This window comes from Sciurus vulgaris (genome assembly GCF_902686455.1).
Source record: "Sciurus vulgaris genome assembly, chromosome: 1".
Taxonomy (NCBI): domain Eukaryota; kingdom Metazoa; phylum Chordata; class Mammalia; order Rodentia; family Sciuridae; genus Sciurus; species Sciurus vulgaris.
Window position 1 is genome coordinate 121,001,303 of NC_136461.1, and position 71,082 is coordinate 121,072,384.

The 71,082-nt window shown below is 47.3% G+C and overlaps 3 protein-coding genes across 4 annotated transcripts; 1 reads left to right on the plus strand and 2 right to left on the minus strand.

Moving 5' to 3' along the window:
- Positions 1 to 10,000: 10,000 nt before the first annotated feature.
- On the minus strand, positions 10,001 to 18,603 carry VSIG8 (V-set and immunoglobulin domain containing 8). The gene is given in 10 exon segments (XM_079102589.1): positions 10,001 to 10,721; positions 11,604 to 11,802; positions 12,211 to 12,226; positions 12,228 to 12,331; positions 13,090 to 13,317; positions 13,439 to 13,508; positions 13,510 to 13,641; positions 14,088 to 14,129; positions 14,131 to 14,264; positions 17,845 to 18,603. Coding segments are annotated over 10 exon segments (1,248 nt in total). The 5' UTR covers positions 17,894 to 18,603; the 3' UTR covers positions 10,001 to 10,447.
- Positions 18,604 to 24,945: 6,342 nt separating this feature from the next.
- Positions 24,946 to 59,026, minus strand: LOC306638858 (V-set and immunoglobulin domain-containing protein 8-like). 2 transcript variants are annotated; one of them, XM_079102253.1, is made up of 8 exons: positions 58,566 to 59,026; positions 57,918 to 58,119; positions 57,575 to 57,796; positions 56,690 to 56,809; positions 56,084 to 56,282; positions 54,932 to 55,201; positions 41,458 to 41,556; positions 24,946 to 25,072 (listed from the first exon to the last, which is right to left on the minus strand). In XM_079102253.1, exons 1-7 carry the CDS (start codon positions 58,821 to 58,823, stop codon positions 41,505 to 41,507), a joined length of 1,323 nt encoding a protein of 440 aa, XP_078958379.1. In that variant the 5' UTR covers positions 58,824 to 59,026; the 3' UTR covers positions 24,946 to 25,072; positions 41,458 to 41,504. The 2 variants fall into 2 exon arrangements, with proteins under 2 accessions (XP_078958379.1, XP_078958380.1); XM_079102254.1 differs by lacking the exons at positions 24,946 to 25,072; positions 41,458 to 41,556 and having other exon boundaries at positions 54,481 to 55,201.
- LOC306639200 (SLAM family member 8-like) lies at positions 24,952 to 36,240 on the plus strand. The gene is given in 7 exon segments (XM_079102600.1): positions 24,952 to 25,080; positions 28,390 to 28,446; positions 28,449 to 28,697; positions 31,925 to 31,976; positions 31,978 to 32,228; positions 32,309 to 32,431; positions 34,537 to 36,240. Coding segments are annotated over 7 exon segments (885 nt in total). The 5' UTR covers positions 24,952 to 24,989; the 3' UTR covers positions 34,599 to 36,240.
- Positions 59,027 to 71,082: the final 12,056 nt, after the last annotated feature.

The following is a 71,082-nucleotide window of genomic DNA, read 5'->3' on the forward strand; positions in this document are numbered from 1 at the left end:
CAGAGGCTCTGGGGCATCCCTTTGTGGAGAGAACATGAAGAGGAGTTTCCTCAGAGTCAGGAGGCTGGAGAGAGTCACTTTTGCTGTGAGGAAGGTGTTGCTTACTAGAGACTAGTGCCTGCTGGCAAGAGGCTCACAATCACGGGGCTGGAACAGAGCTGAAACAGAAAATGTTTCTGGCTATTCAGTCACTCTGGGCTGAAGATGTCCTGTAACACTCCCAGGGTGAATGCGTTCCCTGAAGGAGGAGAAGACAGAGTCTGGGTCATGGGGCAGGGCTGTTCCTAGGCCTGCAGAGAAGGATTCTATGATCTGTAGTGTCCTATCCCTAGTAGCTGTGTCCATCTGGCCATCATTGTCCCCAGTGAATGTACTCCCCCATCACCATACAGGTCCATGGGAGGGATGTACAAACATCCATCACCACCATGTCACTTTGCCTCTGGGGGCCAGCACAGCCTCAATGCTACCATTAGAGTAGCCTCATTCCTACAGGGCTGAATCAACCATGGTCTATACACTGAAGAGAAGAGCAGTTCTCTTGCACTGTCTGCTTTGGGGATTCCTGGGGAAGATGGAGGGGAAGCAAGAGTGCCGGACGGAGGAGGCTTCAATGGGCAATGAGCAATAGAAGTAAGGACCCTTGGCCAGGAGCCAGATGGCCTGCTGGGAGCATACCAGTTGGCAGGCACACCTTACTTCTCCCCATCACCCAGCCCTAGCTCTCAGGGGCCTTAAGATGGAGGTGGCAGCTATCAACAGTGCCACTCACACTCTCCATTCCAGACAGACTGGGCTCTTGTCTGTCACCTGAACATGCCACAATCATGCACTCTATCCCTTTATCCAGGCTCTTCTCCCTACCTCCCAGCCCACAGCATATACTCCCTGATCCATCTTGCTTTCTAAACAAGGATTCCAGGCACAACCCCAGGCACTCCTACTTGCAGAAGCCTTCCCTCAAATGATCTCATGGCATCGACTCTTTCCAGAGCACTGAGTCAACAATCATATGTGTCATTTTTAAATTTCTCCAAATGCACTTAAGGATGTCCCTTAGGAGACTGATTGCTCCTGGAAGGATCAGGTTTAATACTCCAGTCCTACCACTCACATATAGTAAGTGCATCACCAAAACATACTTGCTAAGTGAATACAGAGGGTGGGGAATGTGCAGGTGTCCAATACATGGCCACTGTTCAGACATTCCCTCCAATGAGGAAGCCAAGAATCTCAGTTCAGGCAATTCCATTACTAAATCTCCCCCTTCCAGACAGGAAATCAGTAGGCTGGACTCAGACAACCCTCTGAACATCTTAGGAAATTTTCACCATCCATGAACAGATTTGGGCTGTTTCTCAGGAGCCATGGGCCTGGGGATTAATCCTGTTGCAGGTGCTCCATCCCTCCCATCCCTTTTCTTTCTTTGACACAACATTTATTCTACTTGAAATTCTGAGGCAGAGTGTTACAAATTCAAGCCCAGCCTGAGCAACTTAGTGAGATCCTGTCTCAAAATTTTAAAAGTGCTGGGGTTGTAACTCAGTGGTAGAGTGCTCCTGGGTCCAGTCCCCAGTACCTCAGAGGAGGAGGGGCAGAAAAAAATATTTATTGAGTGCCTTCTACATGCCTGACATTTTTTAGAAGCTTAAATACTGTAATGAATAAAACAGACCAAGATTATTGCCTTGTGCTTCCTCCTGTGGAGCTGATAGTATAGGGGAAGAAGGGGTGAATCAATTAGCAATGATTACAACAAATAAATTATAAACCATGTTAGAAGGGAATAAGTGCTACAAATTAAAGAAAAAAATGGGGGTATAAGGGCAATGGGGAGTATATTTCCTGGTACCATTATTTAAGGTCATCTTAAATAAGGGGGCTATAATGGGCCTCACTGAGAGAAAGACAGACAAGCAAAGATTTGAAGAAGTTAAGGATTTAGTTGTTGGGGAATCTGGACTAGAGTCATTGTGGGCAAAGAGAACAGCCAGGGCAAAGGCCCTAAGGTGCTACAGAAACAAGCCAGTGTGGCTGGAGTGGAGAAATCCACAAGGAGACAACTGGTAAATCAGGTCAGGAGGTGAGAGAGAGGCCCTAGGTTCAATATAAGGACCTTGACATTGAGAAATCATTTTGGAGGCTTGAGCAAAAAAAATGATTTTAACTATCACTCTGGCTTCTCTGTTGAGAATAAACTGTAGGTGGAAAAGGAAGTATGGCAATAGTCTAGGCATCATTGCTGTAACCACACAAGAGATGAAGGGCGACTGGAGCTTTAAGTTAATGGAAGAGAAGGTTGGATTCTGGCCCTGCTCTGAAGGCTGAGCCAGCAAAGCCTCTTGACTGGGTTGGATGTGGTGCAGGGATGTGGTAAGAGAAAGAAAGGAGTTAAAGGACAAAGGTACAATGAACTGAGAAGGGGAAGACAGTAGAATAGATTTAAGGTTGATCCAAGGTAGTTTTGGGAACATGCTAAATTTGAACTGTTAAGTATGTAAGCAGAGTTGGGCACTTGCCTATAATCCCAGTGACTTGGGAGGCTGAGACAAGAGGATCCCAAATTTGAGGTCACCATGGGTAAGGTAGCAAGACCCTGACTTTAAAATAAAATAAAAAGGTTGGGGATGTAACTCAAAGATAGAGCACCCCTGTGAACCAATAAATAAATCTAAGCAGAAAAGCATGAAATTTAAGAGAGAAGTCTGGCTTAGGTGCCTAAATGTGGGTGTTATTGGCATACAGATTTTAGGTGGCTAAGTAGGAAGATGGGATAGCTGGGTAGGATATTACTACTATCCATTCACTTTCTCAGACTGAATGCTCCATTCCTGGAAAGGCTAATGTTTACTGAAAGGAAGGAATCAGATTTCTCCACAGGAACAATGTTATAATAGCAGGTTAGGCTCCTAACTGAGGATCTGTTGCTCAATTTTTCAATAGCAGTGATCACAAATATGGCATATCCTCAACAACCATTAGTGAGAAACCCATATTCTGTACAGGGAAGAGCTTTGACAGAGACTATTAGTCAGAGGAACAGGGGCACCATGACCCAGTCTGTAGCTATGGCAACTTGCCCTTACCTGAGAGAGCCAGAGCACTAGAGAGGACTGTTTCCCAGGCCTGCCTGGCTCTGGTTGTCCATTGTCCTGGAAAGCAAGTTGCACACGCACCTTTAAGATGAGTTTGGGTTGGGCATGGTGGTGTACTCCAGTAACTCAGGAGGCTGAGATAGGAGGATGCAAGTCTGAGGCCAGCCTGAACAATTTAGACTGTGTCTCAAAATAAAAAATAAAAAGTTCTGGGGATGTAGCACAGTAAGTGCCTCTGGGTTCAATGCTCAATTAAAAAGAGAGAGAGAGAGAGGGAGGTTTGGGGGAATATGTCTGGCTCATTCCATACCATCTACCTGAAGGTCATCACAAGCAGTGACAATTATCTTCATTCCACATTGAAATAAGAGTCTCTAGTACATACTTTATCCATCACTCTAATTTTAATCCATCAATTCAAACAGGTTTTGTTGTTGTTGTTGTCATTGTTGTTGTTGTTGTTGTTTCAGCACTGGAAATTGAATATAGGGACATTCTACACTGAGCTGAATCCTCAACCTTTTCTATTTTATTTTTTATTTTGAGATGATATTTCACTAAATTGCCAAAGCTAGCCTCAAACTTTTGATCCTCCTGCCTCAGTCTCAGTAGCTGGTGTTGCAGGTGTGCACCACCACACCCAACTCAAAAAGATTCTGAGCTCAAAAAGGAGTAGGTGTTGAGAATGGAAAAGACAGGGTCCTCCCCTCAAGGGAAGCCTAGGCTGATAGAGATGAGAGAATGACAGTACACTCCCCAGGTAGGACAAAGACAATAAAGGAAACACCCTTCACCTTGTCTGGAAAAAGGAAAGAGACTTGGATAATGGAACAGGGCAAGGCCAAGTTGGCTTCCTGTGGAGGCAGGCCAGGAAAGAGGAGAAGGGAGGTAGAGGAGTTTTCCCAGCAAGGAAAACTGACTGGATCTAGGAGCTGAGGCCAGAGCTGAGGCTAGAGCAGGCATCAGGAGCTAACTCCCAGCCTCTGAAGATGAAGGGTAAAATGCGCAAGTAGACAGGCAGAAGGAGAGGGGGACCAGCCAGGGGATGACTGAGAGAACTGACAGGAGGAGAGTCCTAGGCAGGGTCTGGAGGGGACTGGAGGAACCCATTTTCAATACTGTTGATTCCATAAAGTTGAAGAAAAGTTATGTGCACTCTGTTGGGAAGGTCTCCCCTCAGCTTTGTGTGGATATTACCAGAGTCCTAGACCAGAATCCTGGGGATCCAATGAATCGAGTCCAGCCACTCATCTCAAAAGAAAAAAAAACAACTACAGAAAAAAGGTAATGATGAAAAGTAGGAAAGAAACTTTTATCAGTGGGAAGATAAATAGACCCACATCCTCAACCCTGTCTTTCAGGGTCTGACAATGAGTTTGAGGTTTTATAGAAAGGGGAATGAGAGCAAAGTTTGGGGTTTGCATAGTTGGAGGGCTTGCACAGCTGCCAGAGCAGGTGCTCTTGATCAGGTATGGTCTGGTCCATCGTTATTTTAGGGTTGACCAGCTGGGGCCTTGTCAGAATAAGATAGTTGCTACTGTCTGGGGTCGGGGATGGCTTCAACTTGGTCACAAGATGTCTGCCAATAAAACCTAGTTATCCCTGGAATCCAAGGTGACTCAAATCAAAGAAGACTGATGCAAATAGAGGCAGAAACAATAAATCTTTTAATCCTGCTTTTAGTTACCCATTGAACATTCAGAGTCAAAAGTGAAGAGACTAAGACTTTAGGAATGATCCACCAGGTCTACCTGTTGTCACAGTCAGTCTTTCAGAGGGCACCCCAGGAGACACTAGGCCCAGAGGGCAGCAGCTGTGTCCTGAGTGCTAGGAACTGAGAGCGGGTCAAAGGGGAAGGGCACAGGAGGACACACCCTGGTACAGGGAGGTGGCCCCAAGGATTCTGGAAGCTCATCCAGGACCCTGCCAAGCTTGTGTTTCAGGAACTTCCTGTTATTATTAATATCACTATTACTAATGAGGATTATTGTCAATATTAATACCTGCATGTGACTCCAGGCCTCCTCAGAAGTGTCTCCAGGAGCCAGAAGAGGTGGCACACTAGTTCTCCTACTTTAATACCTGCTGTCCTAAACTCCATGCTCCTTCATCCACATGAGCTGTCTCCAAGTTCAATCCCATAGCTTCATTCTCTCTTCATCCCCCTCCCTGTGGACCTCCCACTGCCTCCTGCTTTCATCTCTGTGTGGCTAGATCTGTGCCTCCAGGACTATCCTCTTTTGGGAGATGAAATTATAGATTAGGGATGTGGAGGGTGAGAGATCAACAATTCACTGGGCACCCACTATGCACCAGATTGTGTAATATGCACACCACACAAAATAACACTATCAATGACTCCATTTCACAGATGAAGAAACTGAGATTCTGGGAGTTTATTAATTATGAACTCAAGTCTGTCTGACTCCAAAACTGAGGCTCCTCTGCATATGTGAACGTGGCTCACTCATAAATATTTATTACAATTTTCCTTCCTTCTTTTCTTCCCACAAAAGCCCATGCAGGACCCACCATCATCTCACTTCAGGGTTTTGCCCCATCCTCCTCTGCCTAATTTCTGGCCTTTGTCAAGGGCTTCAATCTCTTTCCTACGGTACATGGTCCCATGCCATCTGTTTTTCCCAGAGCATTCATAAGGTTACCAAGGACCATGGTCACAGAGGGCTGGCAGATGGCCATCTTGTCCACTCTCCAGCAACAGGCATAATAACCACACCCAAACTCTTCAAGATTCCCCAAAGCAGCCTCTCCTTTCCACCCTTCCTTCCCTTCAGCATACCCTTCCTGGCCCAAGCAGAAGCAACCTAATGGAATCAAGTTTGTTTCCACAGACCAGGAATAAACAAAATGATTATTCCAGATGGGCTAGACAGATGAAGAATATGAGCCCCAGAGCAGGGTTTCCCAGACTCTCACCAAATCAGGGTGATAATCCAGGAGGAGGCTTCTGGAGGAAGCTTGGAACCAGGGTTAAAGTTTTGATCCAGTCCCCTGCCTACAGGCACTCTGCAGTCTGTGCACATAGATGTTAGGAGTTTTTCTAACTCTGGAAGGATAATAGTTAGGTTATTGGTTACCCAAACTCCCTTGTTCCAGTGAGTCTGGAGATAAAATTAAGTTCCCTCCGCTAGTCACCACAATCTATGCCTAGAATAACTGAAATGAAATGGGCATGATTACACCACATAGACAATTCATTGGGATTCCAATACATTTGAGAATTTGGGGATGAAAAGAAGATGGCTAGAAGATGACTTCCTAAATCTGGGGAGGAAAATCAGAGAATATGAGGCAGTAAAGACTCAGAAGTGTCTCCAGGAGCCAGAGTGGTGGCACACACCTGTAATCCCAGTGATTTGGCAGGCTGAGGCAGGAGGATCTCAAGTTCAAAGCCAGCCTGGGCAACTTAGCAAGACCCTGTCAAAATAAAAACTAAAAAGGGCAGTGGATATAGTTCAGTAGTAGAATATCCCCTCGGTTCAATTCCCAGTATGACAACAACAACAACAAAATATCTCTAGAATGAAATTTCCAAGGATGGATACCCTGGGGATAAACTAATAGAAATTCTGTGGATACTAAGTTAGCTTGATGACCCAAGAGTGACCTTGGTTTCCAAGGAGATGTAAATTATGTAAATAATTTGTCAGTAACCAAAAGAACTAGAATTAGCCCTGGCAATTCTGAGAAGAGATGCAAAAGGCAGAACTAGGAAGAGGAATGGAGACAAGAGACTTCATGCTATTTGTGTCTCTCTTGAAAAACGAAAATCAGAACTGTCTTGAGATTCCCACACTTGAGGTAGCATTTGTACACCTAGTCTTCCACTTGCCTGGTGCTCAGGTCTGGATAAGTGTCCCTCAAAAGGCTAAGTGTTGAATCGCCAATGGTGCTATTGGGAGAGGGTGAAAACTTTCCTTTGTTCCTTCCTTCCTCCCTCCCTCCCTCCCTCCCCCTCCTTTCCTTCCTTCCTCCATCCTTCCCTTCCTTCCTTTCTTCCTCCCGTCTACCCCCCTCCCTCCCTCCCTCCCTCCTTCCTTCCCTTCCCTTCCCTTACCTTTTTGTGGTACTGGGAATTGAACCCAAGAGTGCTCTACAAATGAGCTATATTCCAGAGTCTTTTATATTTATTTATTTTGAGACAAGTTCTCACTAAGTTGCTGAGGCTGGTTTCAAACTTGGGATCCTCCTGCCTCAGTCTGCAAAGGCACTGGGATTATAGGTGGGTGCCACTGCACTCATCAGGTGGAAACTTTAGAAAGTAGGGCTAATGGGAGGAAGTTAGATCACTAGAGATGCCCTAGAAAGGAATGTTGGGACCCCGGTTCCTCCTCTTTCTTTTTTCTCCCTGCTTCCTAGCTGCCATGAGGTGAGCATCTTCTTCCTCCATATACTTCCACCATGATGTGCTACTTTGCCACAGGTCCAAAGGCAATTGGACCAGGCAACCATGAAACCTCTGAAACTATAAACCAAAAAATTCCTTCCTCTTCTGAAGTTCATTCTCTCAGGGATTTTGTTACAGTACTGCAAAGCTGGCTAACACCTGGAGATGTGGTCCTGAATTTTGCAATTGTTAGTGCAGTCACTGTTTAAAAGTAAATTACAAAAAAAAAAAAAGTAAATTACATAAGCTTATAATTAAATAAGTTATATTAAAACAAAGGTGATAGTACTGAAAACTCATTCCCATTTGATTATCTTTCTATGGTTCTCTTGAGGTTATTCACTTCTATTCTATCTGACTTACAGAAATACTACAATGGTGTACTACTGAACATTTCTTCTACTTCCATGCCACTGATATCAGGTTGACAGCTTGAAAACAGCCATGGTGGTAGTACTTACATCATAGAACTCCAGCAATGCTATCAACCAGAGCATCCCTGCCCACCTCCCCACATCAGTCCTAAAGCCACCGGTAAATATTTATCACAAGTATATTCCTCCAGCACTGAACAAGGTTTTGGGCAAGAGAAATGAACAAAAAAGAATGAGGTGTTCCTGTAGCAAAATCCTTGGAACAGAAAACTCCCTTCCTCTCACTTTGGGATGTTGAGCAGGGTGCTGGCTACAATCTTGGCTTTGGATTTAGGTACTACCCTCACTTCCTCACATCCTAATTAAAAGTTATTTCCAAATTCTCTCTGAAATCTCTCGCTGCTTTTTAATGGGCTGAGTCATTGCCAGAGCCTCACTGTTTTCACCTCTCAGATGAGGGCTAAGTCTAAGCATGACTTCCTGGCTCCCAGAATGTAGAAAACCATATCTCTCAAAACAATCCATACAGCAGCAGGTTGCCTCTATCCCTCCCCATCTTGCAAGAGGTTGCACTGAAAGTGCCCCAGGCTGGGAGCACCATTTCCAGATCAACCTAGTCAGCCCCCTGCCTTAGGGCAAAAGTGTGCCAGGTGCAGTGCCCTGCTGAAGATCTAAATCTGTCTGTGAATAAGACATCTGAGAAGTGCTCAGAAGTATGACCAAGTATGTGAAAGGACAAATGGTTCCTGAATTTCTCCTTTCCCTACCTGTTCAGTACCCTTTCCTCTATACTCCTGCCCATTCCCCAACCACCCCATCTCCCAAGCTGCCAGGTTAGTTGTCTCTGGTTCCCTTTGTCTCACCACTATCTTGTTTCTCCTCCCAAGTTCTGTCAAGGCAGATCCAGCAATGCAATTGCCCCTTTGCAAATACCCAAGCCATCTCCAGCATTTCCTAATTATGTCTTCCTGCTTCTACCCTAGGGCCAGGCAGGGTTGGGGATCCCTAAACCCAGATAGTCTGGAACCCATGCATTCCCCATTTCATGTGGCCCTAGGGTACAAGCAGGAAGAATTAGGAAGACCAACTTCTTTTCAAGATAAGAGAGACAGAAAAGTGACTAGGGTCTCAACAAGCCCGTGGCTGGGGAGAGGCAGGGTAGAACTAAATGGTCTTGAAATACTATTCACTTCTGAAGATCCCCTATCTCTAGATCAGACAGGTGCCCAGTTCTATGTCTCTTGAGCTGGGCTGTATAAAGTACAACCACTTGGTCCACTAGAGGCAGCTGAATTGAAAATGTGATACTCTGGGTTCCCTAAGAGTAGAACTTGGATCAAGAGATAAAAGCTATATGAGTTCAATAGAAGAAATGTTCTATTAAATACTGGCAATCAGAGGCTGAATGGCCCGCTTTGGGAAGTGGTGAGCTGCCACTGGAGGGACATAATAAGTTGGAATATCCTCTGTCAGGGATGCCATTAAAGGAATCCAGATTCAGAGAAAAAGCCTGATGTCCTGAGTCAAACATTTCTAGAGCAAATTCTGAATTACTGTATTGATTGCCTTGATTGAGATACTCGATATTCCTGGGTCTCAGTTTCTTCATCTGTATAATGAAACTAAAGTAAAAGATGAATAATATAAAATATTCAAAAGCACCTGGCACTTAGTGGGTGCTCAATATATCTAATTTCCTTCCCATAAATGGAACGTTGGCTTAGACAGCCTTGAGGTCTTTGTACCCTCACAGACTCTGGATCCTTTTCTGGTTGCTGAGAAGGAAAAGCATACATCTGGGAGAGATAAAGAAGTCAGGATTAGGTAAATGAGGGGAGAAGACAGAAGGATGCAGAGAAAGGCCAGGGGAAAATTGGAGGTCATCTCTGACAATCCAGTCTCCTCTTCTGACTTCTGACCTTCTGGTTTTAAAGTCCATTCTGAGGGACCACACTTCCCCCACAGTACTGTGAAGGAGTAGGATTAAACACGACTTCCAGATACGACTTCCCCTACAAGAAGGGGAAGAGGAGATGGTACAGGTATGGGGCAGGGCAGCAGAGCACATCCTCCCTGTCCCTTCACCCCATGCCCGCCCCTCCGTGGAACACCGGACAGCCACCTCAGTCTTAAAGCTTCTTTATTGTGCTAACACTGTTGCCTCAGAGCTAGGATCTCACACAAAAACAATTCAGTCCAGACTCCCACCCACCCAGGGCCCAGGGACCCTCTGCTTTGGCTGGGAACACCCAACCTGCGCCTCTTCGGCTCTCGGATACTCACTCCGCCAGCTCCTCCCTCCCGCAACCCCTGTACCCCCAGCTCTGGAGCCTCCGGGGTGCGGAAGGGCTCTGGACTGCGTTCCTCCGAACTTTCCCGCCTCCTCCCACTTTGGGGGAGAAGGCTCTGCCGTCCTACTCTTTTCCCGAGGAAAATTCCTCAGCTCCCTAGCCGCCAGGCGGTCTGAGGGGAGCGAGGTCTGCGCCGGCCCGAACGTGTCCCCAGTTGCAGGCAGAGAGCCCCGCACCCGCCTGCCGGCCGGGGAGCCACTCGGCGCGAGGCGCGCGCGCTCACACTAAAAGGCCGTCCTTGCCCAGCTGCGGCCCCTCAGCGCATTCGGCCTGGTTGGCGCTCTTGACCTTGACGTAGACCTGGGAAGGGCCTGCTTCGCAAGCAGCAGAGACGGTGCGGGGCGCTAGGGCCACGTCCTCTGGGCCGCCGCAGGGTGGAGGCGCGTACTTGCGGCGCAGGGAGCGGCTGACGTTCTGCGTCGGGTACCCCAGGAGGTGGGTGACGCGGTTGCCGCGCCCGCTGGCCTTGCACCCTGGCGCTACGGCGTCCTCTCTGTGGAAAACAACAGGCGGGCGGGTGAGCAGGCTCCTCCGCGGCACGGCGTGGGCACGGCCTGGGCAGAGCTGGGGGCTCTTGGCAACCTCTCGTCTCCCGCACCTCCCTCCACCTGCCCCTTGCCTCTTTCTCTTGGCCTCAACCTACTCTCCTTTCTGCACCTTCCTGGGGCCGGCGACCCTGCAGAGATCCCAGGTGCCATAGTCCCATCTTCCAGACAGGACTTGTCCACACGTGTTTGAACAACCCACGGCAGGCAACCCCCTCCAGGCGCCCTCCATCTCTTTCTGAAGTTTAGCAGAACTATCACGTCTAATAGGGAATGAGCCTTATAGTTCCGGGAGCTGCTCTCCCCTTCCTTCTCAACTTACCCTGACCTTGTACACTCTAGCACGGCTCTCTTCTCACCTCCTACCCATCAATCTTCTCCATTTTTCCCTCCATTCCCAAGGCATTGCAATCATTAGCACTGCTAGTCTTGTTCTATTTTTATTTCTAGTTTGCTTCTAATATAAGTTATTAGCACTATTCTTAACTCTTCTTAAATAAGCATGTCAGAGTTCTCACCGGGGAAACGTGAAAAACCATAGACCCTGCCCTCCAGGAGCTTACAGTCTAGACAAGACAGACAGAAGGGCGCATAGACTGGAGAGAAATGGAGGGCAGGGGAGCATAGATGGAGACTGGGACGGGAAAGGGGGAAAGACAGAAAAGCCATGCGGCGAGGTGCAGGTCGACATGCTGCAGTCCCAGCACTCCTTGGTGATGGCGGGCAGGTTTGGGGTGGGGTTCCCAGCCGGCCGGTGGCAGGCAGGGGTGAAGAGGGCAGGGCGCCGGTCCCCTGCGGCACAGCAGCATGCAGCATGCATCAGGTTTTACCTGATCTCACTAGCCAAGTCGCCGCAGGCCCCTCCGCCGACCCCGCCGCCGTTGCCGTAGCCGAAGGCACCGCGGGCGCCACCAGCCCCGGAGCCTCCGCAACAGCAGCAGATGAGCCCCCAGATGCCCACCGCCAGGCAGGCCAGCATGAGCAAAGTGCCCAGCACGGCCCCGATGATCATTCCCACACGCCGGGTGTCTGTGGAGAGAAGTGGAGGGGGGATCAGGTTTCTGGCAGCCTCGCAGATGGTAACTGACCAGGAGGTGCCAGGCAGGAAGGGGATCTGTGGGAAAGATGGGCTGGAGCCCAGGGAATTTCCAGGCCCTGGTAGTACCCAGTGAAGAAGGTAAGGGGGAGATGCAAGTTTAACCCCTTATGTCTGCACGTTTATCCCAGGCCCAGTTGCTCTAGCATAAAAAGACAGTCAGTGAAGACTCCAAAATAGAACCCCAGGGTCTGGGGATGTAGCTCAGTGGTAGAGACTTCCCTAGCTCTGCCAAGCCCTGAGTTCCATCCCCAGTACCTGGGAGGGGGACACAAAAAAGAGCCCTGTGCCTCCCTCCAGTCTACTTTCCCAGCCAAGAACCCTCAGAGACAATACACTACCTGAGACCTTCACCTCCCACCACACAAACACTGTAGCCCACATGGTTGGCCACTGTGCACTGATACAGTCCATCATCCTCTCTGGAGACACCTTTCAACACCAGATCCCCATTGTTCAGGCCTGAAATCGGAGGAGCCTCAGAATGATGGGGTAAGGCAGAGAATCTGTATCTTAAAGCTCCCACCCCATCCTTATCCCCTGTGGCGTGGCGTTTGGGACATCACTTGAAAGGAGGGAAAATGTACACAAGTGCACCCACACACACAGCTCCACTCCACTCTCCAGGTGAGTCACCTTCCCCCTGCTGAGGACAAAGGTAAGGAGGGACCCCCCCGCTCTTCCAGCAACAAGGCAGAGACACCATTAATTCATTCTATGATATTAGGGGAACTCTCCTCCCTCTCTTCATTTGTACAGTACAGACAGCATAAGACCAGAGGAACTCTAAGGTCCTTTCTAACTCTGTTATTCTTTAATAATGGATTATTATTCACCTTTTCTATATACAGACACTTCATACATCTCATCCCATTTAATCCTCATAGATCTCTGACAGGTAGATATTACTATTCCCTTTCCATATGGCACAGAGAGGTTAAGCCACTTGTTTGGGACTTTCAGTCAGTCATTGTCCCAGCTCAAGCCCAGCTCCTTCCATGGAAGTCCCATATTCCTTCAAAATTAACCATATTACTTTGACCGACTTCCTACTTTTGCCTTCTCTTCTTCCTTCAATAGCAGCTGTGAGTGAGGTCCAGAGGAGTAAGCCTCCCACATGTTCCAGGTTTGACTTGGTGACACTGAGGAGCCAGTGAAGCCCCAGCTGGTCCCAGAGTCCCTGATCACATGTGCATTCCCTCTCTGCCCTCGCCAAGGACCCCTCACCTTGATTATGGAGCTGTGGAAGGACTCCTGATAGGAGAGCTCAGAGTGGAAGCTGTGCTGGGAGTGGTAGGACCCAGCTCGGTAGGGATGAGTGTGCCCACTGATCTTGGCCCACTTGTAGGAAAGGGGTTGGGAGCCCCCGTTGGCAAAGCACTTCAGCACCACATCGTTGCCCTTTGACATGTGGCCTTCAGCCCAGCACATGGGTACTGCAGGACGAGCTGCAAGGAGGCAGGCAATTTGTAAGCCAGGACCCAGACTAGAGGCAGAGCAGGCTCAGAATGGCACACTGCCTTAGCCCTAAAGCCTGGTGAAGGGGACTCCAGGGAAACTTGGCCTTACCTTGGACAGTGACAATGACCTTCCGGCTGGCCATGGTGGTCTTCTTCACCCGGCACTCATAAGTGGCTGTTGTCAGATACCTGCAAGTTCATGAGGTTGATGGAGGCATCATACTGGCTGGGGTCTGAGGCTGCAAAGCGAACCCTCTGCTGCAGATGGGGGAGGTTGCCATGGTTGATCCTTTTGTCCTGGTAACTAAGGAACTGTAAAGAAGAGAGGAAAATAAAGGCGGTGAGACAGGCAGAGCCACAATTGTGGGGTGGCCACTCTGAGCAATTGACTAAACTTCTGTGAGACTCAGTTTTCTCAGCTGAAAAAATGGTAATAATGATGCCTGACTCACTAACCTCCAACATAATGGGTGCGATCAGATGAGGTCAATGGAGAAGTATAAGACCAGGCTGGGAATTTCTTGAGGTCAGAGACCATACCTCATCTTCCCTTTGGAATACAGTGGGAGGAGGGAGACTAACTGGCTAGCTGATTCCCAGCTGACACAGTTCTTATAAGCCATTCCCTGAGAAACCTTGGGGGAAGTACAGAGTATTAGTTTCCTAAATTTCTCTCCTTCTCTCCTCAGGATCTTGGCTGCCCAACAGGTAGACATCACAAAGTACAGAGTAAGGAGAATCCTGTACCCAGCACTCACCACATTCTCCCTATGCGAGGGGTCTGAGTTGACCTGATCCCATTTCAATGTCCAGCACATTGGGACCATAGTCCTCAGGGTCTAGGATGTAGGGACAGCCCAGCCTCACATTGTCACCTTCCGCAAGGTACAGGACCTCCTGGCCATCCCCGTTGATCCTCACAGCAGACAGCAGTGCTAGGGTAGGGGTAGAGCAGATGGGGTGAAAGAAGGCAGAGCCAGAGCTTGAGCAGTCAGCTTCAGCTCTCCTTCCACCATTTTCTGTTGATTGTCACCCACGGCTCAGAGGGGTTTCTCTAGGGTGTTCCTGCCCTAGTAGGTGAGTGTATATGTGTGTGTGTGTGTGCATGCGTGCCCACATGAACTGGGATAGGCATGTCTGCATGCTTGTGTGACCTTATTTATTTATGTAGCAGTGTCTATGCATGCTTGTTGGGCCATATATGTGTGTGTTGTGTATATATATATAGGGGGGGAATATATATATTCTATGATTGTGTAGGTGTGTATATGAATACTGTTTGTACATACATAGCTGTGATATATGCTTGTATGTAGACATTATTGTGTATATATATGTATGTATGAATATATACACATATGTATATTGTATGCTTTTAAGTATTTGAAGCTGCAAAGATATTCGTGCACATTACCATGAGGAATATCTATTTATATATTTACATGATAGTGTGACTGTTCTAGTGTGTGTGTGTGTGTGTGTGTGTGTGTGTGTGTGTAGGCATTTGGAGAGTGTCTACTTGCCTCAGTGGAAGAATTTGACTCAGTAAAGGTCATTTGTGTGGGCCAAATGCTCAAGGATGCCTGTTCAAAAGCTCAAGGATGGACACAGTGATTTTGGGGTCCCTTTCCAGCCTGGGAAGCAGATTGAGTATGTCTGTGTGTACAGTATGTGTGTACATGTATGAGTATAACTGTGTCTGCAGCTATATGTCTCTGCATGGTATATGGACAATGTGTGCTTGACTGTGGTAAATGCTCTAAGTGATAGTATATGCCCTTGGGTGACCTGGCTACGTTCATGTGTGATGGAAGTGATGGTGTCTGCCTAGAACTAAGGCAGCATGTATCTGTTAGGATGAGCCTGCATGATGATATATAGCATTATAGCTCATGTGTCCTTCCCCATGATATGTCTGTGTGGCTTAGGTACAGACACTCCCATATGCTAGCTCCCACTGGGGCCCCTCCTGCTACTGAGTCAGAGACAGGTAGCCATGGTTAGGAGCCAGAATCTGGAAGCTTAGGGCTGAACTTCACTCCCTCCCTTCTCTGAAGCCCTAAGGCAAACACTAGCCCAACCGGTTAGACCTATAGAGGGATAAGGGGAGAGGGATGGACCAGGGCCCCACCCTGGGCACTCAGAGCCCTGCCTCCCAACCTCCAGCAACATTCCCTCCTCCAGCCCCTCATCCAGCTTGTCCACTCTCCATCTACAGCCTTTTCTGAATCAACATATACTTTGGAGTTCCTACCCAAGACTCAGCAATCATTCTGTTTTGCCCTTCACTGACTCAGAACCTCTTGTACACTTAGCATCTCACATACATACACACACACACACTCACACACACAAAAAATTATACGATGTCAGAGTTTACCTACATATAGACACATACCCATTCTTTCAAGCCTCAAAATGCATCACATACCCCATTCCTACACACACAGACACAGTCAGGTCTGTACAAAATGAACGCACGTTTGCAGGCAAACACAGTAATCCAGAAGACACGCCCACTGCACGCTCATCTGATTTCCTGTGCATTCATTCAAGACCAGACATATCTGAGAAGCCCTGCCTGCCAGGTGAAGCCAGAGAGGCCAGTAAGAGCCCTTTCAACAACCCCATCCACTCAGGAATCTCTGAACTTGCCCCTGGGAACCCTGACTGTGCCCTAATGCAGTTAGACTCCAGGGTGACCCAAGGCAGGCAGACAGGCTGGCTGCTGGGGCTATAACGGGACAGGAGGATGCCTCTTCCAGCCCCAGGCCAAGGGAACACCAGCTCATTCCTGAGATAAGGATCCTGATGTCATCTGTCAGATCGTGGGGCGGCCCAAGGCAATTTAGGGATGAGCCAGAACTCAGGTGAAAGAAGAACCTCCACCCTGGGAAAGAGCCACTGGAAGCAACCCTCAACAGGGAAGATTCTCTTCCTCCACACCATGGAGGCCAGGCAGGCAGGAGGTAAGTATTCAGGAATAGGGGCTCGGGAAGGAGGGATAGGCTAGAAGAAGAGTACCTCCACCCTGCACTAAGCTGAGTGTCTTTCTTCAATTGTCTCAGGCCAGGAAGCCTCACCCCAGCTTCTCAATCTCCTTAGCTTTCTCAGCCTCCTCCCAAGGCTTGCAGCCTTTTCTGTACCTCCTCCCTCTTCTTGGGAAGTTGTTCTAGTGTCTCACCATGATTCCTCTTGCTGTGACACTTCCAGAGAATGTGAGAGAAAAGGGAAGCTGGGGGCGGGGAAGGGAAGAAAGCCAGAAGGGATGAGAGATCTGGTTGGGAAGATATGGGGAAAGAAAGGAACCGGAACAGCTGTGACTGTCCCCCCACAAAATCGCCAGGGGCTGGCTACCCTCCAGGGGGTGTCACCTCATTCCTAGTGACTACCCTCCACTGGTAAATCCTTTCTGAATTTCCCAGCTGTTTCCAGATGGAAAGTGAGAGAGGGTAAGGGAAGGGAGGAGAGAAAAGGCAGTTCCACAAAGAGGCACTGGTGCGTACGCCGTGTCTGTGCTCCCACACCCACAGACATACTGCAAACATGGAGATGTCCCCACACTCCAGAGCACAGCCAGAGCTTCCTGAGTGGGCTCTGCCAGCCTCCTCAGACCAAGAGGATGTCACAGGCATCCTGCCATTAATACCAGAGTCACACAGATACATACACACATGCAGAGGCTAAAATGGTCCCCCCTCACCCTCCTTCCCCTTCCTACTTCATCCTAAATCCAGACCCCAGGAGGGACTCCAAGCCGTTTTCAACAGTGCCCAATGGCGTTTGCTAGAACTTGTCCAACCTGGGCAGACAACCAGAACATCCACACCTGATCCCTGCCCTCCAGGAGCACCCCAGCGTGGTAGGGAAGCTCTGGAAGTAGTCATCCATCACTACTCTCATCTTGGAGAGGTCACAGACCTGAAACTCTCACAGAACAAGGAGGTCCAGAGCCAGGGTCTCAGACCTGGGCTCTCCAGTCAGGATGGAAGCAACCCACACATCCAGATTTAGCCTTTCAAGGTAAGCAACTCCCCTGCCCCATGCTCTGACTTTGGGAGAGGAGGCCCTCCCACTTCAAACAGCAGACAGACTATCGGATGGAAACTGATCCTTCCCAGGCTCCTCCCCAACCCCCACTCAGAGCTGCTGCTCACCTGACTCCTGCCCCACCCCCAACTCCTTCTGGTAACAAGGCCTGTCCTCCAGTTTACAGTATGAACACTGCACGTGGGGCACCTGCACATGTGTGAGCCCCACAGGCTCTCAGACACCATGAAGAGCCACTCAGAGACCTCTGTACACAGACACTGCCCCAAACCTTCAGGCACAGATTCTCCTGGGGAGAGGCCCCCTGGCAGTATCCAAACCAGGATGGTAGCAGGGTGAGGGTGGGTGGTTCCCTGTCAGGGCCTTGCAGACCACCTTTGAGAATCCTCTGTAAGTCCTTGCTGCCCCTTTCCCTGACCACCTAGCCTCATGCTGGGCATCCCTACCCACTGCCCAGCCCCATACCTGGGCTGAGGCACAGGAGTAGAAGTTGGAATGCTCCTCGAACTCCCATGTCTCTAGGCTCGGTGTTTCCTCCGCCTGAGCTGGGTTCCCGTGGACTGGTGGTGGAAGGTGGAAGGGGCAGGTGGAGGAAGGGGGAGTCGCGGGCCCAGACACTGCCCGGGGTGGCAGGAGGTGCAGTGAGTGCCCCGGCAGAGGAGCAGCCAGAGTTATTTCTATGGGAGGGAGGGGGCCTGGTCCCCGCCTTGGGGAGGAGCCCCAATAACCCTAATTAGCGGGGTGACAGGATGGCCTACCCAGGCATTACCCAGCCCTCACCCAAGCTCTTCCCTGTCCTGAGAGTGGCGCAGGGTGGCCAGCGGGACTTATAATTAGGCACCTGTTAAACCTCCATTTCCTCCTGGCCACGTCCTTGGGGTGACAACAGTCGCCCCATTTGACAGCGTCCACAGAGCTCCCCTCACCACTCATTTACTGCCTCCTTCCCTAGGGGAAGTGGGAAAGAGGAAAGAGAAGCCAGGCTTGGGGAGGAAGAGAGGCCAGGCCTTGAAGAGTTAACACTAACCCAGGATGGAAGTCTGACACACCCTCCCAGTGCAGGCCCAACTGTCCAAGTCCCACCCACTCCAGGCATCCCTGATTCTCCAGGGGGACCCCTTCTAGGAGTTCTGTGAGAAAGTGCACCAGGGAAGGGGAGCCTCCCCCATGCTGGGACCTGTTACTGGAGGGAAAGCCCGGCAGATGAAAGGGATCCAGGGATACCCAGCCAAAAAAGAATGAAATGGAATTTTTCCAATGAACACAATACAGAAAATTGAAGGGGAAAAAAGACACATAGAGAAAGTAGAGTTTTCAGAGAAGACCCACGCTTTTCAGCCCAGACTCTCACTGGATTGTGGGTTATTGGCACACCAGTCCCCCAAGCTCCATTTCCCAGCCTCAGTTGTGAGAGTAGGAACCTGCTTCTAAACCTGGAGGATGCTAGGGGCAAGGCAGAAGGACCCTGGGAGAATGGGACATCCATAGTTTCTAGGGACGCCCTACTGATACAAAGAAGGGCAAGAGAGACTGGAAAGCGCTGCTGCCACAGGTGACAGACCACAATGATCAGGAAACTGTCCATCAGCCTCCCTGCATTCTTCATGCTGGGACATATTCTTTTTCTCTCCAAGTCAGAGCTAAATGCAAATATTTTTCTGAGTGAGTTGGCTGTGCCTTTTCTAGGGATCTGGGATATATGGGGTTCACCTTATCTGAAGGACAAAGACAAAGGAAAGAACTCAGTAAGTACTTGAGGTTGGAGAGGCAACTTGGAGATGCTCCTTAAGGGAAAGAGGAAGAAAGCCCCAGCTGGGAGACTCGCAGCTGCCCTCTAGTGACCCTCTCCTACAGTCAGGGACTTACACCAGCGTACACCCAGGCCTGGCCCATTCATTGAACAACTTCATTGTTACATACAAGCTGAAAATGGCTCCCTAAACCAAGAGTGTCCAGGCATTTGGACTTCTTCAATTCCAGGTTTGTTAGCTCAGATGTGGCTAGAAATTAAGGTCTGCATTTTTATTTAAATGCACACCCACCAAACAGTTCTGTGTCCTTCCTCTTTGTATTAACTTTGGCAACATTGACTACTGACAGACTATACAGCATTGGAAAGACTCAGATTTTTCATCCAATGTGGGAGTATTTTATGTACTGCCACATATTCTGGAAGCACCTGCAGCTTCTCAGACCCAGAGTCATTGGCAATTCTGCTTCTACAGCAGACATTGCTCCCTGTGCCTATGCTCAGAGAAATTCTACTCTTAGACCCTGAAAGAACAACCTATGTTCTACTTGTTTCTGGAGTTCCTTCCCACACAGGACACAGATCAATAGAGATGCCTCCTTTTATCGTTGGTACATGGTCACTGTCATCATCAGCATGAGTTCCTGACCTCATGGGGTTTACACAAGCTCGATGCTCTATAAATGTTTGATGCACTAGCCTGCACAAGATGGGAATTGAACAAGTGTCTGGTGAATGAGTGACTGCATGAATGAGCTTCCGGTTTCCCCTCTCTACCTCAATAAAGCACAACTGTGGCTTCACTTCATTTCAATGCAGCCTCCTTTCACATCTCTGGGAAGGGCATCATTGCCTCAAAAGCAGAGCAGACCTAAAGCTGCAAGGCCCTCTGGCCTCTGTCCTGCAGTATCCCCCCCTCACTCTATCTCCTTTCTTTCAGGTTTCTCCCACTCCAGCTGTTTACGACATGTCCCTAGGTTTAAATATTCTATTAATTCATCCTAATTTCAGGAGAGAAAGAATTGGGGTGAAGCAAGAAAGGTGACCTCGGCACCAAATTGAAGGAAGAACAGAGATTCAGGACCACACCAGCACTGTCTCACAGGAGTCAAGGTACACCCATTGCACACCTGCAGAAACTCAGCAACAGTAAGTCTTCCTGAGAAATGGCAGAGGCAGGGCTCCTTCTAGGGCATTCTGTCTCAAACCCAGCTTTCACCCCACAACTGCCTAAACTGGCCAGCTGGGGAGAGGCTGCCAGGGCCTGGTAGTATGGTGTTTGAATACAGATCATGCAGGTAGGCTTTGGTGAAATTAAAAAAACAATACTTCAAGCTGGGCAAGATGGTGCACCTGTAATCCCAGATACTTGAGGCTGAGGCAGGAGGAATCCAAGTATGAGGGCAGCCTAGGCTATTTAGTGAGACCCTGTTACAAAGCAAAACAAAAACAGTGGTGGGGGGCGGTTGGAAATGGAGCCACTGGGTTCAATTCCCAGTACCACAAATCAAAACAAAAACTTCAATAAATGTGGTTAAATGATCTAATTGGCTGTTATTACCAATTCACAAATTGGGGCAGCAACCCATCTAAATGCACTCGATGAGCTGAGCAGAGGAGCTGGCCTTTACAGGCAGAAAGGGGCTGAAGAAAACAAAAATAGGGAACAAAATGGAGAATTGGTCATCTATCAGTTCCTCTCCTGATAGGGCTAAAACTGAGAGGACTTCCTCAGGTGCAGGTAAACTGGTCCCCTTCTGATTGGCTAATGTGACTTTCTTGGTGTTCAGAAACTAGCCTATTTAAAGTCCAGTGTGATTACATGCCACTTGGCATGAAGGCCTCCACTCTGGTTTGGGTGGTCACTTGGGCCTGATGCTGGAGTTCAGTCCAAAACAATGACCTCTTTTAAAATCCACCCAGAAGTGGCGTTCTACCTGTTCCCTTCAGTCCCCAGTCCACACATCTCCCTGTAAGGCCCTGGCCCTCTTCCCTCACTCTTAGCTCCCCAGCAGCCTGCTGGATGCTTCTCCCTCTTCAACAGCTGTTCTGACTCCTTTTCTGCCTTCCTCCTCTTTCTCTCAACTCCTTAAGCATGGATTCTTCTTTTTCCTTCTCTACGTCCCCCACTGGAAGAAGCATGGCCCCGTTCTGCCCTCAAAGACAGAGGATCTAATACGGGCAGCTTGGTGCACTCTCCTCCAAATTCTACAGGCCTGAATCTCTGCACCAAGCAGTTCAAGGTTGATGGTCAAGTTCAGGCACTGCATGGTGTTTGGTCACGGTTAACACCTGCTCCTTCCCCCTTCTTCTTACAGCCAGCAGTGGAGGTAGGCTACTATTGGTGGGGTGCAAGTTGCTCCACCAGGCAGATGGAGCTATTCCTCTGGTCTCTGCAAGCGCAGACTCTACCTGACTCTGGCTTCCCAGAAAGGCCCCAGGGAAGCGTAGCAGCCCTGGCTGCCAGCTGTTCTCTTAATTAAGGAATGCAGGGAGTGGCCCCTTTGAACTTACCAGCTAATTTGCTCCAGCGCACTCCCCCCTGTGGCTGGGTAATTAATGTGGTGTGAACTAGTGATTAGCAGTAGTGGGAGAACCAGACTGCTGCAGACTTAACCCTTCCCTGCATCTGGGCAGGAGCACTGCCTTTCTCCAACTGTCACACTGCTGGCCCAGGCTTTTCCCTTTGGATGGGATATTTTACAGGCCTCACTCATCTTCCTCTTTCTCAGCTTCTACAAAATTCACATCAAGGAAAGAAGCTCTGGGTTGGGGCAGGTTAGGAGACCACAATGGGCAACCAATTCTGCTAAGAGAGACAATGATTGCCAGCTATCTCCCCAGAAGGAATTCAGGATCTCTCTCCATACTTGCCCCACTCTAAAGCCCTCCCAGTCTCTCCAGAATAACTCCATCCAGTTTGACAGATGCTTGGAGGGCATCCCCTCATGGAAAGCCTGTCCTTGGCAATAGACAGGCTGCAGAAATAAAGGGGACCCAGTCCTGTGCTAATGGAGCTCCCTGTCTGGAAGAAGAAAATCAGCTGGGTGCTACCCAGCCTCAAACAAGCCTTTATTTCCATTTATATGGTTTTCACTGCTTTCATCTCTGGCCATTTTGTAGCAATGGTTAATGTTTGAATGCTCACTGTATATATGCAAGAAGCATTATAAACCCTTGCAGGTGTTCACTGGCAGCACTAAGAGGTAGATACTGTTATTAACCCCGCATTCAGCAGATGAGCACCTGAAAGTCAAGAGGTTATTTTGTGCATGATTGTAGAGCCAAGATTTGATCCCAAGTCTAACCCCAGAGCTTGAATTCTTATTACTACCCTCCCTCATCTATCTGTACTCTAAGACTCACCTCAGACAAGCCCCTCCACTACACCCTCCCCAGCCTCCCACCCGCCCAGGCTAGGGCAGGCCTGTGCCCTCTGGCTCCCACAGCATTCCGTGCACACTTCTAGCATTGTTCTTGCCACATTGATTGTAATTATTGGGTTACATATTCCATCTCCTCCTCTAAACTTTGAACTCCTTAAGGGCAGGGACTAAGCCTTTCATCTCTGTGTCCCCAGCATCTGGCACCTAAGTAGATGCTCAATAAATGCCAGATGAATGAATGACAGAACTGACAATAGAGTCATAAATGATTCCCCTCCTTTGGCCTCTATCCTGCAGCCAGGCAGCTTCCAATTCTGCCAGGTTTCCTGCTCTGCCCCTTTCTCTCTACTGCAGATATTTCCTTCCTTCTTCAGGCCCTTCTCCTTTACCCAGGACCATCATGACAACTGTTCTGCAGAATTCCCTGTCTCATCTTTCTCTCCCAGTCTGCCCTGTACACTGTCCTCTCGCTGGGAAGTTATCCCCAGCTCAAAATCTATCTTTTATCGGTGCTTCTCATAGCATCCCCTCAGTCCATTGGCCACACCGTCACCTAGAGAAGAATGCTTGTTAGAACCATAGATTCCTGCGCCCCTCCCCACCCACTGAGCTGGCATCCGTAAAGACCCAAGTATTTAACAAGATTAAGAACCACTGACGTCCAGAATACCTTAACCCAGTATTCAAGTCCTCTTTAATGTAACCCCAATCTCCCTTTCCATCCTTCCCACTTGAGTCCTAAAGTATTCCACCTGCTATCCTTTGGTGTTCCTGGAACCTACTTGGTACTATCCTACTGCCAAGTCTTTGCACACTCTACTCTCCATGTTCATGGCCAGCGAGCGCCCAACCTCTGGCCTTCCCCTTTTTCTCTTTCTATCTAAATAATGCCCGTTTTCAAGGTATTATTCAAATTCTGCCTGTTCAGAAAGCATGCCCTGTGCAGATCAATAGAGGCCTCTTCCCCATTCCCTCCTGCAGTGCTGACTTCATGTATGGCCCATTGGCACGGAGCAGTGCCTCTCTGCCAGCAGGCCCTCACTGTTGCTACATTTTGGTTGTGAGAATCTAGAGGGCAGGAACTCTATCCCCAAACCCTCCTACTCACACCCACATCCTATACGCCTCATTTCTGGCTGATTTCAAAGCATGGTAACATCCAGATTGAGTGACAGATCACAGACTACACAGGACCAGACACAATGAGCCACATTCAAGAAAATCAGGAATCTTCTTCAATGGCAACAACTTGAAAAACCTTCCCTGAGCAGGATGTAGTGGTGCACACCTATAATCCCACCAACTCAGGAAGGTGAGGCAGGAGAATCACTTCCATTCCAAGCTGAACTGGACAACTTAGTGAGACCTTGTCTAAAAAAAAAAAAAAAAAAAAAGGACTGGAAATGTAGCTCCATGGTAAAGCACCCCAGTAGCAAAAATTTAAAAATGTCCCACCTCTACCAGGGCTACCAGAAGGTCTTTTCTGAGAATTATAAGGCTTACATAAAGCAAAATTAGTACCTGTGTCTAGAATTCATTTGCCCATTGGTCAGATTATCCCCCACACATACCAGTACTAGAGATAGAACTCAGGGTGCTCTACCACTGAGCAGCATCCCCAGTTCTTTTTATTTTTTATTTCAAGACCGGCTCTCACTAAGTTGCCCAGCCTTACCTTGAACTTACGATCATCCTGCTTCAGTTCCTAAGTCACTGGAATTACATGTGTGCATCACGGCATCCAGCTTCATTAGCCAGGTATTCATTAAACATCTATAATGTGTCAAGCAGGAGGGGAGTAGAGAAGTGAGTCTAAGATCTTGCTGGCTAAAGAGCTTGTGAAAACCATAAAACTGCTGCAGTCCACATTACTAAGGGAAGAGTGGGGTATGCACAGAGAAGGGATTCTCACTGGTCTTGAAGCCTAGCTGACCTCATCATCATGCCCAGCCTGCAAGGGCAAATGGAACAGCACTCCTGGTGGAGGAACAAATAAGACACATGGAAGTGTGAAATGAGTGGTTCTGAAAAGAGGTAGTTCTAGCTGGGGTGGCCAGAGAGCAGAGGGGATGTGGGCAGCCGAACAACCTCACAATCAAAGCCAAGAATTCAGTCTTGATCACAAGGGTTGCAGAAGCCTAGAAAAGAGAAGAGGAGAAGTGACTTGACAGCAATTGCAGTTTAGAGGGCTCTCTGTGGGCAGAGTTGGATGCAGGAAGTCCTGGTAACAACAAGGAACACATGGGATTGTGTAGGGGTGTTTGTCACCATGCATTAGCCAACCATGTACACAGGAAAGAGGCTGACTTACAAGAATCAGCTCCTGAAGGCCCAGCTAGGCCAACAGCCAACTTCCACTCTACTTGGGATGTTTTCACTTTCAGGACATCTTGTTCTGAGTCAAGATTCCTCCTTCTGAATGTGGGACTTTCCAGAAGGACTTAAGCTCCTTCCATGCATCCACTTGGCCTGGGATGTTCTGGATTTTGATTGTCGAGGGAGTTCATCTGCCTCTCTGGAGAAGGATGGCCAAGTGCTTCCTGTGGAATCTGCTTCTCTGGGAAGGTAAGTGGGACAGGTGTATGGCTTGTCCTCAAACAACTGAAAACCCCTCCCCTGCGCTGGCCAGACTTCCAGGCAAGCCCATGCCCCAAGCCAAGTGTGAAATAGGAACCGGGGAGGGCTAGAGAAGAGCAAAGCAAGTTCTTGAGCAACATTAAATGCTAGACAGATACAAAGAGATCTGGGTGGGAAGAGGTGGCAGCACTAGGACCATCAATATCCATAAACATGAGCTATTTGTGGCCCAGGACAGAACTAAGCCAGTTGCACTGCTGGTTTGGAGAGAAAGTTGAATGTGGGAATGTTGAGGGTCTGGCAGTGTTAACACATGGGAATTCTGCATATGGTCTGGGGAGAGATGAGGGCAGGGAAGAACAGGAGTCCTTACAAACTAAGAAGTGTATTTTCAGCTGTCTGGGTATGGGCCACCACTCCTGGTCACATCTTGCTCATATTCTCACTCTTTCTAAATGATTCAGGGTACCAGGAATAGTATGGTAGCTAGGAGAAAAGATTCTTGGTTTACTTGCCACTGTGTCACCAATTAACTTTGTTATCATAGGATGTTTAATTTTTCTATATCTCAGTTATCTGAAAAATAAAGAAAGTAATAACAATCACTAAATGTTGTGAGTGTTAAATTCACATAATGAAGTTAGTCAATGCCTGGTATGAATTCATGTTACCAATCATTATTATTTCTATTGAATCAGTGAATGAGTGAAGATGTAGCTTGCAGGTGCAGACATTTGAGAAACATGCACTTTGATAGTGATGAGTTAGGCAAAGTGATTAATCTAGGTTGATTTGGGGGATGTTTTGAGGCTTCATGACAATCCAAGGTCCTTGCAGGCCTGGGCAAGGGTAGGTGGATACTGAGTAGGGAAGAAAGAAGGGAGTCAGTTAAATATGGTCCATGTGGACTTGATGGTGGCCAGCAGTGGCATGGTATTGGAATGGCTGACATGTGGGTCTCATCAACAGGGGCAATCCTTCCATCAGTGTGATGTCTGAGTCCCCTCCTTGGTCAACAGATAGCAAACATGACATTGGTTAGCTCCTGTAGGGCCAGGGATGGGAGTCATGGGGTGTGGAAGAGATCAGCTTTCACTATTAATATCAGAGACTCATAGGGACTTCAAGATTGTTTTGTCCAGTATCCCCACCTAAGTTCCCAGCTATAAGGGTTCCAAAGGCCCTGAAGATTGCTTCAACACTTCTAAGTGTTTGTGAGAAATCATATCTTAATCTTTAGAAAGGCCTAACTCCTCAAGGATTCACAAAATCTTTCAGGTCAATGAACATGTGAGAACATTGTCCTAGACTTTGGACATGTGGATATTTTTAAAATAACTTGTTTATTTTTTAACATGCTTAGCAGATGCTCTAACACTGAGCTATATCTCCAGACCTTAAATGAATGTTTAAAGAGCTCTTCATGACAAAAAAGACCAATCCAACTGCTCTGGTACAGTCCCCTTGTTTTATAGGCAAAACCACTGTTGCTTAGAGGGGAAGAATGATGTTCTCAGATCACACAGCTGATTTGTGGTAGAGCCAGGACTGGATAGAAACTAGGTCTTGATTGACATCTAGTGAAATTCTATCTGTATATTATGTGTTCACTTTGCATTAACACTAAAGCCATCTCTAGTAGTGATAGAGATAGTTGGGACCAGTAGGCCAGTGAGATGGTTGAGGGACTGGAGTTATTGAGGCCAGCAGAGTGAACATCCAGATACATCTCCTTAACCCAATTCCCAGCACTTGGGTACGTTACACATGTGTCCTTATTCTGCTCTGTACAGCAGTGGCCACTGCTGTGTCACATACAAGGTCAACCCCCAGCAAATTCAGTACAATTTACCAAGCTTCTCCTACCAAGCCTGGTCCTAAACCAGTGGGCATTGTAAGTGCAAAGATGAAAAAATTGATGTTGCCCAGGCACGGTGGTGCATGCCTAAAATCCCAGCTCAGGAGACTGAAGCAGGTGGATCACAAGGTCAAGCCCAGCCTGGGCAATTTAGCAAGACCCTGTCTCAAAATATAATAAAAGGGGCTAGGTATGCAGCTCAGTGGTAGGGTGGCCCTGGGTTAAATCCCAGTACTCCAAAAAAGATGTTGTTGCCCTTAGAGAACCCACGGTCTGGTGGAAGATGTTGATCAGAAACAGAAAATAAAATAGAAGGACAAGATTAGTCAGAGCGCTGATCCCTGACCACTGTGGGAACAAGAGAAAGAGCATGCAACCTGCAGTAAAGTATGGGGGAGGTTGGAGGAGGCAATGACATTTCAAGAATGAGCAGAAATAAGCCAGAGGAGACAGGATCTAATACTACTGCTGTGCCAGGCACAGGTCAGTTTTCAGCAAATTCAGTACAATTTACTGAACTTCTCCCACAGCCTGGTCCTAAAAAGGGAGGGCTTCGCCAACACAAAGATGAAAAGAAAAATTGCTTCATCTAATCTAGTAGATCTAGTCTATTTTAGATCTAATCTATTACCAATCCCATCAATTATACTTAATCTCTCTCAATTTGTCCCACTTCTCTCAACCCCATAGATCCATCCCTTAGTTCATGTTTGCATTACTTCCTTGAATTAATACCAACAGCCTTGGTCTTACCCCACTGCCAGTGCTAGAATGATCTCCCTGACCATGCATCTATCTAATCATGCCACTCTACTGCTTAGAACCTATCTGAGATCCTTGCCCACCCACATTGCTCTAAAACTAAAGCCCAAATTCTAATGCTGCTTTCAGGACCCAGCATGCTCTGGCTACCCTGACCACTCTACAGAGTCACTTCCTACTCCCCTGCAGAGAACCACTTTCAGTTCCCCAATGCACTTGTTCTCTCCCTCCAGCCCCTCGAGCATGTTGTTTCTTCTGCCGATAGCACTTCCCCTTCCCTGCTCTAGACAGCCCTCCTCTTGGCCTGACTGGTTCTGGTTCTCCTTCAGGTCTCAACTTACCTGTTTCTTCTCTAAGTCCCTCAAGACTGGGTGAGGTTCCCCATCACCCTACCTGTGTTTTCCTAGGACACCCATTCTTCCCATCATGGAAGTAATAAATTACTCTTGCTTGAGTGTCTGTCTTCTCTGTGAGTTCCATGAGCACAGGGCTCAGATTCTCTTCCTGTTTTATCCCCAGTCCCTGCATAGTGCACCCTCAACATAAGAGGAAGGAGTTCGAGTGGAGGGATCCTAATTTGCTCCAGAGCAGCTCAGCTGCGTGCAGGAGTGGAATGAAGAGTGTTTGCCAGCAGTGACTAAAGTCTCTCTTCTTCCAGTTTTTTTCCCCCATTGCAGTTATTGGTGCTCAAGTGCTAAGCAAGGTGGGGGACTCTGTGCTGCTGGTGGCAGAGCATCCCCTGGCTTCCAAGTCCGTGAGGTCATCTGGAGATCTCTTTGGCCTTCAGAAGAGCTTCTGGCCATGTATTTCCGGAGCTCCCTGGAGACTCTGTACCACTCCCGCTTCCTGGGCAGAGCCCAGCTGCACAGCAACCTCAGCCTGGAGCTCGGGCCCTTGCAGTCTACAGACAGTGGCAATTTCTCTGTGCTGATGGTGGACACAGGAGGTCGGACCTGGACCCAGACCCTGCAGCTCAAGGTGTATGGTGAGTGTACCTCACACTGACTCCCTGACACCCTCCTTCCACAAAGTACCAGACAGGCCTCCTGAGCTCCAGGAGCTCTGGATGACACCAGAAACCTCTGGTCTCTGACCATATTCTACCTCAGAGAACAGCTGATCCCTGGAAGTTTCTAAGAGAATTCTCCAGATACTCCCAGATGAGCTTCTACTTAGAACAACAGGGCTTTGCCATCCTACCATCTTCGTCTCAACTCCAACTCTACCTTTTCTTGGCTCAGCAGGCTTGGACTCAGTGCTTAGCCTCCTGGCCTTCACCTTTCTTGTTCATAAAGTAAGTGTTGTATTACCATGTATAATACCCATAAGGGTGAAATGCAGTGGCACTTACAAAAATATCTAGAGCAGAGACTGACCTATCAATTCTAAGGTGTCATCATAGATTATAAAATATGCCATTATTTTATGTACCATTCAAAAGGAAAAGAAAAATGTTATATACTCTATGACACGGTGGGGGTTTTATTTACAAATTAAATTCAAATTAGACTAAATGCAAAGTGTGGAATAATTTTCTTTTCCTTGTTTTTGGGTTTTTTGTTTGTTTGTTTTTTGTTTTTTGTTTTTTTTCCCCCTGTTTGGGGTATTTTGGTGCTGGAGATTAAACCCAGGGCCTCACACATGCTAAGCATATGCTCTACCCCTAAGATATCCCCAGCCCTACCTTTCTTTTATTCTTTCTTTCTTCCTTTCTTTCTTCTTCCTCCTTCTTTTCTTTCCTTCCTTCCTTCCTTCCTTCCTTTCTTTTCTCTCTTTCTTATGGTACTAGCGATTGAGCCCAGGACTGCTCTACCACTAAGCTATATCCCCCAGGCCTTTATTTATTTATTTATTTTTTGAGACAAGGTCTTACCAAGTTGCCTAAACTAGCTCCTGCCTCAGTCTCCTGAGTCACTGGAATTAAAAGTGTGCACCACTGTGCTCAGTTAGCCCGACATTTCTTTTTTTTTTAATTTTTTCCAGTACTGGAGATTGTAACCAGGGGTACTTAACCACTGAGCCACATGCCCAGATCTTATCATTTTTTTTTTTTTTAATCTTGAAACAGGGTCTTACTAAGTTGCTGAGAGCCTTGATAACTTGCTCAGGCTAGTCTTGAACTTGTGATCCTCCTTCCTCAGCCTCCTGAGTTGCTGGGATTACAGGCAAGCACCACTGCACCCAGCTACATTTCTTAAAAGAGGTCTTTAGTCTCAGTCTATATCACTGTAAAACAAATTATTTTGAAATTTAAGGGCTAACCAGTTACATTTGTACACACCTTAACCCCAGTCACTCAGGAGACTGAAGCAAGAGGATTACAAGTTTCAGGCTAGCCTGAATAACTTAGCGAGACCCTGGGTCAAGATTTAAAAAAAAAAAAAAAAAAATTAAAAGGACCGGCACTGTGACTCTGGAGGCTGAGGAAGGAGGATTGCAAGTTCAAGACCAGCCTCACCAAATTAGTGAGGCTCTAAGCAACTTAGTGAGACCCTGTCGCAAAATCAAAAATAAAAAGGCGCTGGGGTGATGACCCAGTGGTTAAGTGCCCTTGGGTCCAATCCCCAGTACTGAAAAAAGAGAAAGAAAATGGGGATGGGGGAGAGGTTTCAGATTTAAGAAATGAAAATAAGAATAGAAGCTGGGAAGAGGGAAGCAGAGAAGGAAAGGCTGTAAGCAAACTGTGAAGGCATCTCAAACCCAGAAATGGCTTTCAGTGGTCCTCAGGTGAGCCCTCTGAGGTGCTGATATGCAATTGAAGTACCTTTCTGGATACACAAAGTCCGAACCAGGTTGCACATCTTGGGTAGAAAAATACTGGATGGATTTCAGCACCCTCATGATCCTGTTAGCCCAATGCCCTTATGCAGTGAATAACTTACACAGCCACACCGGCCTCCCTGGGACCTCTCCCCCTTTCGAATCTCAGCTGCCGCACATGTGAAATGAGGACATTGAATGCAATAATACATGCAGCACCACACCACTAAGCTCTCAACTGCCTTGTTCTCAGCATCTGAATTACAGATTTTAAGGAAATTGCTGTTTTATTGCTTCCAAATACATAGCATGATTAGAACTAATTGCAGGAAGCTGCCAAGCTGCCGTCCTCGGGAGCTCTGCTTTGACAATAGATAAGAACGATTTGAATTAGCAGATCAGTTACTAGAAATGTCAATGGGTGTTTCTACTGTGCCTGATCGTGTTTGGAAGCAGCTTGTCCTCTTAAGTGGTGTAAATATCCCCCCTGTAATCTTTGTTATACTATTAGTGTGCCCAGCAAATCATTTCTTTTTCATATCACAAATCCCACCAGATTGAGTTGGCATTAATGAGGTTTTACTCTGCTTGACTTTGGAATGCTGTCAGAGACTGAGCCCTCCTGTTGTTACCAGAGTGCTCTCCCACTGGCCCCATTGCCGCAGAGACTCAGGATTTACACATCAATCTATATAGGAATGGAAAGCCACAGCTTGGGACATCAGGACACTGCTTTGTTCAGTGGCCCAGGTATCAAGCATCTACTTGACAGCACTAGAGAGAGAAGGTTATCAAGATAACAAGACAGAGCCCCTACCTCTGGGCAACTCCTTCACAGTATTTTGCACCCTTGTGATTATTTTCTTAGTTATTCATAATCACTTGTCAGTATCTATCTTCCTCACCAAAGTGCAAGCTCCAAGACCTAGGAATGTGCTCATTTTCTTGCTTGACTTAAACGCTTATCATCTCCTGTTAGCTGACTGACACGTGTGAGACAAGTGCTACAAAAAGTGGTATACAACGTGCTTGGAGATACCTAGCACCATATTTAAAATATCAGGAATGGTTCACAGTCAAGGCACTCATCCAATCCAATGCATCCAAGCTGGGCTTTGAAGGATGTGTAGGAGTTTTGTAGAAGGACAAGAACAAAAAGCATGTCTGTGCACAGGTGATCCATGTGGAAGCAGAAAAGATATGAGACAGCATGACATGTTTGGGATAAATGCAAATTAAATAGCATTGTCAGAGAAGGGCAGCAGGAAGTATAGCTGGAAAGGTTGACATGAATCATTTCGTGAAGGTTTTGGTTACTAGGCTAAGGAATCAGCTTCTGTCCTATGGGCAATGAAAAGCCTAGCAACAGGAGCCATCTAACTCTCACTGGAGCCAGACCTGGAGCCCTGCCTAACATCCCTGTAACACACCTGCTCTTCTGTTCTTGCCTAGATGCGGTACCCAGGCCCACGGTTCAAGTGTTCATTGCTGTAGCAGGGGATGATCCCTCTCAAGACCTGTCAGGTCTTCTTGTCCTGCTGGGCCCCCAACATCAGTGACATAACCTATAGCTGGCGACGAGAGGGGACAGTGGGCTTTGGTGTTGAATCACACAGCCTCTTCACAGACGGACAGGTGCTGAGTGTTTCCCTGGGACTAGGGGACAAGGATGTGGCCTATTCCTGCATTGTCTCCAACCCTGTCAGCTGGGACTTGGCCACAGTCACCCCCTGGGAGAGCTGCCATCATGAGGCAGGTAAGCCATGAGCCAGTGGTCAATGGTGGAGGGATTATAAAGCATCGAGTCCACCTCTGACGCTACCCCTCCATGCCCAGCACCAGGGAATGCCACCTACAAAGATGTGCTACTGGTGGTGGTGCCCATCTCACTGCTCCTGTTCCTGGTTGGTCTCTTCTTTGCATGGCACTGTGGCCTCTGCTCAGGTAGGGGTCCTGCTGGTGAAGGACATGGGTGGAGGAGGTGGATCCACTGGGGAGAAGGGTGAAGGCTGGGCCTCCTTCTACTTAGGCTTCAGATGACCTATCTCTCACCTCTCCTGCCTCATTTCTTGCTCTCTACTTCATACTTTGGTTTCCAACCACACTGAGCTACTCGAAGTTTCTTGTAGTTTTCTTGTTTGCTTGTTTGTTCTGTTTTTGGTACCAGGGATTGAACCCAGGGGTGTTCAACCACTGAACCACATTCCCAGCCCATTTTACTTTTTATTTTGAGACAGGATCTGGCTCATTTGCTTAGGGTTTCACTAAGTTGCTGAGGCTGGCATTGAACTTGCAATCCTCTGGCCTAAGCCTCCCGAGTTGCTGTGATTACAGGCATGTGCCTCCATGCCAGCCTTGAAGTTTCTTCTACAGTTCTCCAAATGAGCTACTCTCTTACATAAATCTTCAGGCCTTTGAATTTTCTGTTCCTTCTTTTTTCTGTGATTTTCCACCCACTCCCCTTCTCCATTTGGCTAATTCCCACTCAGTCTTCAAGGTAAGGATGTGCAGGAAGGTTTCCCTGACCACACCCCTCACCCCTACAATCAGGTTGGCTGATTAATGTCCTTCCTTTAATATCCATTGAGTACCCCACTTACATAACTAGTTATACTCATAACCCCCACACTCGGAATTCTGAGCCCTTTAAAGGCAAATGCTGGTGTCACCAGTGAGGAATGCCTAGTGCTTCCTAGCACATAAGTGGCATTAGTAAATATTTGTCAAGTGAAAGTATGGATGAATCTCAACCCCTTTCTGAAAGAAGCCTCTCCCTGGCCAGTGGCTAATAAGGCCATCTTCTTCAAAAAGGAGAGAATAGAAAACTCTGAGATCAGAATATGTTCTAGGCTATACATCCAACTTAGCACCTGCCTCTGGCCAGGATGCCCTATCTTGGAAAGAACTAACCTGGTTTCATGGCCATTTCCATGCCAGGCAGCCTGAGTATCCTGGTCCCAGGGTCAGCAAAGAAGTAGCACAGAGAACTCATTACAGTGGATGTGTCCTGGAGGACCAGAGTCTTGGCCCAAGCACTAAGAAGGGTGGGGACAGGAAAGGCAGGGTAGCAGCTATGGCTGCACTCTGCCTGCAGGTCCTATCTGCTCAGGGAAGAGTCAAGACCTGGCCCTTTGCCCCCAAGAGGCCTAAGGATTTATGGAAAGAAGGTAGAAACTAAGAAAAGAACGCCCCCCCCCCACCCAATACTGGGTATTGAACTCAAGGCACTCTGCCACTCTGCTATACCCCCAGCCATTTTAAATTCTATTTTGAAATAGTATCTCACTAAGTTGCTGAGGTAGGCCTTGAATTTGCAGTCCTCTTGCCTCAACTTTCTGAGCCGCTGGGATTACAGGCATGCATCACCACACCTAGCAAGAGCAATTGTTAAAAAACAGCTTTTTGAGAGATAATTCACATAGTGCACAATTCACTGGCTTTTAGTCTGTCCACAGAGTTGTGCATTTATCACTACCCCAATTTTAGAACATTTCCATTACCCCAAAAGAAACCTATAACCCCAAATCCCCCATTCCTCCACAGCCCCAGGCAACCACTAATCTACTTTTTGTCTCTATGCATTTTGTCTATTCTGGACATTTTGTATAAATGGAATCACATTACGTGGTCCTCTGTGACTGGTTTCATTCACTTAGCCTAATGTTTCAAGGTTCAGAAAAGAGCAGTTTTAGCCATTGAGAAGGGATAAAGAGGACCTAACCACCTGGGATAGTGGAAAAACTCCACATAGCGAGTTCAGAGGCTGGTCTTATCTCTGCCCTGTGGCCTCTGGTCATTTAACCATGTCCATCTATCAAAGCCCTAACTTTCTACAGCTTTTGCAGTTAAATGTATGGCACAGATGCACATTAAGATTAGACATTAAGAAGAACTTCCTGTCCCTGAAAATTTTCCTTTTCCAGGATTATGGAAGATAAAGAAAGATGTCCCTTTGCCCAAGGTGACCTTGTGTGAGAAAACAGGATTCAGAGGCCTGGTGCCAGACTAAGTATGACACATTCTAAACGTTCGAGGAGTAACTTTCTTTCTGATCTCCTCACCAGGGAAAAAGATGGATGCCTGTACTGACCAAGTGGCTGCAGAGACAGAGAACTCCCTTGTGTAGAATGTGTCATGAGGGACAATAAAATCTGACCACTGGATAATGAGGAGCCTCTCTGCCCCAGCACATGATGCTCCGGGGACATAGCTGGAACCTGGAAACTTTCAGGGACCTTATACCTCCTTTGACACTCCTGTCCTGCCTCCCAGGAACAGCCTGGGCAGCTGTCACACTGGGAGGACAGAAAGTATTGGCACAAACCTCCACACCTCTCCTTTCTTTCTCCCCACTTTTCATATCCTGGCTGACTTTCCTGGGCAAGATGGGGCTAACAGGATGTTCCTCAAGAACACCAGAAAGCCCGGAGTGGTGGCACATGCCTATAATCCCAGCAACTCTGGAGGCTCAGGAGGATGACAAGTTTGAAGCCAGCCTGGGCAACTTAGTAAGAGCCTGTCTCAAAATAAAAGATAATGAAACAGGTTGGGGATGTGGCTCAGTGGTAGCGCACCCCTGGGTTCAATCCCAATACTACCAGAAAACAACAACACTGGAAGTTCTCCAAGATCACATGGAGACTGATTGTTCAAGACACTCATCATTCCCCCACAACTATACATAAAGTTTTACCCAACTGGCACCAAGAATTGCCTCCAGCTTTGGTTCTGAACTCTAAAAGATAGCCGACATTAGAACTAACAAAGAAAATGAATCACACACCACCAGTTCCAGTCTAGCCGTAGCCTGTATGGTTTGAGATTCCAATACTTACTGATGGTGAATTATTACAAGAACAGGTCTCGAATAAGTGAAGGTGGTGGGGAGGACAGAAATTCCTCTTTCTGGCCTGAAGGACTTTTAGGTCATTTGAGTTCATGGCCTCTCAAAAATATTTTGCAGTTAAGGTTGACCAAGAATGGTTGACATGCCATATGGTTGGAACGAGAGCCATTTTTCTGGTAACATCCTATTAATAGACATCATCACCATTTCCATTGACCCTAATCCCTCTTGCAAGATCTGGGGGAGGAAGGCAGAGGGTGACATTTAAGGTTTTTCTCCTTGCTCTCTAGCATAGTGACTGAAAATATACACCGAAATACTGAAAAGATATACCAAATTTGCCTTTACCAACAGGAAGTTCTTGCTCAACTTCAAGAAAAGCACCTGAGCTAAGGATAAGTCTTCCTGCCTGAGATTTGGAGTGAAGATCCAGGAAAAGCTACAAAGAAGGAAAATTATGGAGAGGAGGGATGCTGAGGCATTTTAGACTCTACCATTGTCCTTCTCAGATGCAAGTGCAGAAAAGCTACCCAAGTTCAAGGAGAGAACAAAGACCCTACCATTCAATGGGAGGATTGTCAAGATCACATTGCCATATGGGGTAGAAGATGTTATGTGGCCACCTTTAGAAAATACATGCTGCCACTGTGTGGATCTGTCTGGAAAGTTCTGGGCTATTTATTGCCACTGGAGAATAGGGGAAACTTGATGATCTAAACTTACCCTCGGGAATTAGTAGCTGATAAAATTCATAGTTAACTCCCACCCAAATGTAACTGGATTTTATTCTGGGGCCTCACTCAAGTCTTCATAATAGAGAGGAAGGAGGTATCGAAGAAATAGGGGTAGATTTTGAATATTTACCCAGCATGGCTTTAATGCCTCTACCAGGATGTCAGTCCTGTCCTAGGACTTTCTCTCTTATCCCACTGTGCAGAAATGATCAGCACAACTGGATCCCTCCTCCATTCGACTGTTCTTGGATTTCCCCTTCGTGGCTCTTTTGAGATCCCCTGAATTTCACCTGGATTTACCTAATTCTCATCCATTTCCTGCACCCACTTCTCTCCTATCACCTTCCACCTAAGCCCACCTGCAAAGTGTACATGCCCGCTCCACCTGGCCATTGGTGCTGCCCTCACGTACAGGTATTCCTCATGCCTGATCACTGAGTCATGCAAAACTGGCCTGCCCCTAAAAATGATGTAAGAAAGAAAGACTGAGATCTAGCAATGAGTCAAGGTGGGTCCATGGAGAAAACCACACCACTCCCCACCTTTCTTCCCTTCATCCCCAGAGTCAACTCATATCAGAGCAGTGTGAATGGGGGGTGGGGCCCACAGTTCTTCACAAAGTGACTCTTAGCAACTTTGCATACACAGTGATTTCGTAGTGAGCAGCACCAGGGCCTCTTTGAACAGATCTATGCTGCTCAAATAAACTAGTGTTCCCATCCCCAATGACTCACTTGTCAACTAGTAGACTTATTAACCTTCTATTGAAAAACACAAAGTGTTTCCAAGAGACCAATTTTTGTGCTCATAAGCTTTGAGATTGATGCTTTAAAAGTTACATCATCACAAATAGGAATTGAGGGTTCATGCTGGGTGCACTTAGAGGCATGGGGAAATCAGTCATAAACAAAGCAAAGCCCTTGCCTACATGGAGTTTACTTTCTAGATGATATGAATAAACAAAGAAGTGTACATTAGATGTTGCCAGGTACTGTGAAGAATGATAAGGCAGAATAAAAAGCTAGGGAATGATGTGCTGGGGAGAAAGGATCTGTCTTAGATAAGGTGTCACTTTCTGAAAAGGTGGCATTTGAACTGAGAGCCAGGGAAGTGAAGGAGTGACCATCTAATGACAGAAAGTGCTCCAGACAGAACAGAAAATGCAAAAACCCTAAGTGAGAAAGATCAGAGTGGCTGGATTCAAACAAAGCAAGGAGAAGAGAAGGGAAAATAGTCCAGAGAGAGTCTGAGGTCACATCATATGGCACCTTGTGATCTTCAGAACCCTCCTTCCTTAGGGTTTGGGTGACAGAGAGCACCCCATCAGTTCAGATGTCAGACTGTGCCCAGAATGACCTTTTACATCCTTATTTCCATGAGTTGGGTTCTGTGGCACATTCCTGTAATCCCAGCAGCTCAAACACCTGAGGCAGAAGGATCACAAGTTAAAGGCTAGCCTGGGCAACTTAGTGAGACCCTGTCTCAAAATAAACAAATAAATAAATAATTGGCTCAGTGGTAAAGCTCTCCTGGATTTTATCCCCTTTACAAAAAAAAAAAAAAAAAAAGGAAAGAAAAAGTACACCTTTGTTTCAAATAGGCTCACAATCAGACCAGAACCCTCTCCAAAGCTACAAGGATTGGACCCAGGGTCACTAAGCTATATTCCCAGCCCTTTTCACTTTTATTTTCAAACATGGTCTTGCTAAATTGCTCAGTCTGAACTCAAACTTGAAATCCTCCTGCCTCAGCCTCCCAAATCTCTGGGATTACAGACATGTGAACCGTGTCCAGCTTCTTATTTTTATTTTACTTTATTTTGTCAGCCTTTGCATCTGTTCTTCTGTGCAAAGGACAAACACAAGCACTGCTAGGGCAAAGAAGTCACATGACATGATAGTGGAGAGAAGGGAGAAGGACACAGTAAAGGAGTTGCAGAGAACATTTTTTCATTAATGGAGATATGAACACCCAGTGCTTTTTTTTAAAGGAGCGGGGAGACTAAAAGACAACAGCTGCAAACATTAACGCCATCTCTGGCCAATATTCCTTCCATGTTTATGAAAAAGTAGTACCTCTTATGTTAATTGGTTCTTGGTTACTTTCTGATCTCTCAGGGAAACACTGCCTTCTTCCAGATTTGACTCTATGGCTCGCTGCACCTGTTCTGCATGCAGCCTGAAGGAAGGGTCTGTAAGACTATCAAATGTGACTATCCCTAATCCTGGAAAGTTTTAGCAGTTGCCTCCTCTTGGGCTGTGTGCTGGAGGATCAGGCTGAGCCCACGGATCAGTAGTGAGGATATTTGTACCACACGACTAGCCTGAGTCCTGCTCTGGGGGTTGCCCTTTCAGGGAACACTGGAAAACTTAAGTGTCCATTAGAGAATGATCATGATGGTGAAAAATTCAGAAGCTTTATCATATGAGAAATGATTAAAGAAACTGGTCATGTTTAACCTGGAACAAAAAATTCAGAGGGGCATGCATCCTCAAATATTTGAAGAGTTATCACATAAGCCCAGACTGTGTAACTGAGTCCAATGGAGCTTGTCACTAAGAGGCAGATATTGACTCATATGAATAATAGGATATTAAAACTGAAAACTGGAAAGAATCTGTGGTTACTCAATTCAAATTTTTTATTTTTTTTTTAAGTATTGGGCACTGAGGGCGCTGCACCACTGAGACACATCTCCAACCCTTTCTATTTTTTATTTTGAGACAGGGTCTTGTTAAGTTTCCCAGACTGGTCTTGAACTTGTGATCTCCCTGCCTCAGCCTCCCAAGTCTCTGAGATTATAGGCTTGAACCACCACCACAAACAGCAAAGTTGTTTGTTTGTTTGTTTGTTTGTTTGTTTGTTTGTTTGTTTTCATTAGGTGGAAAACTGATGTCCAAAGAGATTGTTACATCCCTAAAATTACATAATTAGTCAGTGGGAAAAGTCAGAATTAGCTTTAGTTTATCTAAATCAATCGGCATTTCACACTGTACCATAGTACCAGAGAAGAACTTTCTAGCAAATGAAGACATCCAAATATAAAATTTCAATGAATGTACTTAATTCATTCAGCTGTTTCAATAAATATGCTAAAGGAAAAACCATCTCAGAACAAGATCACAGACTGGAGGCTTTGTGTTTTAGGAATGACAAATACACAGCACATATATCCAGACTTTGGTTTTCCAGGGCTGTGTCAGATGCAACTATTAATTATGACATACTTTTCCCACTGAGCTCACATGTAACCCTCAAGTTGCCCCTACAACCAGTTAGGAATCAAGATGAAACCTATTAGCCATTCCTTCCCTAGACAATTCTTAAGAGTCTTCCATTATTAAGAATGAATTATAAAAGAATGAATGAATAACCAGGCATTGGGGCGTACAACTTTAATCCCAGTCACTTAGGAGGCTAAGGCAGGAGAATCACAAGTTCAAGTCAAGGGAGATGTAGGGAGATTCTGTCTTGAAATAAAATAATAAAAGATTTGGAGCTATATCAGTGGTCAAGCACCACTTGGGTTCAATGTCTAGTACCAAAAGAAGGAGAAAGAGAAGAGTGGGTAAATATTTGTATCAATCAAACTTCTCTGAAAGAAATCAACTATGGTCTTAACTAAAGTAAATAAGAATTCACTAGAAAGTTGTGGGTAGCTTAGAGACCCAAAAAATGCTGACCAACCAGGTCGCAGAAAAGACAAAGCCAGAAACCTTGAGGATATAGACCTTGGGGCCTGGGTAGAATCACTCTGTTCAGTTTTCTGTTCCCTGAAAACTCACTTCTGCTCACTGAAGATTCCAATGCCACACAATGAAGTTTGACTGGTCTAGCTGAGGCCATGGACTTTCTTTTGGGGAGAATATGGTGGAGTTGTAGGATATCTTCTCAGAGGCAGCAGTTGGTTTAATAAAGTAAAATACCAAACCTGGCAGGTGGTGTGTGCCTGTGATCCCAGCTACTTGGGAGACTGAGTCAGGAGAACTGCAAGTTCAAGGCCAGTCTGGGCAACTTTGTGAGACCCTGTCTCAAAATAAAATTTAAAAGTGGTTGGGGGTGTATCAGAGTAGTAAAGGTCCTCTGGGTTTAATTCCCAGTACCTCCAAAAAATAAAATAATAAAGTATCAAAAAGAGAAAAGTTTGAACAGAATCTATAGAACAGGAAAGGCATCCATCTGTTCATTCAATAAGCATTTGCTGAGCACCTGCTGGGTATCAGCATCAATAAAGTTTCAGAGATGACTAAATAGTAGCATCACCATCCTCAAAGGACTCACAGTCTCATCAACAAACAATACCAGTGAGTAACCATCCCCCAGCAGGAACTTGAAGGCATATACTGGCCTAGGAGACCTCTGCCCCAGTGAGAGCCAACTGGTCCCCAGGGAAAATGATAAAAGGGCAGAAGGTCTGACTTGGGACCAAAGCTTTTGCTGGCAGGAAGTGAAGACATAGGTATGGCCTCGTAGATTCCTGACGCAGGTCTTCCCGAGTAGCAGAGATTTCTTTAACTGTTCCCAGAACTCAGAGACATCACAGCTCCCCTACAGAAAGATACAGTCTGTTCACAAGTGCTGGGGCTGGACCACCCTCCCAGATTGGAGTCTGGCCTGCATGCATGGACTAAGAGCTTGGTGAGCTTAGTCCTATTGGCCTTCAAGCTGCACCCCCCAGCTGGGAAGGGTTCTCAGGAGTTTTCCAAGGTCAAGTATATAGTCAGTGAAATTCAGCCTAGCTGCTCCCCACCTGCCCACTGGTCAGTCCACTCATGAGGTGCCCACCTCACTGCAGAAGCTCAGAGTTCCAGTGTTCTCATCATGGTTCTGCTGACCAGGTCCAAGACCCATCAACCCCCCAGTCCTTTCAGCCACAACCTCTGGTAGTCTGGCCCTCGTTCTTCCTTGCTCAGAAATACCATGGAATTCCCTTGCCCCTAATTGATCATAATAACCTTACAGCCTAACCTTTCGAGAAAATTCCTAACAGTCCCCACACATACTCAAAGCCTTGATTTTAGAATGAAAATATGAGAGATGCAGATGCAGGAAAAAGGACAAGAAGGACGGGCTCTCAGCTTGAGGCTTGGGCAGTCAGGAGATGATGCTCTTATCCATCACTCACCTGAGAGGGAATTTGAAACCAAAGGCCAAGATTAGCAACCAGAGCTTCAGTCAAGTCCAGACAATAGCTAATGCAGAGTTTATTCTTCTGGAGGCTGTGCCCGGAAAGGACAAGCACAGCAGGATGCCTGCCAGTCCTTTCCCTGTGTAGTTATCTCTGAAGACCATAAGCACAGAGAGCATCACCCTCTCACCAGAGCAAGAAGGCCACTGCTCTGGCTTATGCTACAGAGGCCTGCTCTGACTTTCCTCCACAGGCAAGATACCAAGGGGACACCCACCTGAAGCTCGCTCCCGGCTTCGCAATCCACTCCAGGAATCCACGATCCTAGGATTTTCTCTCCAAATAGGAATTTGAGGACTCCTTTCCTGGGTTCATCCTGCCAAAGATGGGCCAAATCACCTATCACCCTAAGGTCTAAGGATAGCTTTGAAAGGGGATGTGAATGAAGTCCAGAGTATCCACATGAGTGGGACCAAGGCCCTTCACAGTGGAAGATGGAATTGTGGATGGAAAGAAAAGGGGTCTATCCTAGGGCCTGGAACAAGGGACTAGTTTTTCCTACACTATCAAGGTTTGGTATGAAACTCCAAAGAGTCCAAAATTTCTGAATCTAAACTTGACTTTGCAGTTTATTTGAAAAAATAAATAAATAAATAATAATTTTATATGACAATTTGTTCTCTTGATTTATGATTATAAATGTTAAGGGTGAGTCTGAATATAAGGACTCCTCCCCTGACTTTTTGTTTGTTTGTTTGTTTGATACTGAGGATTGAACCCAGGGGCACTTTACCACTAAACTACACTCCCAGTCCTTTGTATTATTTTTTTATGTATTTATTTGTTTATTTATTTTGGATGCCAGGGATTGAATCCAGGACACTTAACCACTGAGACACATCCCCAGTCCTTTTTATTTTTATTTTGAGACAGTCTAAGTTGTGTAGGGCCTCACTAAATTGCTAAGTCTGATTTGGAACTTGCAATCCTCCTGACTCAGCCTCCTGAACTGTTGGGATTACAGGTGAGCACCACCACATCCAGCTTTTTTTTTTATTATTATTTTTTATTTTGAGACAGGTTCTGACTAAGTTGCACAGAATGACCTTGGACTTACTATCTCTCCTGCCCTCAGAGTAGCTGGGATTACAAGTGTGCACCACCATGTACAGATTAACCCTGAACTTTTTTTCTATCATAATTCCCATCTATCTCCTGAATCTGAGACCCCCCCCCCCAATCTCCCACCAGTGACTAACAGCAAACCCCCAGTTCTCACTGCAGCTTAGGAGTAGCACAACACAAGCGGCCGAAGTCAAACTTGGGACAATAGACCCTGATTTCCCAGAAGATAAGCTGTCTGTCCTCAGTGTTCATTCTCTCAGCCCACCTTTAATGAGCACCTACTATGTGCTATATGCAGCTGTGAATTAGACAAACATCTCTGCACACAGGAAGCTTGCAATCAAGTAGGAAGAGACACAATGAATATGCACATGTGTTTAATTTAAATTGTGCTAAGCTTCGTAGAAGAAAAGAACTGAAAACCTTGAGCAAGAATAACAAGGGAGGCTGCCTATGGCAATGAACATCTGTACTCCCAGCTGTTCAGGAGGCTGAGGCAGGAGGATTGCGAGTTCAAGGCCAACTTGGGCAATTTAGCAAGTTCTTGTCACAAAATAAAAAAAATCAAAAAAGGCTGGAGCTATAGCTCAGGGTAGAAAGGACATTCAAGCAGCAGTCAGCAGGGAGAGTAAGAATTAATAAAGCAGAGTCAGGAGGGCCTGCACTCTGAGGAACCAGCAAGTGTGGAAGCCCTTCTGGAAAGACCTTGGCATATGTGAATGCATGAGGGAAGTCCCCATGGCCAGAGGGTAATAAGCGAGAGGGACCCTGGGAGGAGACAACAGCAGAGGTCAAGTAGGGTCTAGTTGGACATGGTAAGATTTAAATTTTAATTATAAATGTAAAAGGAGGCCACTAAAGAGCTTTAAGAAGGGAAAAGACGTGATCAGACTTCTTAAAAAATCACTCTGGTGCTGTGTGGTGAATAGATTGAAGTAGGGAGAAGAGAAAGCAGGAAGATGAAGTTATTGCAGCAAACCTAGCAGAAAACGACAGTAGCTTGGAATCAAGACAGACACGGGGAGAAGAATGAAGTGGGTGGGTGCAAAAATATATATATGGGAGGTAGAATAGGTAGGACTCATAACCTCAGTTCAAGGAGGGTCAGAATGCCACAGGGTATCTGACCTGAGCAACCAGTCAGATGGAGGTGCTACACATGCAAACTGGAAATACGCACATAAGAGTATGTTATGGGGTGAAGTTGAGAATTCATTCATTATTTTATATATATATATATATATATATATATATATGTTTTTTGATACTGAGGATGGAACTCAGGGGTGCTCTACCACTAAGCCACATCCTCAACTCTTTTTAAATTTTATTTTGAGACAAATTCTCACTAAGTTGCCAAGGTTGACCTCCTCCCATCTCTGGCTCTCAAGTTCTGGAATTACAGATTGCACCACCAAGCCCAGCTCATTCATCCTTAATTATCATGGAACAGGGGCTTGAAAAGGAACAAACATTTGGAGGCTGAACAATATATTGGGATGAATCATATGAAAATTGTCATTCTTGCAAGTTTAAAAATGAGTCATATATAGGTAATTTTATATGCTTCAACCTAATAATTCAAATGGAAGTTTACTTGAGGAAGAGAAATCCTCCTGCGCCCTGACTCCACTCCCAGCTAAGACAATGGGGACATGCTTATAATCAGGTAGGTTTTCACACTGCAGATCTGCCAGTTTCCTTCAACAAGAACCTGAGGACACAGGGACTGCAAGACATCCTTTGGTGAACAGGTCCTCCCACAGCACCTTCAACCCCAGCTGGTCCAGGATCATGGTATGTCCTGGTCAACTCCTCTGCCACCTGGCCAGAATTCTGAATATCAATTTTTATAAATTTCTGGAACATTCAGAACCCAAGATTCATAATGGTGGGAGTGTTTGAGCCTCAGTAGCCATGTGAGACTGTCCTTGATCCCATCCCTCCCCAAGAATCCATCTCACCTCATGCCTACCCCTATAGCATTCAGGGTCCCACATGTAGTGTCTAGATGGAGCCCCTGATTCTGTCTAAGGGAGCTTTTCCCAAGCAATGACAGTGAGCTGGTCAAGTGGGTATGGTCAGACACAGAAGCCATGGTGTATTATTCATTGCAAAAGAGCTGGTTTGCTAGATGTCATGACTCTCCCTCAGAGGTAAGTTGTAACTGCCAGGCCAGAGGCTCTGGGGCATCCCTTTGTGGAGAGAACATGAAGAGGAGTTTCCTCAGAGTCAGGAGGCTGGAGAGAGTCACTTTTGCTGTGAGGAAGGTGTTGCTTACTAGAGACTAGTGCCTGCTGGCAAGAGGCTCACAATCACGGGCTGGAACAGAGCTGAAACAGAAAATGTTTCTGGCTATTCAGTCACTCTGGGCTGAAGATGTCCTGTAACACTCCCAGGGTGAATGCGTTCCCTGAAGGAGGAAAGACAGAGTCTGGGTCATGGGGCAGGGCTGTTCCTAGGCCTGCAGAGAAGGATTCTATGATCTGTAGTGTCCTATCCCTAGTAGCTGTGTCCATCTGGCCATCATTGTCCCCAGTGAATGTACTCCCCCATCACCATACAGGTCCATGGGAGGGATGTACAAACATCCATCACCACCATGTCACTTTGCCTCTGGGGGCCAGCACAGCCTCAATGCTACCATTAGAGTAGCCTCATTCCTACAGGGCTGAATCAACCATGGTCTATACACTGAAGAGAAGAGCAGTTCTCTTGCACTGTCTGCTTTGGGGATTCCTGGGGAAGATGGAGGGGAAGCAAGAGTGCCGGACGGAGGAGGCTTCAATGGGCAATGAGCAATAGAAGTAAGGACCCTTGGCCAGGAGCCAGATGGCCTGCTGGGAGCATACCAGTTGGCAGGCACACCTTACTTCTCCCCATCACCCAGCCCTAGCTCTCAGGGGCCTTAAGATGGAGGTGGCAGCTATCAACAGTGCCACTCACACTCTCCATTCCAGACAGACTGGGCTCTTGTCTGTCACCTGAACATGCCACAATCATGCACTCTATCCCTTTATCCAGGCTCTTCTCCCTACCTCCCAGCCCACAGCATATACTCCCTGATCCATCTTGCTTTCTAAACAAGGATTCCAGGCACAACCCCAGGCACTCCTACTTGCAGAAGCCTTCCCTCAAATGATCTCATGGCATCGACTCTTTCCAGGGCACTGAGTCAACAATCATATGTGTCATTTTTAAATTTCTCCAAATGCACTTAAGGATGTCCCTTAGGAGACTGATTGCTCCTGGAAGGATCAGGTTTAATACTCCAGTCCTACCACTCACATATAGTAAGTGCATCACCAAAACATACTTGCTAAGTGAATACAGAGGGTGGGGAATGTGCAGGTGTCCAATACATGGCCACTGTTCAGACATTCCCTCCAATGAGGAAGCCAAGAATCTCAGTTCAGGCAATTCCATTACTAAATCTCCCCCTTCCAGACAGGAAATCAGTAGGCTGGACTCAGACAACCCTCTGAACATCTTAGGAAATTTTCACCATCCATGAACAGATTTGGGCTGTTTCTCAGGAGCCATGGGCCTGGGGATTAATCCTGTTGCAGGTGCTCCATCCCTCCCATCCCTTTTCTTTCTTTGACACAACATTTATTCTACTTGAAATTCTGAGGCAGAGTGTTACAAATTCAAGCCCAGCCTGAGCAACTTAGTGAGATCCTGTCTCAAAAATTTTAAAAAGTGCTGGGGTTGTAACTCAGTGGTAGAGTGCTCCTGGGTCCAATCCCCAGTACCTCAGAGGAGGAGGGGCAGAAAAAAATATTTATTGAGTGCCTTCTACATGCCTGACATTTTTTAGAAGCTTAAATACTGTAATGAATAAAACAGACCAAGATTATTGCCTTGTGCTTCCTCCTGTGGAGCTGATAGTATAGGGGAAGAAGGGGTGAATCAATTAGCAATGATTACAACAAATAAATTATAAACCATGTTAGAAGGGAATAAGTGCTACAAATTAAAGAAAAAAATGGGGGTATAAGGGCAATGGGGAGTATATTTCCTGGTACCATTATTTAAGGTCATCTTAAATAAGGGGGCTATAATGGGCCTCACTGAGAGAAAGACAGACAAGCAAAGATTTGAAGAAGTTAAGGATTTAGTTGTTGGGGAATCTGGACTAGAGTCATTGTGGGCAAAGAGAACAGCCAGGGCAAAGGCCCTAAGGTGCTACAGAAACAAGCCAGTGTGGCTGGAGTGGAGAAATCCACAAGGAGACAACTGGTAAATCAGGTCAGGGAGGTGAGAGAAGGCCCTAGGTTCAATATAAGGACCTTGACATTGAGAAATCATTTTGGAGGCTTGAGCAAAAAAAAATGATTTAACTATCACTCTGGCTTCTCTGTTGAGAATAAACTGTAGGTGGAAAAGGAAGTATGGCAATAGTCTAGGCATCATTGCTGTAACCCACACAAGAGATGAAGGGCGACTGGGAGCTTTAAGTTAATGGAAGAGAAGGTTGGATTCTGGCCCTGCTCTGAAGGCTGAGCCAGCAAAGCCTCTTGACTGGTTGGATGTGGTGCAGGGAGTGGTAAGAGAAAGAAAGGAGTTAAAGGACAAAGGTACAATGAACTGAGAAGGGAAGACAGTAGAATAGATTTAAGGTTGATCCAAGGTAGTTTTGGGAACATGCTAAATTTGAACTGTTAAGTATGTAAGCAGAGTTGGGCACTTGCCTATAATCCCAGTGACTTGGGAGGCTGAGACAAGAGGATCCCAAATTTGAGGTCACCATGGGTAAGGTAGCAAGACCCTGACTTTAAAATAAAATAAAAAGGTTGGGGATGTAACTCAAAGATAGAGCACCCCTGTGAACCAATAAATAAATCTAAGCAGAAAAGCATGAAATTTAAGAGAGAAGTCTGGCTTAGGTGCCTAAATGTGGGTGTTATTGGCATACAGATTTAGGTGGCTAAGTAGGAAGATGGGATAGCTGGGTAGGATATTACTACTATCCATTCACTTTCTCAGACTGAATGCTCCATTCCTGGAAAGGCTAATGTTTACTGAAAGGAAGGAATCAGATTTCTCCACAGGAACAATGTTATAATAGCAGGTTAGGCTCCTAACTGAGGATCTGTTGCTCAATTTTTCAATAGCAGTGATCACAAATATGGCATATCCTCAACAAACCATTAGTGAGAAACCCATATTCTGTACAGGGAAGAGCTTTGACAGAGACTATTAGTCAGAGGAACAGGGGCACCATGACCCAGTCTGTAGATATGGCAACTTGCCCTTACCTGAGAGAGCCAGAGCACTAGAGAGACTGTTTCCCAGGCCTGCCTGGCTCTGGTTGTCCATTGTCCTGGAAAGCAAGTTGCACACGCACCTTTAAGATGAGTTTGGGTTGGGCATGGTGGTGTACTCCAGTAACTCAGGAGGCTGAGATAGGAGGATTGCAAGTCTGAGGCCAGCCTGAACAATTTAGACTGTGTCTCAAAATAAAAAATAAAAAGTTCTGGGGATGTAGCACAGTAAGTGCCTCTGGGTTCAATGCTCAATTAAAAAGAGAGAGAGAGAGGGAGGTTTGGGGGAATATGTCTGGCTCATTCCATACCATCTACCTGAAGGTCATCACAAGCAGTGACAATTATCTTCATTCCACATTGAAATAAGAGTCTCTAGTACATACTTTATCCATCACTCTAATTTTAATCCATCAATTCAAACAGGTTTTGTTGTTGTTGTTGTCATTGTTGTTGTTGTTGTTGTTTCAGCACTGGAAATTGAATATAGGGACATTCTACACTGAGCTGAATCCTCAACCTTTTCTATTTTATTTTTTATTTTGAGATGATATTTCACTAAATTGCCAAAGCTAGCCTCAAACTTTTGATCCTCCTGCCTCAGTCTCAGTAGCTGGTGTTGCAGGTGTGCACCACCACACCCAACTCAAAAAGATTCTGAGCTCAAAAGGAGTAGGTGTTGAGAATGGAAAGACAGGGTCCTCCCCTCAAGGGAAGCCTAGGCTGATAGAGATGAGGAGAATGACAGTACACTCCCCAGGTAGGACAAAGACAATAAAGGAAACACCCTTCACCTTGTCTGGAAAAAGGAAAGAGACTTGGATAATGGAACAGGGCAAGGCCAAGTTGGCTTCCTGTGGAGGCAGGCCAGGAAAGAGGAGAAGGGAGGTAGAGGAGTTTTCCCAGCAAGGAAAACTGACTGGATCTAGGAGCTGAGGCAAGAGCTGAGGCTAGAGCAGGCATCAGGAGCCTAACTCCCAGCCTCTGAAGATGAAGGGTTAAAATGCTGCAAGTAGACAGGCAGAAGGAGAGGGGGACCAGCCAGGGGATGACTGAGAGAACTGACAGGAGGAGAGTCCCTAGGCAGGGTCTGGAGGGGACTGGAGGAACCCATTTTCAATACTGTTGATTCCCATAAAGTTGAAGAAAAGTTATGTGCACTCTGTTGGGAAGGTCTCCCCTCAGCTTTGTGTGGATATTACCAGAGTCCTAGACCAGAATCCTGGGGATCCAATGAATCGAGTCCAGCCACTCATCTCAAAAGAAAAAAAAACAACTACAGAAAAAAGGTAATGATGAAAAGTAGGAAAGAAACTTTTATCAGTGGGAAGATAAATAGACCCACATCCTCAACCCTGTCTTTCAGGGTCTGACAATGAGTTTGAGGTTTTATAGAAAGGGGAATGAGAGCAAAGTTTGGGGTTTGCATAGTTGGAGGGCTTGCACAGCTGCCAGAGCAGGTGCTCTTGATCAGGTATGGTCTGGTCCATCGTTATTTTAGGGTTGACCAGCTGGGCCTTGTCAGAATAAGATAGTTGCTACTGTCTGGGGTCGGGGATGGCTTCAACTTGGTCACAAGATGTCTGCCAAATAAAACCTAGTTATCCCTGGAATCCAAGGTGACTCAAATCAAAGAAGACTGATGCAAATAGAGGCAGAAACAATAAATCTTTTAATCCTGCTTTTAGTTACCCATTGAACATTCAGAGTCAAAAGTGAAGAGACTAAGACTTTAGGAATGATCCACCAGGTCTACCTGTTGTCACAGTCAGTCTTTCAGAGGGCACCCCAGGAGACACTAGGCCCAGAGGGCAGCAGCTGTGTCCTGAGTGCTAGGAACTGAGAGCGGGTCAAAGGGGAAGGGCACAGGAGGACACACCCTGGTACAGGGAGGTGGCCCCAAGGATTCTGGAAGCTCATCCAGGACCCTGCCAAGCTTGTGTTTCAGGAACTTCCTGTTATTATTAATATCACTATTACTAATGAGGATTATTGTCAATATTAATACCTGCATGTGACTCCAGGCCTCCTCAGAAGTGTCTCCAGGAGCCAGAAGAGGTGGCACACTAGTTCTCCTACTTTAATACCTGCTGTCCTAAACTCCATGCTCCTTCATCCACATGAGCTGTCTCCAAGTTCAATCCCATAGCTTCATTCTCTCTTCATTCCCCCTCCCTGTGGACCTCCCACTGCCTCCTGCTTTCATCTCTGTGTGGCTAGATCTGTGCCTCCAGGACTATCCTCTTTTGGGAGATGAAATTATAGATTAGGGATGTGGAGGGTGAGAGATCAACAATTCACTGGGCACCCACTATGCACCAGATTGTGTAATATGCACACCACACAAATAACACTATCAATGACTCCATTTCACAGATGAAGAAACTGAGATTCTGGGAGTTTATTAATTATGAACTCAAGTCTGTCTGACTCCAAAACTGAGGCTCCTCTGCATATGTGAACGTGGCTCACTCATAAATATTTATTACAATTTTCCTTCCTTCTTTTCTTCCCACAAAAGCCCATGCAGGACCCACCATCATCTCACTTCAGGGTTTTGCCCCATCCTCCTCTGCCTAATTTCTGGCCTTTGTCAAGGGCTTCAATCTCTTTCCTACGGTACATGGTCCCATGCCATCTGTTTTTCCCAGAGCATTCATAAGGTTACCAAGGACCATGGTCACAGAGGGCTGGCAGATGGCCATCTTGTCCACTCTCCAGCAACAGGCATAATAACCACACCCAAACTCTTCAAGATTCCCCAAAGCAGCCTCTCCTTTCCACCCTTCCTTCCCTTCAGCATACCCTTCCTGGCCCAAGCAGAAGCAACCTAATGGAATCAAGTTTGTTTCCACAGACCAGGAATAAACAAAATGATTATTCCAGATGGGCTAGACAGATGAAGAATATGAGCCCCAGAGCAGGGTTTCCCAGACTCTCACCAAATCAGGGTGATAATCCAGGAGGAGGCTTCTGGAGGAAGCTTGGAACCAGGGTTAAAGTTTTGATCCAGTCCCCTGCCTACAGGCACTCTGCAGTCTGTGCACATAGATGTTAGGAGTTTTTCTAACTCTGGAAGGATAATAGTTAGGTTATTGGTTACCCAAACTCCCTTGTTCCAGTGAGTCTGGAGATAAAATTAAGTTCCCTCCGCTAGTCACCACAATCTATGCCTAGAATAACTGAAATGAAATGGGCATGATTACACCACATAGACAATTCATTGGGATTCCAATACATTTGAGAATTTGGGGATGAAAAGAAGATGGCTAGAAGATGACTTCCTAAATCTGGGGAGGAAAATCAGAGAATATGAGGCAGTAAAGACTCAGAAGTGTCTCCAGGAGCCAGAGTGGTGGCACACACCTGTAATCCCAGTGATTTGGCAGGCTGAGGCAGGAGGATCTCAAGTTCAAAGCCAGCCTGGGCAACTTAGCAAGACCCTGTCAAAATAAAACTAAAAGGGCAGTGGATATAGTTCAGTAGTAGAATATCCCCTCGGTTCAATTCCCAGTATGACAACAACAACAACAAAATATCTCTAGAATGAAATTTCCAAGGATGGATACCCTGGGGATAAACTAATAGAAATTCTGTGGATACTAAGTTAGCTTGATGACCCAAGAGTGACCTTGGTTTCCAAGGAGATGTAAATTATGTAAATAATTTGTCAGTAACCAAAAGAACTAGAATTAGCCCTGGCAATTCTGAGAAGAGATGCAAAAGGCAGAACTAGGAAGAGGAATGGAGACAAGAGACTTCATGCTATTTGTGTCTCTCTTGAAAAACGAAAATCAGAACTGTCTTGAGATTCCCACACTTGAGGTAGCATTTGTACACCTAGTCTTCCACTTGCCTGGTGCTCAGGTCTGGATAAGTGTCCCTCAAAAGGCTAAGTGTTGAATCGCCAATGGTGCTATTGGGAGAGGGTGAAAACTTTCCTTTGTTCCTTCCTTCCTCCCTCCCTCCCTCCCTCCCCCTCCTTTCCTTCCTTCCTCCATCCTTCCCTTCCTTCCTTTCTTCCTCCCGTCTACCCCCCTCCCTCCCTCCCTCCCTCCTTCCTTCCCTTCCCTTCCCTTACCTTTTTGTGGTACTGGGAATTGAACCCAAGAGTGCTCTACAAATGAGCTATATTCCAGAGTCTTTTATATTTATTTATTTTGAGACAAGTTCTCACTAAGTTGCTGAGGCTGGTTTCAAACTTGGGATCCTCCTGCCTCAGTCTGCAAAGGCACTGGGATTATAGGTGGGTGCCACTGCACTCATCAGGTGGAAACTTTAGAAAGTAGGGCTAATGGGAGGAAGTTAGATCACTAGAGATGCCCTAGAAAGGAATGTTGGGACCCCGGTTCCTCCTCTTTCTTTTTTCTCCCTGCTTCCTAGCTGCCATGAGGTGAGCATCTTCTTCCTCCATATACTTCCACCATGATGTGCTACTTTGCCACAGGTCCAAAGGCAATTGGACCAGGCAACCATGAAACCTCTGAAACTATAAACCAAAAAATTCCTTCCTCTTCTGAAGTTCATTCTCTCAGGGATTTTGTTACAGTACTGCAAAGCTGGCTAACACCTGGAGATGTGGTCCTGAATTTTGCAATTGTTAGTGCAGTCACTGTTTAAAAGTAAATTACAAAAAAAAAAAAAAGTAAATTACATAAGCTTATAATTAAATAAGTTATATTAAAACAAAGGTGATAGTACTGAAAACTCATTCCCATTTGATTATCTTTCTATGGTTCTCTTGAGGTTATTCACTTCTATTCTATCTGACTTACAGAAATACTACAATGGTGTACTACTGAACATTTCTTCTACTTCCATGCCACTGATATCAGGTTGACAGCTTGAAAACAGCCATGGTGGTAGTACTTACATCATAGAACTCCAGCAATGCTATCAACCAGAGCATCCCTGCCCACCTCCCCACATCAGTCCTAAAGCCACCGGTAAATATTTATCACAAGTATATTCCTCCAGCACTGAACAAGGTTTTGGGCAAGAGAAATGAACAAAAAAGAATGAGGTGTTCCTGTAGCAAAATCCTTGGAACAGAAAACTCCCTTCCTCTCACTTTGGGATGTTGAGCAGGGTGCTGGCTACAATCTTGGCTTTGGATTTAGGTACTACCCTCACTTCCTCACATCCTAATTAAAAGTTATTTCCAAATTCTCTCTGAAATCTCTCGCTGCTTTTTAATGGGCTGAGTCATTGCCAGAGCCTCACTGTTTTCACCTCTCAGATGAGGGCTAAGTCTAAGCATGACTTCCTGGCTCCCAGAATGTAGAAAACCATATCTCTCAAAACAATCCATACAGCAGCAGGTTGCCTCTATCCCTCCCCATCTTGCAAGAGGTTGCACTGAAAGTGCCCCAGGCTGGGAGCACCATTTCCAGATCAACCTAGTCAGCCCCCTGCCTTAGGGCAAAAGTGTGCCAGGTGCAGTGCCCTGCTGAAGATCTAAATCTGTCTGTGAATAAGACATCTGAGAAGTGCTCAGAAGTATGACCAAGTATGTGAAAGGACAAATGGTTCCTGAATTTCTCCTTTCCCTACCTGTTCAGTACCCTTTCCTCTATACTCCTGCCCATTCCCCAACCACCCCATCTCCCAAGCTGCCAGGTTAGTTGTCTCTGGTTCCCTTTGTCTCACCACTATCTTGTTTCTCCTCCCAAGTTCTGTCAAGGCAGATCCAGCAATGCAATTGCCCCTTTGCAAATACCCAAGCCATCTCCAGCATTTCCTAATTATGTCTTCCTGCTTCTACCCTAGGGCCAGGCAGGTTGGGGATCCCTAAACCCAGATAGTCTGGAACCCATGCATTCCCCATTTCATGTGGCCCTAGGGTACAAGCAGGAAGAATTAGGAAGACCAACTTCTTTTCAAGATAAGAGAGACAGAAAAGTGACTAGGGTCTCAACAAGCCCGTGGCTGGGGAGAGGCAGGGTAGAACTAAATGGTCTTGAAATACTATTCACTTCTGAAGATCCCCTATCTCTAGATCAGACAGGTGCCCAGTTCTATGTCTCTTGAGCTGGGCTGTATAAAGTACAACCACTTGGTCCACTAGAGGCAGCTGAATTGAAAATGTGATACTCTGGGTTCCCTAAGAGTAGAACTTGGATCAAGAGATAAAAGCTATATGAGTTCAATAGAAGAAATGTTCTATTAAATACTGGCAATCAGAGGCTGAATGGCCCGCTTTGGGAAGTGGTGAGCTGCCACTGGAGGGACATAATAAGTTGGAATATCCTCTGTCAGGGATGCCATTAAAGGAATCCAGATTCAGAGAAAAAGCCTGATGTCCTGAGTCAAACATTTCTAGAGCAAATTCTGAATTACTGTATTGATTGCCTTGATTGAGATACTCGATATTCCTGGGTCTCAGTTTCTTCATCTGTATAATGAAACTAAAGTAAAAGATGAATAATATAAAATATTCAAAAGCACCTGGCACTTAGTGGGTGCTCAATATATCTAATTTCCTTCCCATAAATGGAACGTTGGCTTAGACAGCCTTGAGGTCTTTGTACCCTCACAGACTCTGGATCCTTTTCTGGTTGCTGAGAAGGAAAAGCATACATCTGGGAGAGATAAAGAAGTCAGGATTAGGTAAATGAGGGGAGAAGACAGAAGGATGCAGAGAAAGGCCAGGGGAAAATTGGAGGTCATCTCTGACAATCCAGTCTCCTCTTCTGACTTCTGACCTTCTGGTTTTAAAGTCCATTCTGAGGGACCACACTTCCCCCACAGTACTGTGAAGGAGTAGGATTAAACACGACTTCCAGATACGACTTCCCCTACAAGAAGGGGAAGAGGAGATGGTACAGGTATGGGGCAGGGCAGCAGAGCACATCCTCCCTGTCCCTTCACCCCATGCCCGCCCCTCCGTGGAACACCGGACAGCCACCTCAGTCTTAAAGCTTCTTTATTGTGCTAACACTGTTGCCTCAGAGCTAGGATCTCACACAAAAACAATTCAGTCCAGACTCCCACCCACCCAGGGCCCAGGGACCCTCTGCTTTGGCTGGGAACACCCAACCTGCGCCTCTTCGGCTCTCGGATACTCACTCCGCCAGCTCCTCCCTCCCGCAACCCCTGTACCCCCAGCTCTGGAGCCTCCGGGGTGCGGAAGGGCTCTGGACTGCGTTCCTCCGAACTTTCCCGCCTCCTCCCACTTTGGGGGAGAAGGCTCTGCCGTCCTACTCTTTTCCCGAGGAAAATTCCTCAGCTCCCTAGCCGCCAGGCGGTCTGAGGGGAGCGAGGTCTGCGCCGGCCCGAACGTGTCCCCAGTTGCAGGCAGAGAGCCCCGCACCCGCCTGCCGGCCGGGGAGCCACTCGGCGCGAGGCGCGCGCGCTCACACTAAAAGGCCGTCCTTGCCCAGCTGCGGCCCCTCAGCGCATTCGGCCTGGTTGGCGCTCTTGACCTTGACGTAGACCTGGGAAGGGCCTGCTTCGCAAGCAGCAGAGACGGTGCGGGGCGCTAGGGCCACGTCCTCTGGGCCGCCGCAGGGTGGAGGCGCGTACTTGCGGCGCAGGGAGCGGCTGACGTTCTGCGTCGGGTACCCCAGGAGGTGGGTGACGCGGTTGCCGCGCCCGCTGGCCTTGCACCCTGGCGCTACGGCGTCCTCTCTGTGGAAAACAACAGGCGGGCGGGTGAGCAGGCTCCTCCGCGGCACGGCGTGGGCACGGCCTGGGCAGAGCTGGGGGCTCTTGGCAACCTCTCGTCTCCCGCACCTCCCTCCACCTGCCCCTTGCCTCTTTCTCTTGGCCTCAACCTACTCTCCTTTCTGCACCTTCCTGGGCCGGCGACCCTGCAGAGATCCCAGGTGCCATAGTCCCATCTTCCAGACAGGACTTGTCCACACGTGTTTGAACAACCCACGGCAGGCAACCCCCTCCAGGCGCCCTCCATCTCTTTCTGAAGTTTAGCAGAACTATCACGTCTAATAGGGAATGAGCCTTATAGTTCCGGGAGCTGCTCTCCCCTTCCTTCTCAACTTACCCTGACCTTGTACACTCTAGCACGGCTCTCTTCTCACCTCCTACCCATCAATCTTCTCCATTTTTCCCTCCATTCCCAAGGCATTGCAATCATTAGCACTGCTAGTCTTGTTCTATTTTTATTTCTAGTTTGCTTCTAATATAAGTTATTAGCACTATTCTTAACTCTTCTTAAATAAGCATGTCAGAGTTCTCACCGGGGAAACGTGAAAAACCATAGACCCTGCCCTCCAGGAGCTTACAGTCTAGACAAGACAGACAGAAGGGCGCATAGACTGGAGAGAAATGGAGGGCAGGGGAGCATAGATGGAGACTGGGACGGGAAAGGGGGAAAGACAGAAAAGCCATGCGGCGAGGTGCAGGTCGACATGCTGCAGTCCCAGCACTCCTTGGTGATGGCGGGCAGGTTTGGGGTGGGGTTCCCAGCCGGCCGGTGGCAGGCAGGGGTGAAGAGGGCAGGGCGCCGGTCCCCCTGCGGCACAGCAGCATGCAGCATGCATCAGGTTTTACCTGATCTCACTAGCCAAGTCGCCGCAGGCCCCTCCGCCGACCCCGCCGCCGTTGCCGTAGCCGAAGGCACCGCGGGCGCCACCAGCCCCGGAGCCTCCGCAACAGCAGCAGATGAGCCCCCAGATGCCCACCGCCAGGCAGGCCAGCATGAGCAAAGTGCCCAGCACGGCCCCGATGATCATTCCCACACGCCGGGTGTCTGTGGAGAGAAGTGGAGGGGGGATCAGGTTTCTGGCAGCCTCGCAGATGGTAACTGACCAGGAGGTGCCAGGCCAGGAAGGGGATCTGTGGGAAAGATGGGCTGGAGCCCAGGGAATTTCCAGGCCCTGGTAGACCCAGTGAAGAAGGTAAGGGGAGATGCAAGTTAACCCCTTATGTCTGCACGTTTATCCCAGGCCAGTTGCTCTAGCATAAAAAGACAGTCAGTGAAGACTCCAAAATAGAACCCAGGGTCTGGGGATGTAGCTCAGTGGTAGAGACTTCCCTAGCTCTGCCAAGCCCTGAGTTCCATCCCCAGTACCTGGGAGGGGGACACAAAAAAGAGCCCATGTGCCTCCCTCCAGTCCTACTTTCCCAGCCAAGAACCCTCAGAGACAATACACTTACCTGAGACCTTCACCTCCACCACACAAACACTGTAGCCCACATGGTTGGCCACTGTGCACTGATACAGTCCATCATCCTCTCTGGAGACACCTTTCAACACCAGATCCCCATTGTTCAGGCCTGAAATCGGAGGAGCATCAGAATGATGGGGTAAGGCAGAGAATCTGTATCTTAAAGCTCCCACCCCATCCTTATCCCCTGTGGCGTGGCGTTTGGGACATCACTTTGAAAGGAGGGAAAATGTACACAAGTGCACCCACACACACAGCTCCACTCCACTCTCCAGGTGAGTCACCTTCCCCCTGCTGAGACAAAGGTAAGGAGGGACCCCCCCGCTCTTCCAGCAACAAGGCAGAGACACCATTAATTCATTCTATGATATTAGGGGAACTCTCCTCCCTCTCTTCATTTGTACAGTACAGACAGCATAAGACCAGAGGAACTCTAAGGTCCTTTCTAACTCTGTTATTCTTTAATAATGGATATTATTCACCTTTTCTATATACAGACACTTCATACATCTCATCCCATTTAATCCTCATAGATCTCTGACAGGTAGATATTACTATTCCCTTTCCATATGGCACAGAGAGGTTAAGCCACTTGTTTGGGACTTTCAGTCAGTCATTGTCCCAGCTCAAGCCCAGCTCCTTCCATGGAAGTCCATATTCCTTCAAAATTAACCATATTACTTTTGACCGACTTCCTACTTTTGCCTTCTCTTCTTCCTTCAATAGCAGCTGTTGAGTGAGGTCCAGAGGAGTAGCCTCCCACATGTTTCCAGGTTTGACTTGGTGACACTGAGGAGCCAGTGAAGCCCCAGCTGGTCCCAGAGTCCCTGATCACATGTGCATTCCCTCTCTGCCCTCGCCAAGGACCCCTCACCTTGATTTATGGAGCTGTGGAAGGACTCCTGATAGGAGAGCTCAGAGTGGAAGCTGTGCTGGGAGTGGTAGGACCCAGCTCGGTAGGGATGAGTGTGCCCACTGATCTTGGCCCACTTGTAGGAAAGGGGTTGGGAGCCCCCGTTGGCAAAGCACTTCAGCACCACATCGTTGCCCTTTGACATGTGGCCTTCAGCCCAGCACATGGGTACTGCAGGACGAGCTGCAAGGAGGCAGGCAATTGTAAGCCAGGACCCAGACTAGAGGCAGAGCAGGCTCAGAATGGCCACACTGCCTTAGCCCTAAAGCCTGGTGAAGGGGACTCCAGGGAAACTTGGCCTTACCTTGGACAGTGACAATGACCTTCCGGCTGGCCATGGTGGTCTTCTTCACCCGGCACTCATAAGTGGCTGTGTCAGATACCTGCAAGTTCATGAGGTTGATGGAGGCATCATACTGGCTGGGGTCTGAGGCTGCAAAGCGAACCCTCTGCTGCAGATGGGGGAGGTTGCCATGGTTGATCCTTTTGTCCTGGTAACTAAGGAACTGTAAAGAAGAGAGGAAAATAAAGGCGGTGAGACAGGCAGAGCCACAATTGTGGGGTGGCCACTCTGAGCAATTGACTAAACTTCTGTGAGACTCAGTTTTCTCAGCTGAAAAATGGTAATAATGATGCCTGACTCACTAACCTCCAACATAATGGGTGCGATCAGATGAGGTCAATTGGAGAAGTATAAGACCAGGCTGGGAATTTCTTGAGGTCAGAGACCATACCTCATCTTCCCTTTGGAATACAGTGGGAGGAGGGAGACTAACTGGCTAGCTTGATTCCCAGCTGCACAGTTCTTATAAGCCATTCCCTGAGAAACCTTGGGGGAAGTACAGAGTATTAGTTTCCTAAATTTCTCTCCTTCTCTCCTCAGGATCTTGGCTGCCCAACAGGTAGACATCACAAAGTACAGAGTAAGGAGAATCCTGTACCCAGCACTCACCACATTCTCCCTATGCGAGGGGTCTGAGTTGACCTGCATCCATTCAATGTCCAGCCCATTGGGACCATAGTCCTCAGGGTCTAGGATGTAGGGACAGCCCAGCCTCACATTGTCACCTTCCGCAAGGTACAGGACCTCCTGGCCATCCCCGTTGATCCTCACAGCAGACAGCAGTGCTAGGGTAGGGGTAGAGCAGATGGGGTGAAAGAAGGCAGAGCCAGAGCTTGAGCAGTCAGCTTCAGCCTCTCCTTCCACCATTTTCTGTTGATTGTCACCCACGGCTCAGAGGGGTTTCTCTAGGGTGTTCCTGCCCTAGTAGGTGAGTGTATATGTGTGTGTGTGTGTGCATGCGTGCCCACATGAACTGGGATAGGCATGTCTGCATGCTTGTGTGACTTATTTATTTATGTAGCAGTGTCTATGCATGCTTGTTGGGCCATATATGTGTGTGTGTGTATATATATATAGGGGGGGAATATATATATTCTATGATTGTGTAGGTGTGTATATGAATACTGTTTGTACATACATAGCTGTGATATATGCTTGTATGTAGACATTATTGTGTATATATATGTATGTATGAATATATACACATATGTATATTGTATGCTTTTAAGTATTTGAAGCTGCAAAGATATTCGTGCACATTACCATGAGGAATATCTATTTATATATTTACATGATAGTGTGACTGTTCTAGTGTGTGTGTGTGTGTGTGTGTGTGTGTGTGTGTGTGTAGGCATTTGGAGAGTGTCTACTTGCCTCAGTGGAAGAATTTGACTCAGTAAAGGTCATTTGTGTGGGCCAAATGCTCAAGGATGCCTGTTCAAAAGCTCAAGGATGGACACAGTGATTTTGGGGTCCCTTTCCAGCCTGGGAAGCAGATTGAGTATGTCTGTGTGTCAGTATGTGTGTACATGTATGAGTATAACTGTGTCTGCAGCTATATGTCTCTGCATGGTATATGACAATGTGTGCTTGACTGTGTAAATGCTCTAAGTGATAGTATATGCCCTTGGGTGACCTGGCTACGTTCATGTGTGATGGGAAGTGATGGTGTCTGCCTAGAACTAAGGCAGCATGTATCTGTAGGATGAGCCTTGCATGATGATATATAGCATTATAGCTCATGTGTCCTTCCCCATGAATGTCTGTGTGGCTTAGGTACAGACACTCCCATATGCTAGCTCCCACTGGGGCCCCTCCTGCTACTGAGTCAGAGACAGGTAGCCATGGTTAGGAGCCAGAATCTGGAAGCTTAGGGCTGAACTTCACTCCCTCCCTTCTCTGAAGCCCTAAGGCAAACACTAGCCCCAACCGGTTAGACCTATAGAGGGATAAGGGGAGAGGGATGGACCCAGGGCCCCACCCTGGGCACTCAGAGCCCTGCCTCCCAACCTCCAGCAACATTCCCTCCTCCAGCCCCTCATCCAGCTTGTCCACTCTCCATCTACAGCCTTTTCTGAATCAACATATACTTTGGAGTTCCTACCCCAAGACTCAGCAATCATTCTGTTTTGCCCTTCACTGACTCAGAACCTCTTGTACACTTAGCATCTCACATACATACACACACACACACTCACACACACAAAAAAATTATACGATGTCAGAGTTTACCTACATATAGACACATACCCATTCTTTCAAGCCTCAAAATGCATCACATACCCCATTCCTACACACACAGACACAGTCAGGTCTGTACAAAATGAACGCACGTTTGCAGGCAAACACAGTAATCCAGAAGACACGCCCACTGCACGCTCATCTGATTTCCTGTGCATTCATTCAAGACCAGACATATCTGAGAAGCCCTGCCTGCCAGGTGAAGCCAGAGAGGCCAGTAAGAGCCCTTTCAACAACCCCATCCACTCAGGAATCTCTGAACTTGCCCCTGGGAACCCTGACTGTGCCCTAATGCAGTTAGACTCCAGGGTGACCCAAGGCAGGCAGACAGGCTGGCTGCTGGGGCTATAACGGGACAGGAGGATGCCTCTTCCAGCCCCAGGCCAAGGGAACACCAGCTCATTCCTGAGATAAGGATCCTGATGTCATCTGTCAGATCGTGGGGCGGCCAAGGCAATTTAGGGATGAGCCAGAACTCAGGTGAAAGAAGAACCTCCACCCTGGGAAAGAGCCACTGGAAGCAACCCTCAACAGGGAAGATCTCTTCCTCCACACCATGGAGGCCAGGCAGGCAGGAGGTAAGTATTCAGGAATAGGGGCTCGGGAAGGAGGGATAGGCTAGAAGAAGAGTACCTCCACCCTGCACTAAGTCTGAGTGTCTTTCTTCAATTGTCTCAGGCCAGAAGCCTCACCCCAGCTTCTCAATCTCCTTAGCTTTCTCAGCCTCCTCCCAAGGCTTGCAGCCTTTTCTGTACCTCCTCCCTCTTCTTGGGAAGTTGTTCTAGTGTCTCATCCATGATTCCTCTTGCTGTGACACTTCCAGAGAATGTGAGAGAAAAGGGAAGCTGGGGGCGGGGAAGGAAGAAAGCCAGAAGGGATGAGAGATCTGGTTGGGAAGATATGGGGAAAGAAAGGAACCGGAACAGCTGTGACTGTCCCCCCACAAAATCGCCAGGGGCTGGCTACCCTCCAGGGGGTGTCACCTCATTCCTAGTGACTACCCTCCACTGTAAATCCTTTCTGAATTTCCCAGCTGTTTCCAGATGGAAAGTGAGAGAGGGTAAGGGAAGGGAGGAGAGAAAAGGCAGTTCCACAAAGAGGCACTGGTGCGTACGCCGTGTCTGTGCTCCCACACCCACAGACATACTGCAAACATGGAGAGTGTCCCCACACTCCAGAGCACAGCCAGAGCTTCCTGAGTGGGCTCTGCCAGCCTCCTCAGACCAAGAGGATGTCACAGGCATCCTGCCATTAATACCAGAGTCACACAGATACATACACACATGCAGAGGCTAAAATGGTCCCCCCTCACCCTCCTTCCCCTTCCTACTTCATCCTAAATCCAGACCCCAGGAGGGACTCCAAGCCGTTTTCAAACAGTGCCCAATGGCGTTTGCTAGAACTTGTCCACCTGGGCAGACAACCAGAACATCCACACCTGATCCCTGCCCTCCAGGAGCACCCAGCGTGGTAGGGAAGCTCTGGAAGTAGTCATCCATCACTACTCTCATCTTGGAGAGGTCACAGACCTGAAACTCTCACAGAACAAGGAGGTCCAGAGCCAGGGTCTCAGACCTGGGCTCTCCAGTCAGGATGGAAGCAACCCACACATCCAGATTTAGCCTTTCAAGGTAAGCAACTCCCCTGCCCCATGCTCTGACTTTGGGAGAGGAGGCCCTCCCACTTCAAACAGCAGACAGACTATCGGATGGAAACTGATCCTTCCCAGGCTCCTCCCCAACCCCCACTCAGAGCTGCTGCTCACCTGACTCCTGCCCCACCCCCAACTCCTTCTGGTAACAAGGCCTGTCCTCCAGTTTACAGTATGAACACTGCACGTGGGGCACCTGCACATGTGTGAGCCCCACAGGCTCTCAGACACCATGAAGAGCCACTCAGAGACCTCTGTACACAGACACTGCCCCAAACCTTCAGGCACAGATTCTCCTGGGAGAGGCCCCCTGGCAGTATCCAAACCAGGGATGGTAGCAGGGTGAGGGTGGGTGGTTCCCTGTCAGGGCCTTGCAGACCACCTTTGAGAATCCTCTGTAAGTCCTTGCTGCCCCTTTCCCTGACCACCTAGCCTCATGCTGGGCATCCCTACCCACTGCCCAGCCCCATACCTGGGCTGAGGCACAGGAGTAGAAGTTGGAATGCTCCTCGAAACTCCCATGTCTCTAGGCTCGGTGTTTCCTCCGCCTGAGCTGGGTTCCCGTGGACTGGTGGTGGAAGGTGGAAGGGGCAGGTGGAGGAAGGGGGAGTCGCGGGCCAGACACTGCCCGGGGTGGCAGGAGGTGCAGTGAGTGCCCCGGCAGAGGAGCAGCCAGAGTTATTTCTATGGGAGGGAGGGGGCCTGGTCCCCGCCTTGGGGAGGAGCCCCAATAACCCTAATTAGCGGGGTGACAGGATGGCCTACCCAGGCATTACCCAGCCCTCACCCAAGCTCTTCCCTGTCCTGAGAGTGGCGCAGGGTGGCCAGCGGGACTTATAATTAGGCACCTGTTAAACCTCCATTTCCTCCTGGCCACGTCCTTGGGGTGACAACAGTCGCCCCATTTGACAGCGTCCACAGAGCTCCCCTCACCACTCATTTACTGCCTCCTTCCCTAGGGGAAGTGGGAAAGAGGAAAGAGAAGCCAGGCTTGGGGAGGAAGAGAGGCCAGGCCTTGAAGAGTTAACACTAACCCAGGATGGAAGTCTGACACACCCTCCCAGTGCAGGCCCAACTGTCCAAGTCCCACCCACTCCAGGCATCCCTGATTCTCCAGGGGGACCCCTTCTAGGAGTTCTGTGAGAAAGTGCACCAGGGAAGGGGAGCCTCCCCCATGCTGGGACCTGTTACTGGAGGGAAAGCCCGGCAGATGAAAGGGATCCAGGGATACCCAGCCCACCTTCCCCTTGAGTCCTCTGGTCTTTCAAAGGCAATGGGGCCTCCTGAGTTGAGAGGAAGAGGAGGGGTATATGAAGGGACAGGGTTATCCCCTGCAACTGTGCCCCCATCCATGCCTTACTCAAGGACTCCACAGGCATTGGGACCCCTGGGAGCCAAAGTTGTCATGGGGGATCCAGGCCCCTACCTCCCACACAGATCTAAAACAGTTCACTGAGGGCTATAAAGATGGACCAGGGCAATTGGAGGGGGTGAGGTACAGGGATGGGGTAAGGGAAAGAGCTGTCCCTGGTGAGAGAGGACTGTGTGAATGTGGGTACCCCACACAGTGTACAGGTGGGAGGCAGGCAGGGAGTCGGTTGAGTAAGGCTGAGCCCCTCTGGGTGTGCTTCCCTGAGGGTTGGCTTGGTATCCTGGCCCCTATGCCCAGAAGAGTGGCCAGGCCTGAAGGGTTAATGTAGACCAGGTATGAACTGTGCCCTTAAGGCCAAGGACCCTCACAACCTTGACTGGTCATCAGGGTGACGGCATAGTCCTAGGAAGGCTGAAACTGGGGCGGGGTATGGTCCCTACCATCAGGAGGAGAATATAGAAGCCTGGATCTTGCTGTTGGTCCCCTCATTCCTCCCCTAGACTCCAGGACTGCCCCACAGGAGGCAGATCATGAGGGGCCCCATGCAATTGCTTGACTTCCTTAAAGGAGCCAAGAGCCGTCCCTTACCCTTGACATGGAGCTCAGTAAGAACAGGCGGGGAAGAGTCTTGGGGAGGGTTATGGGTCTCTGGGATGCTGTCAGGACCCACCCCTCTGGGAAAAAATAAGAACAATAAGGAAGCAAAGGAGTCCATGCGTCTCCAAGTTTCAAACCCCTCTACCTGAACTCCCAACAAAAACAGGGTGCTCTGGGCTCCCCAGATGTACACAGTGAATATCCTCATTTCCTTATTTATTTTGAGTTTATGGAATTGTCTCGTGCCCTCTGGAGAACAGGGATCATTATTATCATTTTACAGATGGGAAACAGAGGCCTGGAGAAACACAGGGATTTGCTTAGTTGATACTCTGGGCCCTAAGTAGAAGATAGCCAAACATCCTGGACTCTTGGCCCAAAGTGGTACAAAAAAAGGGCTCAGTGAGAAGAACGCAAAGAAGGTTAATGGCGGGTAGAGGGGAAAATAAGTGGAATGAGGAAATGAGAAAGGAAATGAGTAAAGGGTGGGGGTTTAATTGGGCTCTGAATTTGAGCTAATGTTAGAGTTGGGTTGAAGGCTGGAACTGGGGTTAAGTTTAGGGTTAGTTGAAATTATAAATGAGGTTGAGGTCAGATTTGAGGTTGGAGTTGGAGTTTAGCTTGGCATTAGGGTTAAATTATAGCTAAAACTGAGGCTAGAGTTAATGGCTGGGATTTGTGTTATGATAAGGAATAGGATTTTAGTTTCATTTACAGGTATGCTTAGGAATACATCTATGGCTAACCTGAAGGCTGGGTTGAGATCAATCCAGGATTAGATACAACTGGATTAGAACTGAGTTTGGGATTTGAGTTATGATAAACTATGGTTGGGGTTAAAACATGGGCTAAAGATAGACGAATGGAGGATTCATGAGAACCAAAAATGAGATTTTATTTATTATACAGAAAGATATCAGTTTCTATCTGCTAAATTCAGGTTTGGCTAGAATGTTCAACCCTTAGGTCTGGGAGAATACCAGTGGTACATATTGATTAAATCCCAAGATTTGGGGAATGGATCCAAATATTCATGAGCCCATCTGAGGGGTATGAAGTAATTTAATCCCATAACAAATGTAACCTCCAAAGACCTGCTGCACCCCTAAAGCTCATGGTTTTGTCAAGCTCCAATAAAGGCACTGGGGAGGGGATGTGAGAAGCTAATGGTAATGGAGGGAGCTCAGACACCAAATTGAACCAGAAGACAAGGCCCATCAGAGGGAGTCTTACTAGGGAGGGGCTCTGGTTTTGAAGCAGGACATGGTAGTTGGGGGAGAATAAGGACCTAGTTGCTTACAGAAGAATAGCCACTTTTCAGAGGCCTATGCAGGGGGTTCTCAAAGCCTAAAAAGGCAGAGCACCATCATTGGTCCCCTTGACCTACTGATGGCTAATTGCCTCCTCCTTGCAATTGGAGCCTATAAAAGAAGTTGCCAGCCTCCCTGCCTTGAGCCTTAAGCCCTGCAGGGTTTGAGGGGAATGGTGATGGAGGGGGGTGCCAGGCATAGGTCCAACCCACAGTCCTCTCCCTGGAAGACCAGCCGACAGCCCATACCTCTCTCTCTGGGCGTCTTCAGTAGGGGAAGAGGGCACCACTCCAGGGAAGCACCCTACTTCAACTCCTCCCTTTCCTTTTCCCCCATCCAGTCCCCACCCCAAACATTCCATTTCCCTGCCCACTTCCTTTTCAGGTCCCATAAAAGTTCAGGCAGAATCTCAGAGATTATTGGACTTCCCCTCTCTGAAGAGGTGGAGAGAGAGAGAGAGAGAGAGAGAGAGAGAGAGAGAGAGAGAGAGAAGAAGAAGAAGAAGAAGGAGGAGGAGGAGGAGGAGGAGGAGGAGGAGGAGGAAGAGGAAGAATTATTGTTGGAATTGTTTGGGGGAAATAATGACTAGTTAAGGGGCAGAGACTGAGACCATCAGAAATACACGTGGCATAAAAATGGCCTGTCAGAGGCTCAGAGACATAGAAGGTAGAAGATTCAAGATATGATGTGGAACCCTAGGAAATCTTTCACTTTTCTGGGGCAAATGACTCCAGTTTGAATGGCATTTATTTCTATTCTAAGATAGAAACAGAAAGTTTAAGCAGAGGCCTAGAAGAAGTGAACAGAGACATAAAAGAGAAGGGAATAGGCAGGATAGGGACCTGAAGCCAACTTCTGAAATGAGGTGCAGCCCAACCTCAGAGCCTTTTGGGGAGGACAAACAAAAGTCTTAGCCTACCTACTCTTCCTCCAAAGTCCCCTTTGCAGCAACTCATATAACCCTGTAAACCCTCCCCTCCCCTGTCCCAGGCTGCTCCCTAGGCTCTATAGGTTTGGACTCAAGCTCTCCATCTACCCTGGCCACGGCCAAGCCCAGAACTATAGCTTGACCCTTTTTAAACCCCTCCCATTCTTCATCCGCAGGTCCTACAGTCCCATGTAGACTAGTCCCCTGTCCTGTCCCTAGTCCCCATGTAGACCTAGGCTCACCCCCACAACACCTAAGGAGGAGCTACCTCAGAGAAAACCTTTGAGGAAAGAGCCCAGGAACAGAAGTTATGAATCATCATGGAGAGAGTGTCATGTAAGCCTCAGAGGCAAGGGGTCATGGAGTCAAAAAGCTGCCAAGAAGCTGCTGCATCTATTATCTTTCCACCAGCTTTCAGTGAAGGTTTGGGGTGGAGAACTGCCAGGTGAGGCTATGGTTGGATGGGAAGGATTCAGAGATAGGACAGGTGGCATAATGGGAGCAGGATGATATCCAACTAGAAAAGGTTAGAGTTAGCCCCAGAAAGAGGGATGAGATCTATGTGAGGGGTTAAGTTTGAGGATGTAGGTTGAGGTTGGGGACTAAGGCTCAAATCAGGGCTGGCAAACAAGAACTTTAGACACAGGTGACCCAAGGAGTCCTTGAGTCCCTGCTCAGACTTCTTAAGCCAAGGCGATTCCCACTGACCCATCACAGAAGAAGAGGGACACTAAGAGGGAGCCTAGCTATACCCAAATCTCTCCCATCAAGCAGTATCCTAGAACTGTCCCAGATTTATAAAAGTAATCTGAACAACTGTAATCACTATCTCTGAAGGATTGGCCTAACCCACCACTACCTCAGTAAAGAACAATAGCAAAGGGTGGTTGATTGATTGCCATCCATTGAACTGTTATCAAGAAATGAATAGAGGCAAGAAAAAATTCCTTTTAAAGAGTGTGTGAAATCCTGATGAGCAAATGAAGGAAGAATACTATCTTCACCTCAGAGAGGTCAACCACATGATGCAGAACCTCCATCCATTCCATGATTGGCTGGATTTTGTGTTAGTCCCTGGAGACACAGCAATGAAGGAGACTTAGTGTCTGTCATTCTGGGGTGCCCGATCATCTGGTGGGGGACACAGACAAGTGAAGGGGTGCGTAACCCACAGTGTGATAAGCTAAGCTAGTGAGCTCAAAGTCCAACCCAGTGGAAATGATGTTTAAACCAAAATTTGAAAGATTAGTGATGAAGTACCAGAGAAAATACTAGGGGTGACCAGAGGAATATTTCAGTGATTGGGAAATAAGCTAGGCACAAATGAGAGAAGCCAAGTGTAACAACTAATGATTATTTTTGGACTGAGGAGGGGAGATTCTTGAGAATTGAACCTCTTGGAACCTTCTAGTCAACCCCCCAGAGCCCCTCACTAGGATCAGAGCCAGGTGCTCATAATGAACTAAACAACTAAGATCAATTGGCCTGATCCATATGTCTGTGTATGGAGAGACTTTGTGATATATTAATCCATATGTCCAATAATAGTTTGGCTTTTGAATCTGTAGAAATAAAATTCACCTTTGCTTTGCTACCTGGATTCAATGGATACATATCTGCAGAGGAGAACGGGGCTCCCCTTCAAGCATTAAAATAACTACCTTGCCCTGGAAAAAGTGTGGGAGCTAGCAGGCATCAGAAGGAAGTCTTCCCCAGTAAGCCCGACCTGACCAGCCCTCACTATGCCTTCCCTGTTTGTTTCCTGTTGCCTGGATACTAGAATAAGGGACTGAGAAAGGGAAGGTGGCACCACAGGAATTGGGACTCACAGAGAACACCAATTGCTCTGTCAGGGCTGGCTGGGGATGGAAGTATTAACTGGCAGGAAAGCAACAGGCCCAGCCCAGTGGATAAAGTCAGTTTTCCTTAAGTTTCCTCCCCTAATTTCCTCCCTCTAAAACTTCTTGCCTGAATTGCTGGAGAGCCCTGTGTTTCCAGAACTACAGGCACTTCCCCACATAGGGTTAAACTGCACAGCTGCTGGAGTAGGAGACAGCTGAAGGGGTTTTAGTCATGGAAAAAGAGCTGGGGGGAGGGGGGAATGGGGTTGTAGCTCAGTGGTAGAGGCTAGCCTAGCATGTGTGAGGCACTGAGTTTGATCCCCAGCACTGCATATAAATAAATAAAAATTAAATAAAGGTCCATTGACAACTAAAAAATAATTTTTTTAAAAAGGACTTGTTTTGTGTGATCCCAAAGAGCAGAAATATGTCTTTGCATTAGATGCACAGGAAGAAATATATTGACTTGACATTGAACTTTCTAAGCACCAGGACTGATCTAAGATGATTGGGTTGCTTTATCAGATAGTGTCCTGTCTCTCAGAATGTGCAAGCTCAGACTACCCAGCCATTAATTAAGCTAGAGTTCACAAGGGAGATTAAGGCACCAGAAGGTCTTTTTTTTTTTTTTTTATTGTAAACAAATGGGATACATGTTGTTTCTCTGTTTGTACATGGCATAAAGGCATACCATTTGTGTAATCATAAATTTACATAGGGTAATGTTGTTTGATTCATTCTGTTATTTTTTCCCTTCTCCCCACCCCTCCCACCCCTCTTTTCCCTCTATACAGTCCTTCCTTCTTCCATTCTTGCCCCCCTCCCTAACCCTAACTCTAACCCTAACACTAACCCCTCCCTCCCCCCATTAGGTGTCATCATCCACTTATTAGCGATATCATTCGTCCTTTGGTTTTTTGAGATTGGCTTATCTCACTTAGCATGATATTCTCCAATTTCATCCATTTGCCTGCAAATGCCATAATTTTATCATTCTTTATGGCTGAGTAATATTCCATTGTATATATACACCGCAGTTTCTTTATCCATTCATCAATTGAAGGACATCTAGGTTGGTTCCACAATCTGGCTATGGTGAATTGAGCAGCTATGAACATTGATGTGGCTGTATCTCTGTAGTATGCTGATTTTAAGTCCTTTGGGTATAGGCCAAGGAGTGAGATAGCTGGGTCAAATGGTGGTTCCATTCCAAGTTTTCTAAGGAATCTCCACACTGATTTCCAGAGTGGCTACACTAATTTGCAGCCCCACCAGCAATGTATGAGTGTACCTTTCTCCCCACATCCTCGCCAACACCTGTTGTTGCTTGTATTCTTGATAATCGCCATTCTAATTGGGGTGAGATGGAATCTTAGGGTGGTTTTTATTTGCATTTCTCTTATTACTAGAGATGTTGAACATTTTTCCATATGTTTGTTGATTGCTTGTAGATCTTCTTCTATGAAGTGTCTGTTCATTTCCTTAGCCCATTTGTTGATTGGGTTATTTGTATTCTTGGTGTTGAGTTTTTTGAGTTCTTTATATATTCTGGAAATTAGTGCTCTAACCAGAAGGTCTTTGAGGTCCCTTTTGGCCTTGACATTCTGTGATTTGGTGCTCATGCCCACTAGCCCAGAGATAATCTTTCTCCAGGGGCCATGCAGAAAAATTCCCTAGCTCTGGGCAATTTCTTCCAAGCCCCAGGACCTTCTGCTCCCTACTTCCACCCATTTCTTTGACTCCACTATCTGTGAGTCTTTTGAGAAAGCCACCAAAACCTCAATGCTATTCCTATCCCAGCCTCCAAGTTGTCAAAGGGCACTGAGAAAACTGGCCATCTCTTTCCAAAGTGAGGGTGAGGATGCAGAAAGAAATGCAGAGCCTACACCTCATGGGGCATATCCCAGTTAGGAGGGGCCAGAGCTGTGTGAGCTAAGACAGAGGGATGGTTTGCGCTATTAAAGTCAGTCAGAGCAAGAAAATTATGTGATGTTGGAAATGAGAATCTTTCAGGTAATCTTGGCATGAATTCCCTGATAAATATGAGAGTGTGGAAGGGGAGGTGGGTCCCTCGGAAAGCAACCTTGCATGGGAGAGGGTCTCTGGTTGACCTTTAGGAAGCCACCACCCAGGCTCTTATTCTTTGCAAAAGCAATAGTTAGGAGGAGTATGAAAGAAAAAATAGAGAATGAAGAAATCAGTCTCTAAGCCTCCATGATCTCTGCACCCAGACTTTTTGTCTGAGACTCCTGCGTCTCCCCTCTACCATCACCTGAACAGTTGCCACCCTTTCTTACCCCAAAAGCCCTGCCTGGCTTTGAACTCTCACAGACCTTTTCATCCAAGTCTAATCAAAGTGTTTTTACTGAAACCAATTAATGCCCAGCTGTGACCCAAGTCACAGATGGGGATGCTGAGGCTTTCAAGGGCACTAGAGGACATCCCAGCACCCCACTGAGTCAGGGCCTGCCTGGCTGAGCCATCAGGACAGACTGCTGAATCATGCAGCCTAGAGCTGCTTCTGCCGCAGGTGCAAATGTTCTGGGACCGCCCCCAAGCCACAGCAGAGTGTGGTGCTGGCAACAAGCAAATGAGAGCAGATAGGGCACAAAGCCCGGCCAAGAGCAGAGGCACATGTACCAGGAGGTAGCTGCCTGCAGATGTGACTCAGTCCTCCACAGCTGGAAAACCCAACCACTGGAGTTTTTAGGCTGAATCAGCCCAGTCTGACACTGTAAGGACTCAAGGGTCCCAAGGGCACAAGACAGGGAACTAGTACATACCTTGGTTTTTGTTTTTTGGATTTTTATTGTTGTTGCTTTTGTTTGTACTAGGGATTGAACCAAGGAGTGCCTTGCCACTGAGCTATATTCCCCAGCCCTTTTTAAAACTTTTGAGACAGGGTCTCCCTAAATTGCCCATGCTGGCCTTGAACTTGTGATCCTCCTGATCCTGCCACCCAAATTGCTGGGATTGCAGGTGTGTGCCATTGCACCCAGCACAGTATGTACCTTTATACATGAAATAATGTAAACTCAATATATAAAGGAATCAAATACCCATACAACAAAGTCAATAATAGCTTGGGCACTTTAAAAACAAAATCTTCACATCAACAAAGACAGTGCACCAGCAGCACTTCCTACATATCTGCAGATTTCCTCTACACCACTCTACTTCCTTGTC

Coding starts and splice junctions, on each gene's coding strand:
- LOC306638858 (XM_079102253.1), bottom strand. CDS start 58,823: ATGGTGGAAGGAGAGGCTGAAGCTGACTGCTCAAGCTCTGGCTCTGCC. Junction 56,810..57,574: donor CCACAGCTCCATAAATCAAG/GTGAGGGGTCCT, acceptor CTCCGATTTCAG/GCCTGAACAATGGGGATCTG. Junction 55,202..56,083: donor GACTTGGCTAGTGAGATCAG/GTAAAACCTGAT, acceptor TGTTTTCCACAG/AGAGGACGCCGTAGCGCCAG.